The 72,089-nt window shown below is 48.6% G+C and overlaps 1 protein-coding gene across 1 annotated transcript; it reads left to right on the forward strand.

The window, feature by feature from the left end:
• The first annotated feature begins 8,175 nt into the window (after positions 1-8,175).
• LOC144602731 (E3 ubiquitin-protein ligase TRIM39-like) lies at positions 8,176-21,977 on the forward strand. Its single transcript, XM_078415869.1, has 6 exons — positions 8,176-8,577; positions 12,517-12,606; positions 14,120-14,350; positions 15,819-15,841; positions 18,812-18,927; positions 21,415-21,977. The coding sequence occupies exons 1-6, from the start codon at positions 8,176-8,178 to the stop codon at positions 21,975-21,977; spliced, it is 1,425 nt and encodes a 474-aa protein (XP_078271995.1).
• Positions 21,978-72,089: the final 50,112 nt, after the last annotated feature.

The raw sequence follows: 72,089 nt of genomic DNA on the forward strand, positions 1-72,089 counted from the left end.
GGACAGAGGAACTATCTAAAGTTGGAGAAGTTAGCAGGGAGTTAGGAGAGATGGATCAGCCGTGATTGAATGGCAGAGTAGACTTGATGGGCCGAATGGCCTTATTCTGCTCCTAGAACATGTGAACTTGTGAACATTATAAAGATGAATGAATGGCGGGGTGGACTCGATGGGCCCAATGGCCTAATTCTGCTCGTAGAACGTGAACATGATTGAATGGTGGAGTGGACTCGATGGGCCAAATGGCCTGAATCCGCTTCTAGAACCTGTGAACATTATGAACATGGCTGAACAGCTGAGTGGACTCAATGGGCCGAACAGCCTAATTCTGCTGCTATCACGTATGAACTTATGAGGTGCTGCCTGACCCAAAGTACTCCAAAGACGTACAGGTATGTCGGTTAATTGGCTGGGCAAATGTAAAAATTGTCCCTAGTGTGTGTGGGATAGTGTTAGTGTGCGGGGATCGCTGGGCGGCGCGGACCCGGTGGGCCGAAGGGCCTGTATCTGCGCTGTATATCTAAATCTAAAAAAATCTAAATCTAAAAATCTGAAACAAGAAAAGGCACAAAGTGCTGGTGTGCTTGCGTAGGTGACCATGTTCTCCAGAGATGTTGCCAGATCCACTGAGTTGCTCCAGCAAGTAAAGTCACAAAGTGCTGGAGTACCTCAGTGAACCATCTACGTCCCGACCCATTGAGCAATGAAGCAACAAAAAAACACAAAGTGCTGTAATCTCACCATGATCTCCAGTTCATACCTGTACGTCTTTGGAGTACATGAGTTTCACAACTCAATGGGTCAGGCAGCACCTCATAAGTTCATACGTCATAGCAGCAGAATTAGGCCATTCGGGGGGATCTTATTGAAACATATAAGATAATTAGGGGATTGGACACATTAGAGGCAGGAAACATGTTCCCAATGTTGGGGGAGTCCAGAACAAGGGGCCACAGTTTAAGAATAAGGGGTAGGCCATTTAGAACGGAGATGAGGAAGAACTTTTTCAGTCAGAGAGTGGTGAAGGTGTGGAATTCTCTGCCTCAGAAGGCAGTGGAGGCCAGTTCGTTGGATGCTTTCAAGAGAGAGCTGGATAGAGCTCTTAAGGATAGCGGAGTGAGGGGGTATGGGGAGAAGGCAGGAACGGGGTACTGATTGAGAATGATCAGCCATGATCACATTGAATGGCGGTGCTGGCTCGAAGGGCTGAATGGCCTACTCCTGCACCTATTGTCTATTGTCTATTGTCTATTGTCATGCTGGGCTAGGAGGGAGAGATAGATCAGGCAGGCTTGAACGGCGGAGTGGGCTCGAAGGGCCGAATGGCCCAATTCTACTCCTAGAACTCGTGGACATGATTGAATGGCAGAGTGGACTTGATGGGCCGAATGGCCTAATCCTGCTCCTTGAACCTGTGAACATTATGAACTTGACTGAACGGTGGGGTGGACTCGATGGGCTGAATGGCCTAATCCTGCTTCTACAACTTGTGAGCTTGTGAACATTATGAAGATGGCTGAATGGTGGAGTGTAGGCTCGATGGGCCGAATGGCCCAATTCTACTCCTAGAACTTGTGAACATGTCTGAATGGTGGAGTATGGACTAGATGGGCCGAATGGCCAACTCTGCTCCTAGAACCTGTGAACATGTGTGAGTGGTGGCGCAGTGGACTCGATGGGCCGAGTGGCCTAATCCTGTGCCCAGAACCTGTTAACATGTCTGAACATGACTGAGTGGTGGAGTATGGACTAGATGGGCCAAAAGCCCAACTCTGCTCCCAGAACCTGTTAACATGTCTGAACATGACTGAGTGGTGGAGTATGGACTAGATGGGCCGAATGGCCCAACTCTGCTCCTAGAACCTGTGAACATGTGTGAATGGTGGAGTCTGGACTCGATGGGCTGTGTGGCCTAATCCTGCTCCCAGAACCTATGAACATTACTGAATAGTGGAGTATGGACTAGATGGGCCGAATGGCCTAATCCTGCTCCCAGAACCTGTGAACATGTCTGAATGGTGGAGTATGGAGTAGATGGGCCGAATGGCCCAACTCTGCTCCCAGAACCTGTGAACATGTGTGAGTGGTGGAGTATGAGCTTGATGGGCCGAGTGGCCTAATCTTGCTCCTAGAACCTGTGAACATGTGTGAGTGGTGCAGTATGGAGTAGATGGGCCGAGTGGCCTAATCTTGCTCCTAGAACCTATGAACATGACTGAATAGTGGAGCATGGACTAGATGGGCCGAATGGCCCAACTCTGCTCCCAGAACCTGTGGACATGTGCGAGTGGTGGAGTATGGACTCGATGGGCCGAGTGGCCTAATCCTGCTCCCAGAACCTGTTAACACATCTGAATGGTGGCGGAGTGGACATGATGGGCCGAATGGCCCAACTCTGCTCCTAGAACCTGTGAACATGTCTGAATGGTGTGGAGTACACTCGATGAGCCGAGCGGCCTAATCCTGCTCCCAGAACCTGTTAACATGTCTGATTGATGTGGAGTATGGACTCGACGGGCCGAATGGCCCAACTCTGCTCCCAGAACCTGTGCACATGTGTGAGTGGTGAAGTCTGGATTCGATGGGCCGAGTGGCCTAATCCTGCTACCAGAGCCTGTGAACATGTGTGAATGGTGGAGCCTGAACTCAATGGGCCGAGTGGCCCAACACTGCTCCTAGAACTTGTGAACATGTGCGAGTGGTGGCGCAGTGGACTCGATGGGCCGAGTGGCCTAATCCTGCTCCCAGAACCTGTTAACATGTCTGAACATGACTGAGTGGTGGAGTATGGACTAGATGGGCCGAATGGCCCAATTCTGCTCCCAGAACCTGTGAACATGTCTGAACATGACTGAGTGGTGGAGTGTGGACTAGATGGGCCGAATGGCCCAACTCTGCTCCTAGAACCTGTGAACATGTCTGAATGGTGGTGGGGTGGACTCGATGGGCTGAATGGCCTAATCCTGCTCCCAGAACCTGCGAACATGTCTGAATGGTGGAGCCTGAACTCAATGGGCCGAGTGGCCTAATCCTGCTCCTTGAACTTTTGAACATGTGTGAGTGGTGGCGGAGTGAATTCGATGGGCTGAATGGCCTAATCCTGCTCCCAGAACCTGTTAACATGTCTGAACATGACTGAGTGGTGGAGTGTGGACTAGATGGGCCAAATGGCCCAACTCTGCTCCCAGAACCTGTTAACATGTCTGAACATGACTGAGTGGTGGAGTATGGACTAGATGTGCTGAATGGCCTAATCCTGCTCCCAGAACCTGTGAACATGTGTGAGTGGTGCAGTATGGAGTAGATGGGCCGAGTGGCCTAATCTTGCTCCTAGAACCTATGAACATGACTGAATAGTGGAGTGTGGATTAGATGGGCCAACTCTGCTCCTAGAACCTGTGAACATGTCTGAATGGTGTGGAGTACACTCGATGGGCCGAGCGGCCTAATCCTGCTCCCAGAACCTGTTAACATGTCTGAACATGACTGAGTGGTGGAGTATGGACTAGATGGGCCGAATGGCCCAATTCTGCTCCCAGAACCTGTGAACATGTCTGAACATGACTGAGTGGTGGAGTGTGGACTAGATGGGCCGAATGGCCCAACTCTGCTCCTAGAACCTGTGAACATGTGTGAATGTTGGAGTCTGGACTCAATGGGCTGAGTGGCCTAATCCTGCTCCCAGAACCTATGAACATGACTGAATAGTGGCGTATGGAGTAGATGGGCCGAATGGCCTAATCCTGCTCCCAGAACCTGTGAACATGTGTGAGTGGTGCAGTATGGAGTAGATGGGCCGAGTGGCCTAATGTTGCTCCTAGAACCTATGAACATGACTGAATAGTGGAGCTAGAATGGCCCAACTCTGCTCCCTGAACCTGTGAACATGTGTGAGTGCTGAAGTCTGGATTCGATGGGCCAAATGGCCTAATCCTGCTCCCAGAACTTGTGAACACATCAGAATGGTGGCGGAGTGGACATGATGGGTCGAATGGCCCAACTCGGCTCCTAGAACCTGTGAACATGTCTGAAAGGTGTGGAGTACACTTGATGGGCCGAGCGGCCCAACTCTGCTCCTAGAACCTGTGAACATGTGTGAGTGGTGGAGTGTGGACTCGATGGGCCGAGTGGCCTAATCTTTCTCCTAGAACCTATGAACATGACTGAATAGTGGAGCATGAACTAGATGGGCCGAATGGCCCAACTCTGCTCCCAGAACCTGTGAACATGTGCGAATGGTGTGGAGTGTGGACTAGATGGGCCGAATGGCCCAACACTGCTCCTAGAACCTGTGAACACATCAGAATGGTGTGGAGTACACTCGATGGGCCGAGTGGCTAATCCTGCTCCCAGAACCTGTTAACATGTCTGAACATGACTGAGTGGTGGAGTGTGGACTAGATGGGCCGAATGGCCTAATCCTGCTCCCAGAACCTGCGAACATGACTGAGTGGTGGAGTATGGACACGATGGGCCGAATGGCCCCACTCTGCTCCCTGAACCTGTGAACATGTGTGAGTGGTGGAGTATGGACTAGATGGGCTGAGCGGCCTAATCCTGCTCCCAGAACATGTGAGACCCATGGAGTTGGTCCAACTTGGCTGAGTGATGTGTCGAGGGTTGTGATTGGGCGGGGGCGGTGTCCGGCCGCGGGGTTGACCAATGGGGTTGACGGTCTCTCCCGCCCTGCCCCCCCCCCCCCCCCGCCGGTCACCGGACAACATAGTGTGTGGACAACACAACACCCGGACACCACGGGGTGTACAACACAACACAACACAGCACTCAGCCCCTGGACAACACAACACTCAGCCCCTGGACAACACAACACAGCACACAGCCCCTGGACAACACAACACAACACTCAGCCCCTGGACAACACAGTGTGTGGACAACACAACACAACACTCGCCCCTGGACAACACAGCACACAGCCCCTGGACAACACAGTGTGTGGACAACACAACACAACACTCAGCCCCTGGACAACACAGTGTGTGGACAACACAACACAGCACACAGCCCCTGGACAACACAACACAACACTCAGCCCCTGGACAACACAACACAACACTCGCCCCTGGACAACACAGCACACAGCCCCTGGACAACACAGTGTGTGGACAACACAACACAACACTCGCCCCTGGACAACACAGTGTGTGGACAACACAACACCCGGACACCACGGTGTGTACAACACAGTGTGTGGACAACACAACACCCCGACACCACGGTGTGTACCACACAGTGTGTGGACAACACAGCACAGCACAGCCCCTGGACAACACGGTGTGTGGACAACACAACACTCAGTACGGCTTATATTGATTGTGTGTGTGGACAACACGGTTTCTGAATAACACTTGGTGTCCCACTCACTCGGTGTGTGGACAACACATTCGTCCCTGGACAACACAACGCTTGGTCCCTGAACAACACAACACTCAGTCCCTGAACAACACAAGAGGTCTGGACAACACTCTCAGTCCCTGGACAACACAACGCTCGGTCCCTGGACAACACAACGCTCTGTCCCTGGACAACACTCTCAGTCCCTGGACAACACTCTCAGTCCCTGGACAACACAACGCTCTGTCCCTGGACAACACTCTCAGTCCCTGGACAACACTCTCGGTCCCTGGACAACACTCTCGGTCCCTGGACAACACTCTCGGTCCCTGGACAACACAACGCTCTGTCCCTGGACAACACTCTCAGTCCCTGGACAACACACTCGGTCCCTGGACAACACTCTCGGTCCCTGGACAACACAACGCTCTGTCCCTGGACAACACTCTCAGTCCCTGCACAACACTCTCGGTCCCTGGACAACACTCTCGGTCCCTGGACAACACTCTCAGTCCCTGGACAACACTCTCGGTCCCTGGACAACACTCTCGGTCCCTCGATAACACTCTCGGTCCCTGGACAACACAACGCTCGGTCCCTGGACAACACACTCGGTCCCTGGACAACACTCTTGGTCCCTCGATAACACTCTCGGTCCCTGGACAACACTCTCGGTCCCTTGATAACACTCTCGGTCCCTGGACAACACAACGCTCGGTCCCTGGACAACACTCTCGGTCCCTGGACAACACCCTCGGTCCCTCGATAACACTCTCGGTCCCTGGACAACACAACGCTAGGTCCCTGGACAACACTCTCGGTCCCTGAACAACACACTCGGTCCCTGGACAACACTCTCGGTCCCTGGACAACACCCTCGGTCCCTGGACAACACTCTCGGTCCCTGGACAACACTCTCGGTCCCTGGACAACACTCTCGGTCCCTGAACAACACAACGATTGGTCCCTGGACAACACACTCAGTCCCTGGACAACACTCTCGGTCCCTGGACAACACGCTCGGTCCCTGGACAACACTCTCAGTCCCTGGACAACACTCTCGGTCCCTGGACAACACGCTCGGTCCCTGGACAACACTCTCGGTCCCTGGACAAGACAACGCTCGGTCCCTGGACAACACACTCAGTCCCTGGACAAGACAACGCTCGGTCCCTGGACAACACTCTCAGTCCCTGGACAACACTCTCGGTCCCTGGACAACACGCTCGGTCCCTGGACAACACTCTCGGTCCCTGAACAACACAACGATTGGTCCCTGGACAACACACTCGGTCCCTGGACAACACACTCAGTCCCTGGACAACACACTCGGTCCCTGGACAACACTCTCGGTCCCTGAACAACACAACGATTGGTCCCTGGACAACACACTCAGTCCCTGGACAACACACTCGGTCCCTGGACAACACACTCAGTCCCTGGACAACACACTCAGTCCCTGGACAACACACTCAGTCCCTGGACAACACTCTCGGTCCCTGGACAACACTCTCGGTCCCTGGACAACACACTCAGTCCCTGGACAACACACTCAGTCCCTGGACAACACACTCGGTCCCTGGACAACACACTCAGTCCCTGGACAACACACTCAGTCCCTGGACAATACACTCAGTCCCTGGACAACACACTCAGTCCCTGGACAACACTCTCGGTCCCTGGACAACACACTCGGTCCCTGGACAACACACTCAGTCCCTGGACAACACACTCGGTCCCTGGACAACACACTCAGTCCCTGGACAACACTCTCGGTCCCTGGACAACACTCTCGGTCCCTGGACAACACTCAGTCCCTGAACAACATTAGAGGTCTGGCCAACACTCGGTCCCTGGACAACACTAGACGTCTGGCCAACACTCGGTCCCTGAACAACACTAGAGGTCTGGCCAACACTCGGTCCCTGGACAACACTAGACGTCTGGCCAACACTCGGTCCCTGGACAACACTAGACGTCTGGCCAACACTCGGTCCCTGGACAACACTAGACGTCTGGCCAACACTCAGTCCCTGAACAACACTACGCTTGGTCCCTGTACAACACACTCAGTCGCTGGACAACACAACGCTTGGTCGCTGGACAAGACAACGCTTGGTCCCTGGACAACACTAGAGGTCTGGCCAACACTCGGTCCCTGGACAACACTAGACGTCTGGCCAACACTCAGTCCCTGAACAACACTACGCTTGGTCCCTGTACAACACACTCAGTCGCTGGACAACACAACGCTTGGTCGCTGGACAAGACAACGCTTGGTCCCTGGATGTGAGAGAGGGGTAAAAAGGGATAATTGATTTAGACTAAGGACCCTGAGAAATAGCTGACCAGACCGTGCTCGGCTAGAGAAACAAAAACCGCAAGAACAAATGGTGACAGTCCAAGGACAAGTGTTAGAAGATAATCACTGGGAGGAAGGCCAAAATAATCAGAGAACTAGGAGAGAGGGAGGGCATGAATTATTCTGTACTGCGCTTGCCTAATGAAATAAATGAATATTACTGTATGATGTGGAAGGCAACAGGGGCGGTGTCGTTAGATTGTGCACCTCAGTGCTCCGATTAGAAGGAGCCCGAAGGGGAGGAATTAAAGGTGTAACAATTGTAAAATGAAGTGAATAAAAAGAAGGGATTTTCCTGACCTCGCTCGGTGTGTCTCGACAGGGGAGGCACCCAACTCTGCAGACTTGCAAATAAACTATACTTGTTTCTCTAGATTGTCTCGAGCATCGTGATTGTGAGAGCACTCACATTTGCATCTCACACTGGACAACACACTCGGTCCCTGGGCGAGCGAGACACCATGTCGTGCGCGGAGGAGATCGCCAAGCTGAAGGAGCAGGTGACCTGCTCCCTGTGCAGCCTGTTCTTCAAGGAGCCGGTCACCCTGGGCTGCGGCCACACCTCGTGTAGGGAGTGCGTGAGCAAGCTGCTGGTGGGCAAGGATGGCAAGATCGCCTGCCCCACCTGCTCGGCCACCTGCCACCTGGTCGAGGTGGTGGACAACGAGCTGGCCGCCAAGATGGTGGAGACCCTGAGGAAGATCCTGGAGTTGTCCGAGGGCGAGCAGGACGACTGCGAGAAGCACAAGCTGCCCTACACCGGCTTCTGCCTCGACCACATGATGCTAGTGTGCGACAAGAGCGCCAAGGAACACCCGGAGTGCCGCAACATCCCGATCAAGGAGGCAGCCGAGAGATTCAAGGTGCCTCTGATGGGTCGGGGAGGTCCTAGAGTGATACAGCCTGGAAACATGCCCACACCGGCCAGCATGTCCCAGCTACACTAGTCCCACCTGCCTGCGCTTGGTCCATGCCCCTCCAAACCCGCCCTATCCATGTACCTGTCTTATTGTTTCTTAAACATTGGGATGGTCCCAGCCTCAACTACTTCCTCCGGCAGCTCGTTCCATACATACACCACCCTTCCTGCATCCTAAAGGCAAGGCACGTTTATTTATATACCACATTTCACACAGCAATGGCAATTCAAAGTGCTTCACACAGAGCATTAAAAAACAAAATACAGAACAAGGAGAAAAAAGGTAGGGAAATGCAAATAATAATAGTAATAAGATAAATGTTCCCAACTTTGGGGGAGTCCAGGAAATGTTCCCAATGTTGGGGGAGTCCAGAACCAGGGGCCACACACAGTCTTAGAATAAAGGGGGAGGCCATTTAAAACTGAGGTGAGAAGGAACTCTTTCACCCAGAGAGTTGTGAATTTGTGGGATTCTCTGCCACAGAGGGCAGTGGAGGACGATTCACTGGATGGATTTAAGAGAGAGTTAGATAGAGCTCTAGGGGCGAGTGGAATCAAGGGGTAAGGGGAGAAGGCAGGCACGGGTTACTGATTGTGGATGATCAGCCATGATCACATTGAATGGCGGCGCTGGCTCGAAGGGCCGAATGGCCTCCTCCTGCACCTATTTTCTATGTTTCTAAATAAATAATAGTTATAAGTAAGATTATTAGAGTAATGGGGGGATCATGACAGACGGCTGCTCGTGGCGATCCCCTCATAAACGACAACACGATGCTCTCTTTGTTGCGATAGTCCCAGCCTCAACTACCTCCTCTGGCAGCTCGTTCCACACACCCACCATCCCTCTGTGTGAAAAAGTTACCCCTCAGATTCCTATTAAATCTGTTCCCCTTCACCTTGAACCTATTTCCTCTGGTCCTCGATTCCCCTACTCTGGGCAAGAGACTCTGTGCGTCTACCCGATCTATTCCTCTCGTGATTTTGTGCACCTCTGTAAGATCTCCCCTCATCCTCCTGCGCTCCAAGGAATAGAGACCCAGCCTGCCCCCAACCTCTCCCTGTAGCTCACACCCTCTAGTCCTGGCAACATCCTGGTAAATCTTCTCTGGACCCTTTCCAGCTTGACCACACCTTTCCTATAACACGGTGCCCAGATGGCTTGAGTCAATGCAGAGCCACAAGCATTGCACCATGTGCAGTGGTAGAGTTGCTGCCTTACAGCGCCAGAGACCCGGGTTCGATCCTAACTATGGGTGCCGCCTGTACGCAGTTTGCATGTTCTCCCCCTGACCTGCGTGGGTTTTCTCCGGGTGCTCCGGTTCCCCCCCCACATCCCAAACACGTGCGGGTTAATCGGCCCCTCTGTGAATTGCCCCCTCGTGCGTAGGGAGTGGGTGAGAAATTGGGATAACATAGAACTAGTGTGTGAACAGGGTCTCGAGCCGAAACGTCGCCCATTCCTTCTCTCCTGAGATGCTGCCTGTCCTGCTGAGTTACTCCAGCATTTTGTGAATAAATACCGTGTGTGAACAGGTGATCGCTGGTCGGCACGGACTCGGTGGGCCGAAGGGCCTTTTTTGCGCTGTATCTCTAAATTAAACTAAGAAGGGTCTCGACCCGAAACGTCACCCATTCCTTCTCTCCGGAGATGCTGCCTGACCTGCTGAGTTACTCCAGCATTTTGTGAATAAATCGATTTGTACCAGCATCTGCAGTTATTTTCTTATATATATATATAAACTAAGCTCAATGTCTATTGTGGTTACAATACTTATCAGCAATGTTGCCTGCAAGACTTTCTTTATCATTGTTCCACAAGGAGGAAATAATAAGAGTTTCAATGTTACAAGAGTTACTAGGAAATCTAGCCATCGGCGAGATACATTTTGAAACAGTATTTGTGGCAATGAGAATAACAATGAAAAGATATGAATAAATAACATCACATCTCCTCAATTTTTATTGAGTCACTGGGTGACTTTCAGGCGGAGATTGATAGGTCCTTGCCTAGCAAGGGTGTCAAAGGTTATGGGGAGAAGGCAGGGAGAATGGGGTTAAGAGGGAGAGATAGATCAGCCGTGATTGAATGGCGGAGTAGACATTAATCGCTCAACCATTCTGATGGTACCACAGAAAACACTCAGATATTCCAGCATCGAAGTACTTTGCAATAGTCGAGGAGATTTGACCACTTTTACAGGCGGTATGGTGGTGCAGCGGGTAGACCTGCTGCCTCACAGCGCCAGAGACCCGGGTTCGATCCTGACTACAGGTGCTGTCTGTACGGAGTTTGTACGTTCTCTCCGTGACCTGCGTGGGTTTTCTCTGAGATCACCGGTTTCCTCCCAAGCTCCAAAGATGTACAGGTTTGTAGGTTAGCTGGCTTGGTATAAACGTAAATTGTCCCTAGTGTGTGCAGGATAGCGTTCGTGTGCGGGGATCGCTGGTGGGCCGAAGGGCCTCTTCCTGCTCTGTACCTCTAAACTAAACTAAACTAAATGGGGTTGAGTGGGAAAGATAGATTCAGGGATAGTTTCTTCCCAGCTGTAATTTGGAAACTAAGCCATCTTCTCACCAACTAGAGAGTGGTCCTGACCTCCCATCTACCTCAATGGAGATCCTCCGACACATTTAATCGGACGTTACTGGATTTTACCTTGCTCTAAACGTTTTCCCCTCTTATCTTGTACACTGTGGACGGCTCGATTGTAATCATGGCGGTTTAGTATTTCCGTTGACTGGTTAGCAAGCAACAAAAAAGCTTTTCACTGTACCTCGGTACACGTGACATAAGGTTATAAGTGATAGGAGCAGAATTAGGCCATTCGGCCCATCAAGTCCACTCTGCCATTCAATCATGGCTGATCTATCTCTCCCTCCTAACCCCATTCCCCTGCTTTCTCCCCATAACCCCTGACACCCGCACTAATCAAGAATCTGTCTATCACTGCCTTAACAATATCAATTGACGCCCCCCACAATCTTCTGTGGCAAAGAATTCCACATCTCCTCTCTAAAAATACGTCTTTACGATCAGAGGGCACAGCCTCAGAATAAAAGGACGTATTTTCCCGCGTGGGTTTTCTTCGAGATGTTCGGTTTCCTCCCACACTCCAAAGTCGTGCAGGTTTGTTGGTTAATTGATTCGGTATAAATGTAAATTGTCCCTAGTGTGGGTCGTGTAGTGTCAGTGTGCAGGGATTGCTGGTCGGCACGGACTCGGTGGGCCGAAGGTCCTGTTTCCATTCTCTAAACAACAAAATGAGTTAGTCCTGCAAAGAGGCTGTATATCGGAGAGAAGGCGCCCATTGACTTTCTTCATGGTTTAACTTGGCTTGGCTTTGGAATCATAGTTGTACAGTGTGGAAACAGGCCCTTCGGCCCAACTTGCCCACACCGGCCAACATGTCCCATCTACACCAGTCCCACCAGCCTGTGTTTGGTCCATACCCCTCTAAACCTGTCCTATCCATGCACCTATCTTACTTTTTGTTAAACGTTGGGATAGTCCCTGCCTCAAATACCTCCCCTGGCAGCTCGTTCCACACATTCACCACCCTTTGTGTGAAAAAGTTACCCCTCAGATTCCTATTCAATATTTTCCCCTTCACTTTGAATCTATGTCCTCTGGTCCTACTCTGGGCAAGAGACTCTGTGCGTCTACCCGATCTATTCCTCTCATGATTTTGTACACCTCTATAAGATCACCCCTCATCCTCCTGCGCTCCAAGGAATAGAGACCCAGCCTGCTCAACCTCTCCCTGTAGCTCACACCCTCTAGTCCTGGAAACATCCTCATAAATCTTCTCCGAACCCTTTCCAGCTTGTCAACATCTTTCCTATAACTTATTGAACTTGGCTTGGCTTTGTGTTTCCACAGGCGAAACTTCAGCAGACGTTGGATTACCTGGAGAGTCAGGTAGCTCTGAACGCTGGGCGTGATGAGCAGATGAACCTTATCGACCTGAAGGTAAGATGGTGGGACGTGGGATTCGTGTAGTCCAGGAATCCCACAATTCCACTTCATCAATCCCGAAACATAGTCATAGAGTGATAAGGCGTGGAAACAGGCCATTTGGCTCAACATGCCCACAGCGGCCAACATGTCCCAGCTACACTAGTCCCACCTGCCCGCGTTTGGTCCATATCCCTCCAAACCTGTCCTATCCATGTACCTGTCAGATTGTTTCTTAAACATTGGGATGGTCCCAGCCTCAACGACCTCCTCTGGCAGCTCGTTCCATACACCTGTGTGAAAAAGTTACCCCTCAGATTCCTATTAAATCCTTTCCCCTTCACCTTGAACCTGTGTCCTCTGGTCCTTGATTCCCTTACTCTGGGCAAGAGAATTTGTTCGACTTTCTTTCTGAAGAAGGGTCTCGACCCGAAACGTCACCCATTCCTTCTCTCCAGAGATGCTGCCTGTCCCGCTGAGTTACTCCGGCATTTTGTGTCTGCCTTTCATGTTGTGGGACCTCTTAATAGTCATGGAGTGATACAGTGTGGACACGGGTCCTTCGGCTCAACTTGCCCACCCCGGCCAACATGTCCCAGCTACACTAGTCCCAACTGCCCGTGTTTGGCCCATATCCCTCCAAACCTGTCCTGTTCATGAGACCAGTGCTGAATTACTATCTACCTCTTTGATGATCCTTGGACTATCCTTGATCGGACTTTGCTGGCTTTGTCTTTCACTAAACGCTATGCCCTTCTCATGTAACTGTACACTGTAAATGGATCGATTGTAATCATGTATTTCCGCTGACTGGTTAGCACGCAACAAAATAGCTTTTCAGTGTACCTCGGTAATAAACAATAGACAATTGGTGCAGGAGGAGGCCATTTTGGCCCTTCGAGCCAGCACCACCATTCAATGTGATCATGGCTGATCACTCTTAATCAGTACCCCGTTCCTGCCTTCTCCCCATACCCCCTGACTCCGCAATCATTAAGAGCTCTATCTAGCTCTCTCTTGAAAGCATTCAGAGAATTGGCCTCCGGTGCCTTCTGAGGCAGAGAATTCCACAGATTTACAACTCTCTGACTGAAAAAGCTTTTCCGCATCTCTGTTCTAAATGGCCTACCCCTTATTCTTAAACTGTGGCAGCTAGTTCTGAACTCCCCTGACATTGGGAACATGTTTCCTACCTCTAACGTATCCAACCCATTAATAATCATATGTTTCAATAAGATCCCCTCTCATCCTTCTAAATCCCAGTGTATACAAGCCTAGTCGCTCCAGTCTTTCAACACACGACAGCCCCGCCATTCCGGGAATTAACCTGTTGAACCTACGCTGCACGCCCTCAATAGCAAGAATATCCTTCCTCAAATCTGGAGACCAAAACTATACACAGTACTCCAGGTGCGGTCTCACTAGGGCCCTGTACAACTGCAGAAGGACCTCTTTGCTCCTATACTCAACTCGCGTGACAATAAACTGATGCTTGTTCGATTGAGTTGAAACTCTTTGTCCGTACCAGAATCAGGGCGACACTGTTCGGGCCAAGATCCAGCTCGCTTTCGACTCCTTGCGGAAGTTTCTGGAAAGGGAGGAGAAGGCCATTTCGACGGAGGTGGAGACACAAGAAGAGCAATTCCTACAACAGCTGGAAGAAAGCAATGCACAAACAGGGGGCAACCCGGTCACCCTAAATCACCTCATCGGAGATATTAAGCAGAAGTTGCCTCAAGAGGACATTCCCCTGCTGAAGGTACGACACGATGCAAGGCAGTAAAACCTTTATTCGTCCTCCCGGGGGAAATTGGTCTGTCGACAGTCACAACGCGCAATGAGGCACATGATAACGTGAGATTAGAGTTAAATTAACGGTGAGGAAAAAAAAAGAAAGACACAAGCCACTGTTGGCTAGCGGCTGTGTGCACGGCGCCTTCACCGGAACAAACAAATAAACAAACGAACACAGGCTTTCTCCCTGGGCAGAGGATTCTAAAACTAGCACTTCAACTCCCCCTCCCACTCCCAGTCTGACCTTTCTGTCATGGGCCTCCTCCAGTGCCATAGTGAGCCCCACCGGAAATTGGAGGAACAGCACCTCATATTTCGCCTGGGCAGTTTGCAGCCCAGTGGTATGAACATCGACTTCTCCAAATTTAGATAGTTCCTCTGTCCCTCTCTTCCCCTCCTCCTTCCCAGTTCTCCCTCTATCTTCCTGTCTCCACCTACATCCTTCCTTTGTCCCGCCCCCCTGACATCAGTCTGAGGCAAGGTCTCGACCCGAAATGTCGCCCATTCCTTCTCTCCCGAGATGCTGCCTGACCTGCTGAGTTACTCCAGCATTTTGTGAATAAATACCTTCGATTTGTACCAGCATCTGCAGTTATTTTCTTATACATTCTAAAACTAGAGTACCCCCCCTCCTCCCCCACACCGGGTTCCCCCCCTTAGTTTCCCATCGCCCCTCAAGGCAGTCCCCTGACACTGGGCCTCATTGTTCTCATTCAAGAACATTGTTCTTCATGTCGTTTCCCCCCCCACACCGAGTCCCCATCTGGTAAGAAGATTGTCCGTGTTAATTAATAGTAATCAATTCAATTTCAATTCAATTTCAATTTAAAATACTTTATCGGCATGATAAGATACATCATTATACATGATACATGAGGGGGGATCTTATAGAAACTTACAAAATTCTTGAGGGGTTGGACAGGCTAGATGCAGGAAGATTGTTCCCGATGTTGGGGAAGTCCAGAACAAGGGGTCACAGTTTAAGGATAAGGGGGAAGTCTTTTAGGACCGAGATGAGAAAACATTTCTTCACACAGAGAGTGGTGAGTCTGTGGAATTCTCTGCCACAGAAGGTAGTTGAGGCCAGTTCATTGGCTATATTTAAGAGGGAGTTAGATGTGGCCCTTGTGGCTAAAGGGATCAGGGGGTATGGAGAGAAGGCAGGTACAGGCTACTGAGCTGGATGATCAGCCATGATCATATTGAATGGCGGTGCAGGCTCGAAGGGCCGAATGGCCTACTCCTGCACCTTGTTTCTAAGTTTCTATGTTTCTATTATATTGCCAAAGTATAGAACATAACATACATATTTAAAATGCATGAATATAAAAACAAGTATACAATGCATGGGTCGATATGCCCCTGTACATATATATATATATATGTCACTGTTTAATCTTTGTACTGACCGTATCATTTCTTTCCTTTTTTAGAATATCGGTACCATATTTGACAGGTATGTCTGTATTCACATAGATTAAATCTGCTTATTTTTTAGCCTCACCTGTTACCTGTAAACTAAACCTCTTCCTGATTACTGAATAGATCCTGTCCCTGAAAATTTTTAAAACAAAGGCGTCACGGTGGCGTAGCGGTAGAGTCGCTGCCCTACAGCGCCAGAGACCCGGGTTCCATCCTGACTACGGGTGCTGTCTGTACGGAGTTTGTACGTTCTCCCTGTGACCTACGTGGGTTTCCTCCGAGATCTTCGGTTTCCTCCCACACTCCAAATACGTGCAGCTTTGCAGGTTAATTGGCTTGGTATAAATGTAACCTACAAACCTGCATGTCTTTGGAGTGTGGGAGGAAACCAGAGTACCTGGAGAAAACCCACGCAGTTCAAGGTTTCAAGGTCAGTTTATTGTCACCTATACCAGTGAAATTTGACTTGCCCAACAGCCATACTAAACAAAAAGCAATAAGGCACGCAACTACATAAAAGTTAATTGGCTTGGTATCAGTGTAAATTGTCCCTAGTGGGTGTGGGATGGTGCTAGTGTACGAGGATCGCTGGTCGGTGTGGACTCGATGGGCCGAAGGGCCTGTTTCCATGCTGTGTCTCGAAATTAAACTAAACTCAGCGGGTCAGGCAGCAGCTCTAGAGAATATGGATAGGTGACGTTGTGGGCTGAGACCCTTCTGAGTCTGAAGAGGGGTCTCGACCCGGAATGTCAGCTCCAGAGATGCTGCCTGTCCCGTTGAGTTATGCCAGCATTTTGTGTCTATCGTTTTGGCACGGGAAACACTACCTGGTTTTGGTTGACTCTTACTCGGGCTGGTTCGAGGTGGACCTTCTGCAGACCATTTCCTCAGAGGCTGTGATCGAGAAGCTGCCACGGCACCTTTCCGTACATGGCTCGCCCTGCACGTATTCAGTCTGACAACGGCAGGCGATTCACCGGCCAAGCATTTAAGAGCTTTGCTAAACGATGGGACTTCCAACACATTACCAGCAGCCACTTGGAGGCGTGGGTTCGTATCCCACTTCTGACACCATGTAATAAAGTGCTTAAGAACACGCTAAGATACAAGGCATCATTTTATTGAAGCACTTACATCATAGGACCTGCAGTACATTACAGCTCCGAGCTGCCACATCTACTGCCTGACGTAGGCGAGTTCTTAATATTATAAAGCACGTACTAGGCGGGACTACTACTAACAAGCACTACGATTGGCTAGCATGCAATAGCCCATCTACAGGCTGGTTGTTGAACAATGGCCAGAGACGAAAGTAACCCCATACATCTTGCAGCTGAATCAGTCTGTGGTAGAAAGATTCCCCATTACATGTTGCTCTTGTTGGTGACAACCGGGCTTTGTGTCATATTTGATCCAGACAGTGCAGAAGCTTGAAAGCGCGCACCACCAGACTCGGGAACAGCTTCTGTTATCAGGCTTCTGAACGGCCCTTCCATAAGCTAGGGCACTGTCCGATTCACCTCTACCCCATTGCGGACATTGGATTGTGTCTCTGGAACTGATGCGCTACAATGCTGAGAACTATAACGATCAGCCGAAACATTATGACCACTGCTAGACAAAGTGAATAACATTGGTTATCTTGTTACAATGTCAAGGGGTGGGATATATTAGGCAGCAAGTGAATGGTCAGTTGTTGAAGTTGACGTGTTGGATGCAGGAGAAATGGGCAGGAGTAAAGACCTGAGCGACTTTGACGAGGGCCAAATTGTTCTGGCCAGACGACTGGGTCAGAGCATCTGTGAAACGGCAAGGCTTGTGGGGTGCTCCTGGTCAGCAGTGGTGAGTACCGACCGACAGTGGTCCGAGGAGGGACAAACCACAAACCGGCGACAGGCAGGGTGTTGGGCGCCCAAGGCTCATCGATGCGCGAGGGCAACGAAGGCTATCCCGTCTGGTCCGAACCGACAGAAGGTCGACTGTGGCACAAGTCACAGAAAATGTTAATGGTGGTCACGGGAGGAATGCGTCACAATACACAGTGCATCGCACCCTGCTGCGTATGGGGCTGCACACGGAGGACCAACAGCATATAGGACAGGTGGCCATAATGTTTTTGCTCATCGGTGTATATTCTGCACTCTGTATCTTCCCCTTTGCTCCACCTATTGTACTTGAGTTTGACTTGATTGTATTTATGTCGAGTATTATCTGATCTAATGGGATAGTGTCCAAAACAAAGCTTTTCACTGTACCTCAGTACACGTGACAACTATAAACCTAAACTAAATTGAAGAGAACTTCAATGTGGAAATAACATTCAGATGGATGTAACTGCCCTCTTTACTCCAGGGCTAGCTCCAGGATTTGAGTTTAGTAGCAAAGAGGTCCTACTGCAGTTGTACAGGGCCCTGGTGAGACCACACCTGGAGTATTGAGTGCAGATTTGGTCTCCTAATTTGAGGATAGACATTCTTGCTATTGAGAGAGTGCAACGTAGGTTCACCAGGTTAATTCCCGGGAAGGCAGGACTGACATCTGATGAAAGAAAGGGTCGACTGGGCTTGTTATCACTGGAATTTAGAAGGATGAGAGGTGATCTTTTAGACCCAGATACAATTCTTAAGGGATTGGACAGGCTAGATGTTCGATGTTGGGGGAGTCCAGAACCAGGGGTCACACAGTTTAAGAATAAGGGGTCGGCCATTTAGGACTGAGATGAGGAAAACCTTTTTCACCCAGAGAGTTGTGAATCTGTGGAATTCTCTGCCACAGAAGGCAGTGGAGGCCGATTCACTGAACGTTTTCAAGAGAGAGTTAGATTTAGCTCTTAAGGCTAACGGAATCAAGGGATGTGGGGAGAAAGCAGGAATGGGGTACTGATTGTGGATGGTCAGCCATGATCACATCGAATGGCGGTGCTGGCTCGAAGGGCCGAATGGCCTACTCCTGCACCTATTGTCTATGATTCTATGCCTTGACTCTGCCACCTTGCCCCTCACAGGTCTGGTAACCTTTTACGGAAGCCCAAGGAGCTGCCTCTGGATCTGAGTCAAGGTGGATTCAATGTTCCTCTGCAGTACGCTGTTTGGAAACGGATGTTCAAACACATCAAACCAGGTGATGTTCCTTTGGGTAGTCTCAAAAAGCCGGAGCAACTCAGCGGGTCGGGCAGCATCTCTGGAGAGAAGGAACGGGTGACGTTTCGTGTCGAGACCCTCCTTCAGGCTGAGAGTCGGGGGAAAGGGAAACGAGGGATATAGACGATGTCGAGAGAAAATGGACACAAAATGCTGGAGTAACTCAGCGGGTCGGGAAACGAGAGATATAGACGGTGATATGGGCGATATGGGTGATATGGGCAGCACGGTAGCGCAGCGGTAGAGTTGCTGCTTTACAGCGAATGCAGCGCCGGAGACTCAGGTTCGATCCTGACTACGGGTGCTGCACTGTAAGGAGTTTGTACGTTCTCCCCGTGACCTGCGTGGGTTTTCTCCGAGATCTTCGGTTTCCTCCCACACTCCAAACACGTACAGGTATGTAGGTTAATTGGCTGGGTAAATGTAAAAAATTGTCCCTAGTGGGTGTAGGATAATGTTAATGTACGGGGATCGCTGGGCGGCACGGACTTGGAGGGCCGAAAAGGCCTGTTTCCGGCTGTATATATATGATGATATGATATGATGATGATATAGAGAGATATAGAACAGATGAATGAAAGATGTGCAAAAATAAAACTAAGGTGATGGAAACAGGACCAGCTGTGAGAATGAGTTACACACAGAGCAGGGACTATCCCAGCGTTTAAGAAACATTTGGACAAGTACATGGATAGGACAGGTTTGGAGGAATATGGGCCAAACGCGGGCAGGTGGGAGCAGTGTAGATGGGACAAGTTGGCCGGGGTGGGCAAGTTGGGCCGAAGGGCCTGTTTCCACGCTGTGTCACTCTACAGCTATGACTCTAAACAGGACTGACTGCTCCAACAAGCCAAGTGTCTGCCTGCACCTCTCCCGAGGGATGTGACGCTGAGCTTCCATAAGGAGCTGGTCAGACCGTGTTGAGAGTATCGTGAGCAGATTTGGTCCCCATAACCTGAGGAAGGATGTGCTGGCACTTTTGAGGGCCCGGAGAAGGTCCACGAGAACGATCCCTGGAATAATGTGGTTGACATGTAACGAGCGTTTGACGGCAGAAATTCCTCCTCATCTCCTTCCCAAAAGAGCGCCCTTTAATTCTGAGGTGATGACCTCCGGTCCTAGACTCTCCCACTGGTGGAAACATCCTCTCCACGTCCACTCTATCCAGGCCTTTCACTATTCTGTACGTTTCAATGAGGTCCCCCCCTCATCCTTCCAAACTCCAGTGAGTACAGGCCCAGTGCCGACAAACGCTCATCACACGTTAACCCACTCATTCCTGGGATCGTTCTTGTAAACCTCCTCTGGACCCTCTCCAGAGCCACCACATCCTTCCTCAAATATGTTGCCCGAAAGAAATGGGCGGTGGCGCAGCGGTAGAGAGTTGCTGCCTTACAGCGAATGCAGCGCCGGAGACCCGGGTTCCATCCCGACTATGGGTGCTGTCTGCACGTAGTTTGTACGTTCTCCCCCCTGACCTGCGTGGGTTTTCTCCGGGATCGCCGGTTTCCTCCCACACTCTTAAGACGTGCAGGTTTGTAGGTTAATTGGCTTGGTATAAACATAAAAATTGTCCCTAGTGTGTGTGTGTAGGGTAGTGTTAGTGTGAGGGGATCGCTGGTCGGCGCGGACCCGGTGGGCCGAAATGGCCTGTTAGGAAAAGGGGACGTACAACGAGACCGGGGTGTCCTAGTGCATCAGTCACTGAAAGGAAGCATGCAGGTACAGCAGGCAGTGAAGAAAGCCAATGGAATGTTGGCCTTCATAACAAGAGGAGTTGAGTATAGGAGCAAAGAGGTCCTTCTGCAGTTGTACAGGGCCCGAGTGAGACCGCACCTGGAGTACTGTGTGCAGTTTTGGTCTCCAAATTTGAGGAAGGATATTCTTGCTATTGAGCGCGTGCAGCGTAGGTTTACTAGGTTAATTCCTGGAATGGCGGGACTGTACTATGTTGAAAGACTGGAGCGGCTAGGCTTGTATACACTGGAATTTAGAAGGATGAGAGGGGATCTTTTCGAAACGTATAAGATTATTAAGGGGTTGGACACGTTAGAGGCAGGAAACATGTTCCCAATGTTGGGGGAGTCCAGAACCAGGGGCCACGCAGTTTAAGAATAAGGGGTAGGCCATTTAGAACGGAGATGAGAAAAAACTTTTTCAGTCAGAGAGTTGTGAATCTGGAATTCTCTGCCTCAGAAGGCAGTGGAGGCCAATTCTCTGTATGCATTCAAGAGAGAGCTGGATAGAGCTCTTAAGGATAGCGGAGTCAGGGGGTATGGGGAGAAGGCAGGAACGGGGCACTGATTGAGAATGATCAGCCATGATCACATTGAATGGCGGTGCGTACAGGCTCAAAGGGCCAAATGGCCTCCTTCTGCACCTATTGTCTATTGTCTGTTGTTTCCGCGCTGAATCTCGAAACTAAACTGAACTAAAACCGAACCCTCGCCCCGTCTCCCGTTTTCAGTTCCCACCCTGCTGACGCTGGACCCGAAGACGGCCAACTCCCACCTCATGCTGTCCCGGGACGGCACGGAGGTCAGGGTCTCGGACAAGCAGGACGACATCCCGGACAACCCGGAGCGGTTCAGCCGCTGGCTGAGCGTGCTGGGCTCGGAGGGCTTCACCGGGGGCAAGCACTGCTGGGAGGTGGAGGTGGTGGACAGCACCGTGTGGCAGGTCGGGGTGGCCAAGTCCTCCGTGCCGAGGAAGAGGGGCTTTGCCCCGTTCCACTGGCAGGAGAGCCGCAAGTTCTTCACGCCCGAACCGCAGGCCGGCGTGTGGGCCCTGGCCCTGCAGGATGGCGACTACACGGCCCTGACCTCCCCCCCCATCGAGCTGAGGCTCAAGGGAAGGCTGAGGAAGCTGGGCGTCTACCTGGACTACGCCGCCGGCCAGGTGTCCTTCTACAACGCCGATGACGTGTCCCACCTCTACACCTTCACCAACAAATTCATCGAGGAGATCTTTCCCTACTTCTACATCGCCCACAAGGGGGACTCGCTGAGACTCACAACTCTGGGCATCTGAAGGACCGAATTGAATACATTTTATCAGCCGGGTGTCACAAAATGCTGGAGTAACTCAGCGGGTCAGGCAGCATCTCAGGAGAACATGGACACAGAGTGCTGGAGTAACTCAGCGGGTCAGGCAGCATCTCAGGAGAGCATGGACACAGAGTGCTGGAGTAACTCAGCGGGTCAGGCAGCATCTCAGGAGAACATGGACACAGAGTGCTGGAGTAACTCAGCGGGTCAGGCAGCATCTCTGGAGAACATGGACACAGAGTGCTGGAGTAACTCAGCGGGTCAGGCAGCATCTCTGGAGAACATGGACACAGAGTGCTGGAGTAACTCAGCGGGTCAGGCAGCATCTCTGGAGAACATGGACACAGAGTGCTGGAGTAACTCAGCGGGTCAGGCAGCATCTCTGGAGAACATGGACACAGAGTGCTGGAGTAACTCAGCGGGTCAGGCAGCACCTCTGGAGAACATGGACACAGAGTGCTGGAGTAACTCAGCGGGTCAGGCAGCATCTCAGGAGAACATGGACACAGAGTGCTGGAGTAACTCAGCGGGTCAGGCAGCATCTCAGGAGAGAAGGAACGGGCGACGTTTCGGGTCGAGACCCTTCTTCAGACTGACGTCAGGGGGACGGGACAACGAAAGGATGTAGTCGGGGACAGGAAGACAGCGGGAGAACTGGGAGGGGATGGGGAGGGACAGAGGAACTATCTAAAGTTAGAGAAGTCAATGTTCGTACCGCTGGGGTGTAAGCTACCCAAGCGAAATATGAGGTGCTGTTCCTCCAATTTGCAGTAGGCCTCACTATGACAATGGAGGAGGCCATTCCTTCTCTCCAGAGATGCTGCCCGACCCGCTGAGTTACTCCAGCATTTTGTGTCTACCTTAAAACAAAAATAAAATGTGCTCGTTACCCAGAGGATTTATCTCTCTATCTTATATCTCTCTATCTTATTATAGTCTCTATCTCTCGTTCCCCTCTCCCCTGACTCAGTCTGAAGACGGGTCTCGACCCGAAACGCCACCCATTCCTTCTCTCCAGAGATGCTGCCTGACCCACTGAGTTACTCCAGCACTTTGTGACACCTTCGATTTATACCAGCATCTGCAGTTATTTTCCTGCACAATTTTATTAGCCAAGTATGTACACACACAAGGAATGTGCCTTGGTGCTCCGCTCGCAAGTAACAACACCACGTACAGTAAACAATTAAGAATAAAGCATAAGAATATAAAGAATAAAGCATCATAGTTTAAATATGTGAATGAAATAAAATACCGAGCAAAAGGAGGCTACAGACCTTTGGTTATTTAGAGCTGCTGCTCGTGGATAAAAGCTGCTTGTATGTCTGGCTGTGGTGGCTTTGATAGTCCAGAGTCGCCTTCTAGAAGGGCGTCTCCCTATTGTGACCCCCTTCCTCATCCCTCGCCTCACGCCACGGCCCGCATATCCCACCCCGTCCGCCTGTCGAGGTGAAGGCGATCTTGTAACTCGGAATAAAGCACGAGTCACGTGAAAGACGTCCTTTGGTCTGTGGAGAGAATCAGAATAAAATGGTGGCGCAGCGGTAGAGTTGCCACCTCACGGCGCCAGAGACCCGTGTTCCATCCTGACCACAGGAGCTGTCTGTACGGAGTTTGTACCTTCTCCCCGTGACCTGTGTGAGTTTTCTCCGGGTGCTCCGGTTTCCTCCCACACTCCAAAGACATGCAGGTTTGTAGGTTAATTGGCTTGGTTTGATTGTAAATTGTCCCCAGTGTGTGTGGGATAGTGTTAGTGTGCGGGGATCGCTGGTCGACACGGACCCGGTGGGCCGAAGGGCCTGTTTCCACACTGTATCTCTACACTCAACTAAAGTTCTCTCACGCTTGAACACATCTCAGCCACAACCCTGTCAGTCCCCTGACAATATTACATGTTTAATTAAGGAAGTTTAATTAACATGTTAAATCAGTCTGAAGAAGGGTCTTGACCCGAAACGTCACCCATTCCTTCTCTCCCGGGATGCTGCCTGACCCGCTGAGTTACTCCAGCAATTTGTGTCTACATCTTTAATTAATGTCAAACTTTTCTTTTAGAGCTACCGTGCGTAAACTAGTCTTTCGGCCCACCGTGTCCGCGCCAACCAGCGATCCCCGCACACTAACACTATCCCACACACACACACGCACTAGGGACAATTTTGGAGTGAGGGAGGAAACCGGAGCCCACAGGGAAAACTCCCATGCGATCACAGGGAGAACGCACAAACTTCGTACAGACAGCACCTGTGGTCGGGATCGAACCCGGGTCTCTGGCGCTGTAGAAAGATAGAAACATAGAAAATAGGTGCAGGAGTAGGCCATTCGGCCCTTCGAGTCTGCACCGCCATTCAATATGATCATGGCTGATCATCCAGCTCAGTAACCTGTACCTGCCTTCTCTCCATACCCCCTGATCCCTTTAGCAAAAAGGGCCACATCTAACTCCCTCTTAAATATAGCCAATGAACTGGCCTCAACTACCTTCTGTGGCAGAGAATTCCACAGACTCACCACTCTCTGTGTGAAGAAATGTTTTCTCATCTCGGTCCTAAAAGACTTCTCCCTTATCCTTAAGCTGTGACCCATGGTTCTGGACTTCCCCAACATTGGGAACAATCTTCCCGCATCTAGCCTCTCCAACCCCTTAAGAATTTTATATGTTTCAATAAGATCCCCCCTCAGTCTTCTAAATTCCAGCGAGTACAAGCAAAGTCTATCCAGTCTTTCTTCATATGAAAGTCCCGCCATCCCAGGGATCAATCTGGTGAACCTTCTCTGTACTCCCTCTAAGGCTAGAATGTCTTTCCTCAGATTAGGAGACCAAAACTGTACACAATACTCCAGGTAAGGCAGCAACTCTACCGCTGTTCCACCAGGCCGCCCACCTATGGTGAACTGGACGGTATTTATTCACAAAATGCTGGAGTAACTCAGCAGTTCAGGCAGCATCTCAGGAGAGAAGGAATGGGTGACGTTTCGGGTCGAGACCCTTCTTCAGACTCAGCGGGTCAGTCTGAAGAAGGGTCTCGACCTGAAACGTCGCCCATTCCTTCTCTCCCGAGATGCTGCCTGACCTGCTGAGTTACTCCAGCATTTTGTGAATAAATACCTTCGATTTGTACCAGCATCTGCAGTTATTTTCTTATAATATATATGGTGAACTGGAGTCACTTTAAGTCACCGCGCTTCCAGTGGAGGCCACTGGGGGGCGAGGCCGGATAACAGGGACCAAATAGACACAAGGTTGTCTGGAGTAACTCAGCGGGTCAGGCAGCATCTGCGGAGAACATGGATAGATCCGAGGAGTAGATCGGGTAGACGCACAGAGTCTCTTGCCCAGAGTAGGGGAATTGAGAACCGGAGGACATAGGCTTAAGGTGAAGGGGGGGGGGAAAGATTTCATTGGAACCCGAAGGGGTATCTTTTTCACACAAAGGGTGGTGGGTGTATGGAACGAGCTGCTGGATGAGGTAGTTTGAAGCTGGGACTATCTCAACGATTATGACTCTGACCTTTTGGGTCGAGGCCCTTCTTCAGACCGAATGGACTAAGCGGTGGTGAACAGCCGAAGATGAACAACACTTTTGACAGGACCTTCAGCAGATACATTATAGCTTGCTGTTAAAAGTGACTACCTACATGCCTTCTCGCTACACTGATCCAGTCAAACCAAGCTTTTCTAGGTCTTTTTGCAGCGTAGGTTCACCAGGTTAATTCCCGGGATGGAGGGACGGACATATGATGAAAGAATGGGTCGACTGGGCTTGTATTCACTGGAATTTAGAAGGATGAGAGGGGATCTTAGAGAAACATATAAAATTCTTAAGGGATTGGACAGGCTAGATGCAGGAAAAATGTTCCCGATGTCGGGAGAGTCCAGAACCAGGGGTCACACAGTTTAAGAGTAAGGGGTAGTCCGTTTAGGACTGAGATGAGGAAAAACTTTTTCACCCAGAGAGTTGTGAATCTGTGGGATTCTCTGCCACAGAAGGCAGAGGAGGCCAATTCATTGGATGTTTCAAGAGAGAGTTAGTCTTAGCTCTTAGGGCTAATGGAATCAAGGGGAAAGCAGGAACGGGGTACTGATTTTGGATGATCAGTCATGATCATATTGAATGGTGGATGCTGGCTCGAAGGGCCGAATGGCCTACTCCTGCACCTATTGTCTATGTTTCTATTTAATATTAACCATAGCCCTCACTTTGACCAGGCCTGTAATTGTAATAAGTATCGAATATTAGAGTCACAGAGTCATTCTGTAGATTGATACAGTGTGGATACAGGCCCACCTTGCCCACACTGGCCAACATGTCCCAGCTACACCAGTCCCACTTGCCCACGTTTGGTCCATATCCACCCAAACCTGTCCTATCCACGTACCTGTCTAACTGTTTCTTAAAGACTGTATCAGTCTGAAGAAGGGTCTCGACCCGAAACGTCACCCATTCCTTCTCTCCCGAGACGCTGCCTGACCTGCTGAGTTACTCCAGCATTTTGTGAATAAATACCTTCGATTTGTACCAGCATCTGCAGTTATCTTCTTATACTAACTGTTTCTTAACACCTCCTCTGGCAGTTCGTTCCATATACCCACCACCCTTTGTGTGAAAAAGTTACCCCTCAGATTCCAGTTAAATCTTTTCCCCCTCACCTTAAATCTATGTCCTCTGGTCCTCGATTCACCTGCTCTGGGCAAGAGACTCTGTGCATCTACCCGATCTATTCCTCTCATGATTTTGTACACGTCTATAAGATCACCCCTCATCTTCCTGCACTCCAAGGAATAGAGACCCAGCCTGCTCAACCTCTCCCAATAGCTCACACCCTCTAGTCCTGGCAACATCCTCGTAAATCTTTTCTGTACCCTTTCCAGCTTGACAACATCTTTCCTACAAATTGGTGCCCAGAACTGAGCACAATACTCTAATTGCAGTGTCACCAATGCCTTATCCAACTGCAACATGACCTCCCAGTACTCTGGCTGATGAAGGCCAATGTGTCAAATGCCTTTTTGACCACCCTATCTACCTGTAACTCCACCAGATCCTTCTGCTCTACAACACTCCCCAGAGCCCTCCCATTCACTGTGTAAGTCCTGCCTGGCAAAGAATTCCACAGATTCACTACCCTCTTTGTTCAGCCCTGACAGTCACAACACACAAGGAACACAAAAACTTGAAATTAGAAGTGAAAATAAAAAGAAAAAGACAATAGACAATAGGTGCAGGAGGAGGCCATTCGGCCCTACGAGCCCTGAGGCCCATATCCCTCCAAACCCGTCCTATCCATGTGCCTGTCTAACTGGTTCTTAAACATTGGGATAGTCCCAGCCTCAACAACCTCCTCTTGCAGATGTCTAAGCTCGTGGCACTGTGACAAACCCATTCCATATTGCAAAATTTCATATCCCCTACTGTGACAGTCATATTAGTCTTGCAGCTACTTGCAATCTCCTGGCATATGTGTCCTTCTGATGCCTTTTTAGTTTTTTTTAGTTTCAGTTTTAGAGATACAGTGCGGGAAAAGGCCCTTCGGCCCAACGGGTCCGTGCCGACCTGCGATCCCCGCACACGAACACTATCCTACACACACTGGGAATAATTTTACATTTACACTGAGCCAATTAACCTAAAAAACCTGCACGCCTTTGGAGTGTGGGAGGAAACCGAAGATCTCGGAGAAAACCCACGCAGGTCACGGGGAGAACGTACAAACTCCGTACGGACTGCACCCGTAGTCGGGATTGAACCCAGGTCTCTGGCGCTGTGAGGCAGGAACTCTACCGCTGTGCCACCGTGCTGCCCTGTTGACTATTTGGGGGCCTGTAACATGACCTCCCAGTACTCTGGCTGATGAAGGCCAATGTGTCAAACGCCTTTTTGACCGCCCTATCTACATGTAACTCCACCAGATCCTTCTGCTCTACAACACTCCCCAGAGCCCTCCCATTCACTGTGTAAGTCCTGCCTGGCAAAGAATTCCACAGATTCACTACCCTCTTTGTTCAGCCCTGACAGTCACAACACACAAGGAACACAAAAACTTGAAATTAGAAGTGAAAAGAAAAAGAAAAAGACAATAGACAATAGGTGTAGGAGGAAGCCATTCGGCCTTACGAGCCAGCACCGCCATTCAATGTGATCATGGCTGATCATTCTCAATCAGTACCCCGTTCCTGCCTTCTCCCCATACCCCCTGACTCCGCCATCCTTAAGAGCTCTATCCAGCTCTCTCTTGAATGCATTCAGAGACTTGGCCTCCACTGCCTTCTGAGGCAGAGAATTCCACAGATTCACAACTCTCTGACTGAAAAAGTTTTTCCTCATCTCCGTTCTAAATGGCCTACCCCTTATTCTTAAACTGTGGCCCCTGGTTCTGGACTCCCCCAACATTGGGAACATGTTTCCTGCCTCTAACGTGTCCAACCCCTTAATAATCTTATACGTTTCGATAAGATCCCCTCTCATCCTTCTAAATTCCTAGTATCTCCAGTCTTTCAACATACGACAGTCCCGCCATTCCGGGAATTAACCTAGTAAACCTACGCTGCACGCCCTCAATAGCAAGAATATCCTTCCTCAAATTTGGAGACCAAAACTGCACACAGTACTCCAGGTGCGGTCTCACTAGGGCCCTGTACAACTGCAGAAGGACCTCTTTGCTCCTATACTCAACTCCTCTTGTTATGAAGGCCAACATTCCATTGGCTTCCTTCACTGCCTGCTGTACCTGCATGCTTCCTTTCAGTGACTGATGCACTAGGACACACAGATCTCGTTGTACGTCACTGTACAAGTGACTGTTGGCTGACTGCCGTGTGCACAGCGCCTTCACCGGAACAAACAAACAAACAAACAGCCGAACGCAGGCTTATCCCCTGGACAGAGGATTCTAAACTAGAGTGCCCCCCCCTTCCTCACTCCCCCACACCGGCTCCCCCTTTGTTCTCCCACCATCCCTCACGGCAAACCCCCCACGCCAGGTCCCCACAGTCTTCTCCTCCCACCTCACGCTCTTCGACCGCTGACCCGACCGCGAGGTCCCACCGCCACGGAGGCTCCCCGTGGCCGCCGAGGCTCCTGCCAGCGCCAAGGCCCCACCGTTGCCGAGGCCCCAACGTTGCCGAGGCTCCTGCCAGCGCCGAGGCCCCACCGTTGCCGAGGCCCCACCGTTGCCGAGGCTCCTGCCAGCGCCGAGGCCCCACCGTTGCCGAGGCTCCTTCGTCCCAGGCAGGCCTCGCCTCTCAGCAGCACCGCGAACCCCTGGCAGGACCTTGTGGCGACTCGGGCCTACCGGGGCGCGTTGTGATCGGCGGGGCGGTTGTTCGACTCGGGACACTCCCGCCGCACACGCGTTTCGGAGCAAAGATACTAGAGGAGCAAGATAGACCACTCGACCCTTAAGACCGCAGTGCGTCACGGCGCCATTTTAGTAGGCAGAAACTTGCAGAAACATTTTAAAAGAGAAATAACAACAATCTGTGAATCGATAGATGAGATATATTCTGCATTTTAATGGTATCATCACACATACTGTTCCCCCACAACACTGATTACACTGCGAGAGGCAGAGCGAACGGCGGGTTTTGCTTACTAAAATGGCGGACGTCACGCTCCTTTGCGTACTACACTTCAGTATAGGCGATTTCAACGGAGTGGTCCATCTTGTTCCTCTAGTATCTTTGGTTCGGAGTGAGATATACATGCCAGGGGTGGTTACGGAGAGTTGATAAAGATCATAGCAGGCAGTTTTAGACAAAGTACAGCAAATGACACTGAGCTTAACATGTGTAGGAAGGAACGGCAGATGCTAGTTTACATCGAAGATAGACACAAAATGTTGGATAGAAAGGAACATTTATCCAGCGAGACTGAGTTACTCCAGCATTTTGTGTCCATCTTTGAGCCTAACATCACATCTAAGGATTAGAAAACAAGATAGTAGTTTAGTTTAGTTTAGAGATAAAGCGCGGATCCAGCGCCGGAGACCCGGGTTCGATCCTGACTACGGGTGCTGTCAGTACGGAGTTTGTATGTTCTCCCCAGGTGAGGCAGAGGTTCACCTGCACCTCCTCCAACCTCATCTATTGCATCCGCTGCTCTAGATGTCAACGTCTTTACATCGGCGAAACCAAACGCAGGCTCGGCGATCGCTTCGCTCAACACCTTCGCTCAGTCCGCCTTCACCAAACTGATCTCCCGGTGGCTGAGCACTTCAACTCCCCCTCCCCCTCCCCCTCCCCCTCCCAGTCTGACCTTTCTGTCATGGGCCTCCTCCAGTGCCATAGTGAGGCCCACTGGAAATTGGAGGAACAGCACCTCATATTTCGCCTGGGCAGCTTGCAGCCCAGTGGTATGAACATTGACTTCTCCAACTTTAGATAGTTCCTCTGTCCCTCTCTTCCCCTCCCGTTCCCAGTTCTCCCTCTGTCTTCCTGTCTCCACCTAAATCCTTCCTTTGTCCCGCCCCCCTGACATCAGTCTGAAGAAGGGTCTCGACCCGAAACGTCGCCCATTCCTTCTCTCCTGAGATGCTGCCTGACCTGCTGAGTTACTCCAGCATTTTGTGACTAAACACCTTCGATGTGTAAGTTATTTTCTTACACATAAACATTTCGGTGAATTGAACATCCTATGTGACAGACGGGAATATTAATCATTGTATAAATTGAGGAACTGGTTGGGAAATCACACTGAATAAACACAGTGAGGTGAACAGAAACGTTTCTCAATCCAAAGCCAGCGACCAGGTTCTGGGAAGTTGGAAGGAAGATTCCTGTGAATCACGTGACCAGGAGTCTGACTATTTAACTTTGGCAGCATGTTGTGCCCTGACCAACCTGAGGGGCACCTTCACCAACAGACTGGTCCCACCAAGATGCAGCACAGAACCCCACAGGAGATCCATCTTCCCTGTGGCTATCAAACTGTACAACCCCCTCCCCCTTCTATCGTGGGGTAGACTGACCCCATCTCTCCCCGTCCCCAATCTTGCACGTCCCCAATTCCTCCCACACTCAACTGACCCGCAGGTTTGTAGGTTAATTGGCTTCAGTACAATTGTAAATTGTCCCGAGTGTGTACATGATAGTGTTAGTGTGCGGGGATCGCTGGTCGGCGCGGACTCGGTGGGCCGAAGGGCGTTCAATGCTCCAAAATGTTTATGTGGACAGTTCAGTTTAGTTTAGTTCAGTTTAGTTTAGTTTAGTCTAGTTCAGTTTAGTTTAGTTTAGTTTAGAGATACAGTGCAGAAACAGGCCCTTCGGCCCACCCTGTCCGCACCGACCAGCGATCCCCGCAAACTAACACTATCCTACACCCACTGGGGACTATTTACAATTTACAACAGACAATTTACAATTTCTACCAAGCTAATTAACCTATAAAACTGCGCGTCTTTGGAGTGTGGGAGGTAACCGAAGATCTTGGGGAAAACAGATGCAGGTCACGGGGAGAACGTGCAAACTCCGTACAGACAGCACCCGTAGTCAGGATCGAACCCGGGTCTCTGGCGCTAGATCCGCGCTTTATCTCTAAACTAAACTAAACTACTATCTTGTTTTCTAAACCTCAGATGTGATGTTAGGCTCAAAGATGGACACAAAATGCTGGAGGAAATCAGCATCTCTGGATAAAGGTTTCCTTCTCTCCTGAGATGCTGCCTGGCCCGCTGAGTTACTCCAGCATTTTGTGAATAAGCACATTGATGTTTATCAACTCTCTCTCTGTCTCTCTGTCACCACACTTGGAGTGAGTATGTCAGTGCGAACATAAACAAGCAGGCTGAAGCACATAACGTGTACACTTCAGCTTAATCCCCTGCATTAGTCACTCCACACCACCTACATCTCAACTCAAAACAAAAACAAATAACTGAGAATTCTCCATTTTCAAGCTACTTTCTGGGAAATTATTGCTCTGTATTTTACAATGTGACATAACGGTAGAATTGACGTAAATAGTTAGACACCAGGTCACATGATTTACAAGAACCTTCCTTTCAAATTCTCGGAACCTGCTCGCTGGCTTTTGGTTGAGAAACGTTTCTAACCGTTCCGGCGCTGTGAGGCAGCAACTCTACCGCTGCACCACCGTGCCGCCTCAATAGACAATAGACAATAGACAATAGGTGCAGGAGGAGGCCATTCGGCCCTTCCAGCCAGCACCACCATTCAATGTGATCATGGCTGATCATTCTCAATCAGTACCCCGTTCCTGACTTCTCCCCATACCCCCTGACTCCGCTATCCTTAAGAGCTCTATCTAGCTCTCCCTTGAATGCATTCAGAGAATTGGCCTCCACTGCCTTCTGGGGCGTACTGGGGCGCATTGCGTTCGGCGGGGCGGTTGTTCGACTCGGGACACTCCCTCCACACACGCGGTTCGGAGCAAAGATACTAGAGGAGCAAGATAGACCACTCGACCCTGAAGACAGCAGTGCGTCACGGCGCCATTTTAGTTGGCAGAAACTTGCAGAAACATTTAACAAGAAAAATAACAACAATCTGTGAATCGTTAGATGAGATATATTCTGCATTTTTATGGTATCATCACACATACTGTTCCCCCAAAACACTGATTACACTGCGAGAGGCAGAGCGAACGGCGGGTTTTGCTTACTAAAATGGCGGACGTCACGCTCCTTTGCGTACTACACTTCAGTATAGGCGATTTCAACGGAGTGTTCCATCTTGTTCCTCTAGTATCTTTGGTTCAGAGTGAGATATACATGCCAGGGGTGGTTACGGAGAGTTGATAAAGATCATAGCAGGCAGTTTTAGACAAAGTACAGCAAATGACACTGAGCTTAACATGTGTAGGAAGGAACGGCAGATGCTAGTTTACATCGAAGATAGACACAAAAAAAGTTGGATAGAAAGGAACATTTATCCAGAGAGACTGAGTTACTCCAGCATTTTGTGTCCATCTTTGAGCCTAACATCACATCTAAGGATTAGAAAACAAGATAGTAGTTTAGTTTAGTTTAGAGATAAAGCGCGGATCCAGCGCTGGAGACCTGGGTTCGATCCTGACTACGGGTGCTGTCTGTACGGAGTTTGTATGTTCTCCCCAGGTGAGGCAGAGGTTCACCTGCACCTCCTCCAACCTCATCTATTGCATCCGCTGCTCTAGATGTCAACGTCTTTACATCGGCGAAACCAAACGCAGGCTCGGCGATCGCTTCGCTCAACACCTTCGCTCAGTCCGCCTTCACCAAACTGATCTCCCGGTGGCTGAGCACTTCAACTCCCCCTCCCCCTCCCCCTCCCAGTCTGACCTTTCTGTCATGGGCCTCCTCCAGTGCCATAGTGAGGCCCACCGGAAATTGGAGGAACAGCACCTCATATTTCGCCTGGGCAGCTTGCAGCCCAGTGGTATGAACATTGACTTCTCCAACTTTAGATAGTTCCTCTGTCCCTCTCTTCCCCTCCCGTTCCCAGTTCTCCCTCTGTCTTCCTGTCTCCACCTAAATCCTTCCTTTGTCCCGCCCCCCTGACATCAGTCTGAAGAAGGGTCTCGACCCGAAACGTCGCCCATTCCTTCTCTCCTGAGATGCTGCCTGACCTGCTGAGTTACTCCAGCATTTTGTGACTAAACACCTTCGATGTGTAAGTTATTTTCTTACACATAAACATTTCGGTGAATTGAACATCCTATGTGACAGACGGGAATATTAATCATTGTATAAATTGAGGAACTGGTTGGGAAATCACACTGAATAAACACAGTGAGGTGAACAGAAACGTTTCTCAATCCAAAGCCAGCGACCAGGTTCTGGGAAGTTGGAAGGAAGATTCCTGTGAATCACGTGACCAGGAGTCTGACTATTTAACTTTGGCAGCATGTTGTGCCCTGACCAACCTGAGGGGCACCTTCACCAACAGACTGGTCCCACCAAGATGCAGCACAGAACCCCACAGGAGATCCATCTTCCCTGTGGCTATCAAACTGTACAACCCCCTCCCCCTTCTATCGTGGGGTAGACTGACCCCATCTCTCCCCGTCCCCAATCTTTGCACGTCCCCAATTCCTCCCACACTCAACTGACCCGCAGGTTTGTAGGTTAATTGGCTTCAGTACAATTGTAAATTGTCCCGAGTGTGTACATGATAGTGTTAGTGTGCGGGGATCGCTGGTCGGCGCGGACTCGGTGGGCCGAAGGGCGTTCAATGCTCCAAAATGTTTATGTGGACAGTTCAGTTTAGTTTAGTTCAGTTTAGTTTAGTTTAGTCTAGTTCAGTTTAGTTTAGTTTAGTTTAGAGATACAGTGCAGAAACAGGCCCTTCGGCCCACCCTGTCCGCACCGACCAGCGATCCCCGCAAACTAACACTATCCTACACCCACTGGGGACTATTTACAATTTACAACAGACAATTTACAATTTCTACCAAGCCAATTAACCTATAAACCTGCGCGTCTTTGGAGTGTGGGAGGTAACCGAAGATCTTGGGGAAAACAGATGCAGGTCACGGGGAGAACGTGCAAACTCCGTACAGACAGCACCCGTAGTCAGGATCGAACCCGGGTCTCTGGCGCTAGATCCGCGCTTTATCTCTAAACTAAACTAAACTACTATCTTGTTTTCTAAACCTCAGATGTGATGTTAGGCTCAAAGATGGACACAAAATGCTGGAGGAAATCAGCATCTCTGGATAAAGGTTTCCTTCTCTCCTGAGATGCTGCCTGGCCCGCTGAGTTACTCCAGCATTTTGTGAATAAGCACATTGATGTTTATCAACTCTCTCTCTGTCTCTCTGTCACCACACTTGGAGTGAGTATGTCACTGCGAACATAAACAAGCAGACTGAAGCACATAACGTGTACACTTCAGCTTAATCCCCTGCATTAGTCACTCCACACCACCTACATCTCAACTCAAAACAAAAACAAATAACTGAGAATTCTCCATTTTCAAGCTACTTTCTGGGAAATTATTGCTCTGTATTTTACAATGTGACATAGCGGTAGAATTGACGTAAATAGTTAGACACCAGGTCACATGATTTGCAACAACCTTCCTTTCAAATTCTCAGAACCTGCTCGCTGGCTGTTGGTTGAGAAACGTTTCTAACCGTTCCGGCGCTGTGAGGCAGCAACTCTACCGCTGCACCACCGTGCCGCCTCAATAGACAATAGGTGCAGGAGGAGGCCATTCGGCCCTTCGAGCCAGCACCACCATTCAATGTGATCATGGCTGATCATTCTCAATCAGTACCCTGTTCCTGCCTTCTCCCCATACCCCCTGACTCCGCTATCCTTAAGAGCTCTATCCAGCTCTCCCTTGAATGCATTCAGAGAATTGGCCTCCACTGCCTTCTGAGGCAGAGAATTCCACAGATTCACAACTCTCTGACTGAAAAAGTTTTTCCTCATCTCAGTCCTAAATGGCCTACCCCTTATTCTTAAACTGTGGCCCCTTGTTCTGGACTCCCCCAATATTGCTAACATGTTTCCTGCCTCTAACGTGTCCAACCCCTTAATAATCTTATACGTTTTGATTAGGGCGGCACGGTAGCGCAGCGGTAGAGTTGCTGCTTTACAGCGAATGCAGCGCCGGAGACTCAGGTTCGATCCTGACTACGGGTGCTGCACTGTAAGGAGTTTGTACGTTCTCCCCGTGACCTGCGTGGGTTTTCTCCGAGATCTTCGGTTTCCTCCCACACTCCAAAGACGTACAGGTATGTAGGTTAATTGGCTGGGTAAATGTAAAAATTGTCCCTAGTGGGTGTAGGATAGTGTTAATGTACGGAGATCACTGGGCGGCACGGACTTGGTGGGCTGAAAAGGCCTGTTTCCGGCTGTATATATATGATATGATATGATATGATATGATAAGATCTCCTCTCATCCTTCTGAATTCCAGTGTACACAAGCCTAGTCGCTCCAGTCTTTCAACATATGACAGTCCCGCCATTCTGGGAATTAACCTAGTGAACCTACGCTGCAGGCCCTCAATAGCAAGAATCGCTGCACGCCCTCAATAGCAAGAATCACAGCGCCAGGAACGGTTAGAAATGTTTTTCAACCCAAAGCCAGCGACCAGGTTCTGACAAGTTGAGAGGAAGATTCTTGTGAATCATGTGACCTGGAGTCTGGCTATTTAACTTTGGCAGCATGTTGTGCCCTGGTCAACCTGAGGAGCACCTTCACCAACAGACTGGTCCCAGCAAGATGCAGCACAGAACTCCACAGGAGATCCTTCTTCCCTGTGGCTATCAAACTGTACAACCCCTCCCCCTTCTGTCGTGGGGTAGACTGACTCCCCTCCCCCCACCTACCCCTCCCCCTCCCCAATCTTTGCACGCCCCCAATCCTTTCCACTCGTCACTTTGACTTGATGTTTCATGTGTCTTGTCGTGTTTTGTGACTGTTGGCAGACCAATTTCCCTCCTTGGATAAATAAAGTTCTATCGCACCGTATCATGTAAAGTAGGTGTGGTACAGATTTTGGGCAGATTCTGCCGAGATTACTTTGTCATTTAGTCTCTGACAGAATGTCAAATATTTGGAATAATGGAAAACTAAAGCTCAACTTTCCAAATCATTTAAAGTGCTTCTGGCGAGGACTCGGTGGGCCGAAGGGCCAGTTTCCAATGCGGTATCTCTAAACTGAACTAAACTAAATCAATAAAGCATTACCCCCTCCTCTTTTACTCCCACCTCTATCTCTCCGATGGCACCTGTACCCTTGGAAATTAAGGACAACCCATGCGGATCACGGGGAGAACGTACAAACTCCGTACGGACAGCACCCCTAGTCAGGATCGAACCCGGGTCTCTGGCGCTGTGAGGCAGCAACTCTACCGCCACCCGGTAGAATTAATAGAATGTCACAGCTGTAGTCTAAGATGATATAGACAATAGACAATAGGTGCAGGAGGAGGCTATTCAGCCCTTCGAGCCTGTACGCACCGCCATTCAATGCGATCATGGCTGATCACTCTCAATCAGTACCCCGTTCCTGCCTTCTCCCCATACCCCCTCACTCCGCTATCCTTAAGAGCTCTATCCAGCTCTCTCTTGAAAGCATCCAACGAACTGGCCTCCACTGCCTTCTGAGGCAGAGAATTCCACACCTTCACCACTCTCTGACTGAAAACGTTCTTCCTCATCTCCGTTCTAAATGGCCTACCCCTTATTCTTAAAATGTGGCCCCTTGTTCTGGACTCCCCCGACATTGGGAACATGTTTCCTGCCTCTAATGTGTCCAATCCCCTAATTATCTTATATGTTTCAATAAGATCCCCCCTCATCCTTCTAAATTCCAGTGAATACAAGCTCCAGTCTTTCAATATACGACAGTCCCGCCATTCCGGGAATTAACCTAGTGAACCTACGCTGCACGCCCTCCATAGCAAGAATATTACTGATGGTTCATCCAGTGAGGGTATGTGGATGGAGCTGAGAAATAACAAAGGGTGATTGCCTTGTTGGGAGTGTATTACAGGCTCCCAAATAGTCAACAGGGCAGCACGGTGGCGCCGCGGTAGAGTTGCTGCCTCACAGCGCCAGAGACCCGGGTTCCATCCCGACTACGGGTGCTGTCTGTGCGGAGTTTGTACGTTCTCCCCGTGACCTGCGTGGGTTTTCTCCGAGATCTTCGGTTTCCTCCCACACTCCAAAGGCGTGCAGGTTTTTTAGGTTAATTGGCTCGGTATAAATGTAAAATTATTCCCATAGTGTTCGTGTGCGGGGATCGCTGGTCGGCACGGACCCGTTGGGCCGAAGGGCCTTTTCCCGCACTGTATCTCTAAAACTGAAACTAAAAAAAACTAAAAAGGCATCAGAAGGACACATATGCCAGGAGATTGCAAGTAGCTGCAAGACTAATATGACTGTCACAGTAGAGGATATGAAATTTTGCAATATTGAATGGGTTTGTCACAGTGCCACGAGCTTAGACATCTGCAAGAGGAGGTTGTTGAGGCTGGGACTATCCCAACGTTTAAGAACCAGTTAGACAGGTGCATGGATAGGACGGGTTTGGAGGGATGTGGGTCAAACGCAGGCAGGTGGGACTAGTGTAGCTGGGACATGTTGGCCGGTGTGGGCAAGTAGGGCCGAAGGGCCTGTTTCCACACTGTATCCATCTTTGATTCTAGATTGAAAATAATCATGGATAATAACAGGGCATGCCCACAAATTAAAATTCCAAATTGGAGCAAGACAATGTCTTCAGCAGGAATTTCCTTATGTTCTTTGGCGTCCGGCAGGGTTGTGGACAAAGAAACTTCTGGAAAGCGGGATGTTTTTAAAAGTTTGAGGAGAAAAGTTTAAGACATGCATGTTCTATTCGGCTATTAAACACTACAGCCTCAAATAAGCTCCGAACTACATCGACAAACATTGTTATTATTGCACTATTATTGTTTGTTTGTGTGTACGTATGTGTACATATGAACATATACATAAAATGCTGTAGTATCTCAGCGGGACAGGCAGCATCTCTGGAGAGAAGGAATGGGTGACGTTTCGGGTCGAGACCCTTCTTCAGATTGTACCAATCAAGAATCTATGCCTTAAGTTAGGTGCATGGGACAGGTATCGGCAGCTGTATTCCTGGAGGGGTCTTGGGAACCGAAAACATACTTTAATTTAGTTTAGTTTAGAGATACAGCGCGGAAACAGGCCCTTCGGCCCACCGGGTCCGTGCCGACCAGCGATCCCCGCACACTAACACTATCATGTACACACTCGGGACAATTTACAATTTTACTGAAGCCAATTAACCTACAAACCTGCGGGTCAGTTGAGTGTGGGAGGAATTGGGGACGTGCAAAGATTGGGGACGGGGAGAGATGGGGCCAGTCTACCCCACGACAGAAGGGGGAGGGGGTTGTACAGTTTGATAGCCACAGGGAAGAAGGATCTCCTGTGGCGTTCTGTGCTGCATCTTGCTGGGACCAGTCTGTTGGTGAAGGTGCCCCTCAGGTTGGCCAGGGCACAACATGTTGCCAGAGTTAAATTAGTCAGACTCCTGGTCACGTGATTCACAACAATCTTCCTTCCAACTTCCCAGAACCTGGTCGCTGGCTTTGGGTTGAGAAACGTTTCTGTTCAACTCACTGTGTTTATTCAGTGTGATTTACAACCAGTTCCTCGTTTTATACGATGATTGATATTCCCGTCTGTCACATAGGGCGTTCAATGCTCCAAAATGTTTATGTGGACAGTTCAGTTTAGTTTGGTTCAGTTTAGTTTAGTCTAGTTCAGTTTAGTTTAGTTTAGTTTAGAGATACAGTGCAGAAACAGGCCCTTCGGCCCACCCTGTCCGCACCGACCAGCGATCCCCGTAAACTAACACTATCCTACACCCACTGGGGACTATTTACAATTTACAACAGACAATTTACAATTTCTACCAAGCCAATTAACCTATAAACCTGCACGTCTTTGGAGTGTGGGAGGTAACCGGAGCACCCAGGAGAAAACCCACGCCATCACGGGGAGAACGTGCAAACTCCGTACAGACAGCACCCGTAGTCAGGATCGAACCCGGGTCTCTGGCGCTAGATCCGCGCTTTATCTCTAAACTAAACTAAACTACTATCTTATTTTCTAAACCTTAGATGTGATGTTAGGCTCAAAGATGGACACAAAATGCTGGAGTAACTCAGTCTCTCTGGATAAATGTTCCTTTCTATCCAACATTTTGTGTCTATCTTCGATGTAAACTAGCATCTGCCGTTCCTTCCTACACATGTTAAGCTCAGTGTCATTTGCTGTACTTTGTCTAAAACTGCCTGCTATGATCTTTATCAACTCTCCGTAACCACCCCTGGCATGTATATCTCACTCTGAACCAAAGATACTAGAGGAACAAGATGGAACACTCCGTTGAAATCGCCTATACTGAATAGTAGTACGCAAAGGAGCGTGACGTCCGCCATTTTAGTAAGCAAAACCCGCCGTTCGCTCTGCCTCTCGCAGTGTAATCAGTGTTTTGGGGGAACAGTATGTGTGATGATACCATTAAAATGCAGAATATATCTCATCTATCGATTCACAGATTGTTGTTATTTTTCTTGTTAAATGTTTCTGCAAGTTTCTGCCAACTAAAATGGCGCCGTGACGCACTGCTGTCTTCAGGGTCGAGTGGTCTATCTTGCTCCTCTAGTATCTTTGCTCCGAACCGCGTGTGTGGAGGGAGTGTCCCGAGTCGAACAACCGCCCCGCCGAACGCAATGCGCCCCAGTACGCCCCAGAAGGCAGTGGAGGCCAATTCTCTGAATGCATTCAAGGGAGAGCTAGATAGAGCTCTTAAGGATAGCGGAGTCAGGGGGTATGGGGAGAAGTCAGGAACGGGGTACTGATTGAGAATGATCAGCCATGATCACATTGAATGGCGGTGCTGGCTCGAAGGGCCGAATGGCCTCCTCCTGCACCTATTGCCTATTGAGGCGGCACGGTGGTGCAGCAGTAGAGTTGCTGCCTCACAGCGCCGGAACGGTTAGAAACGTTTCTCAACCAAAAGCCAGCGAGCAGGTTCCGAGAATTTGAAAGGAAGGTTGTTGTAAATCATGTGACCTGGTGTCTGACTATTTACGTCAATTCTACCGCTATGTCACATTGTAAAATACAGAGCAATAATTTCCCAGAAAGTAGCTTGAAAATGGAGAATTCTCAGTTATTTGTTTTTGTTTTGAGTTGAGATGTAGGTGGTGTGGAGTGACTAATGCAGGGGATTAAGCTGAAGTGTACACGTTATGTGCTTCAGTCTGCTTGTTTATGTTCAGAGTGACATACTCACTCCAAGTGTGGTGACAGAGAGACAGAGAGAGAGTTGATAAACATCAATGTGCTTATTCACAAAATGCTGGAGTAACTCAGCGGGCCAGGCAGCATCTCAGGAGAGAAGGAAACCTTTATCCAGAGATGCTGATTTCCTCCAGCATTTTGTGTCCATCTTTGAGCCTAACATCACATCTGAGGTTTAGAAAACAAGATAGTAGTTTAGTTTAGTTTAGAGATAAAGCGCGGATCCAGCGCCAGAGACCCGGGTTCGATCCTGACTATGGGTGCTGTCTGTACGGAGTTTGCACGTTCTCCTCGTGACCTGCATCTGTTTTCCCCAAGATATTCGGTTACCTCCCAGACTCCAAAGACGTGCAGGTTTATAGGTTAATTGGCTTGGTAGAAATTGTAAATTGTCTGTTGTAAATTGTAAATAGTCCCCAGTGGGTGTAGGATAGTGTTAGTTTGCGGGGATCGCTGGTCGGTGCGGACAGGGTGGGCCGAAGGGCCTGTTTCTGCACTGTATCTCTAAACTAAACAAAACTAAACTGAACTAGACTAAACTAAACTGAACCAAACTAAACTGAACTGTCCACATAAACATTTTGGAGCATTGAACGCCCTATGTGACAGACGGGAATATCAATCATCGTATAAAATGAGGAACTGGTTGTAAATCACACTGAATAAACACAGTGAGGTGAACAGAAACGTTTCTCAACCCAAAGCCAGCGAGCAGGTTCTGAGAAGTCGAGAGGAAGATTCCTGTGAATCACGTGACCTGAAGTCTGACTAATTTAACTCTAGCAACATGTTGTGCCCTGGTCAACCTGAGGAGCACCTTCACCAACAGACTGGTCCCAGCAAGATGCAGCACAGAATGCCACAGGAGATCCTTCTTCCTGAGGCTATCAAACTGTACAACCCCCTCCCCCTTCTGTCTTGGGGTAGACTGACTCCCCTCCCCCCACCTACTCCTCCCCCTCCCCAATCTTTGCACGCCCCCAATCCTTTCCACTCGTCACTTTGACTTGATGTTTCATGTGTCTTGTCGTGTTTTGTGACTGTTGGCAGACCAATTTCCCTCCTTGGATAAATAAAGTTCTATCGCACCGTATCATGTAAAGTAGGTGTGGTACAGATTTTGGGCAGATTCTGCCCAGATTACTTTCTCGTTCACGTTTGTCAAAAAACATTTCTAACCAGTTTCTCATTTTATACAATGATTAATATTCCCGTCTGTCATGTGAGAGTCAGGAGTTCAATTCTCCGTGACGTTTATGTGGACAGTTCAGTTTAGTTTAGTTTAGATTAGTTTAGGGATACATCTCTAAACTAAACTAAACTAAAAATGGTGGCACTCAGTGGTAGATTAGTCTGCCAATCCTACATTCCCTGCAAAAATATTTTAAGGGATAATAACATAGTGTGTTTCGTTTAGAGACACAGTGTGGAAACAGGTCCTTCGACCCACCGAGTCCGCACTGACCAGCGATCCCTGAATACCTATCCTACACACACGAGGGACAACTTACAAGGGCTCTACGGGGTCTTTCCAACGCATGTACACCTCCATTTGTTGTCTTTTGGTGTTAAACTGCCATCGTAGAGTCCGTCCTCACCTTCTCCATCATGGTCTGGTTTGGCTCAGCCACCAAGCACGACATCCGGAGGCTGCAACGGATCGTTCGCACAGCCGAGGAGGTTGTTGGCTGCAACCTTCCCCCCCATTGACGAACTGTACACTGCAAGGGCCAGGAAGCGAGCGGGCAAGATCACCTCTGACCCCTCTCACCCTGGCCACAAACTCTTTGAAGCACTTCCCTCTGGAAGGCGACTCCGGACTGTCAAAGCAGCCACAGCCAGACATAAAAACAGCTTTCTTTCCACGAGTAGTAGCTCTACTCAATAACCCAAAGTCTGTAGCCTCCTTTTGCTCTGATATTTTATTTCACTCACATGTTTAAACCGTAATGTTGTATTCTTAATGTTTTAATGTTTTATGCTTTATAATTGTTTACAGTATGTTCGTGTTGTTACTTGCGAGCGGAGCACCGAGGCACATTCCTTGTGCGTGTACATACTTGGTCAATAAACTTATTCAATTCAATTCAAATCAATTAATCACAAACAAATGAATTCTCAATCTGCAGAGGCGTGAACTCTGCAGACTGCAGAGTGAAGCAGAGCTAGATTCTTATCAGCCCCACTTTTGCAAGGTATTTCGATCTCAGGTTTCAGTTTCACTTTGAGGCGTTCCCACAAGAAGAATCACTCAGTAATTCTTCTCCGTGGAAGGGTAGTGCAGGAAGAGGTGAACATGAGCAGTGCTGAACCAAACACAGATCGCAACAGCACGCGATTCTGATCAATCACGGGGTGAACGGAGATGAGGAAGAACTTTTCCAGTCAGAGAGTGGTGAAGGTGTGGAATTCTCTGCCTCAGAAGGCAGTGGAGGCCAGTTCGTTGGATGCTTTCAAGAGAGAGCTGGATAGAGCTCTTAAGGATAGCGGAGTGAGGGGGTATGGGGAGAAGGCAGGAACGGGGTACTGATTGAGAGTGATCAGCCATGATCGCATTGAATGGCGGTGCTGGATCGAAGGGCCGAATGGCCTACTCCTGCACCTATTGTCTATTGTCTATTGAACGTGCAAACTCCGTACAGACAGCGCCCGTGGTCGGCAGCGAACCCGGGGTCTCTGGCGCGGTGAGGCAGCAACTCGACCCCTGCGCCCACACTGTGCCGCCCCTGTTCCGGTCTCTAAAGGGGCTGCTCCTTGCCTTCTGGCTGCACTTCACACCCACTGCCCTCATCTTTGGACCCCCCTGTGCGTGGGGGAGGGGGGGCTGTGAAGATGTCCTGGGTGGGTTTGCTCCTGGGCCTGGCCGTCCGCGAGTCACAGCGCCAGGCGGGAGAGGGCCCTGCCCTAGCCGGCTGCCTGCCCCTTTTACCGGGGGTTACGTCCGTCCGCGCCCGGGTGGCGTTAGAGAGGGACGAAGCTGTATCGTAGTTGTTTAGTACATTGGTAAGGATCGTAAGGGGTGCAGGAAAATAACTGCAGATGCTGGTACAAATCGAAGGCATCACAAAATGCTGGAGTAACTCAGCGGGTCAGGCAGCATCTCAGGAGATCTTTGGTTTCCTCCCACACTCCAAAGATGTGCAGGTTTGTAGGTTAATTGGATTGGTAAATGTAAAAATTGTCCCTTTTGGGTGTAGGACTGTGTTAGTGTGCGGGGATCGCTGGTCGGCGCGGACCCGGTTGGACGAAGGGGCCTGTTTCTGCGCTGTATCTCTAAGCTAAAACTAAACTAGTCTCTCTTCAATCTCATCTCTCTCGTCCTCCCCCCTCTCTCGTCCTTCCTCCCTCCCTCCCTCCCGTCTGTCGTTCCTCGAGTCGAATTAGTTAGTTATCCGGACACTAATTTTCAGACGTTTCGGGTCGAGACCCTTCTTCAGACTGATGTCAGTGGGGGGGGGAGGGGACAAAGAAAGGATGCAGTCGGAGACAGGAAGACTAGTGGGAGAACTGGGAAGGGGGAGGGGATAGAGAGGGACAGAGGAGTTATCTGTAGTTGGAAAAGTCAATGTTCATACCGCTGGGGTGTCAGCTGCCCAAGCGAAATATGAGGTGCTGTTCCTCCAATTTGCGCTGGGCCTCACTCTAACGTGTATCGTGATCGTAATTAAACAACTTATTTTGGTACAAAACAAAACTGTGTTGCCCACAGCTCTGCGGGACATTTCCACAGTATTTGGGCCTCCATCTGCTGCCTTCGTGTTATTAACCATGACGCAATTAATCCATAACCACAGAGACACGAACATTGCACAGACTGACACTGCGGTCCACAGAGATAGATTCTCATCAGTTTCTCATCAGATTCTCATCAGTTTCGCCACTTTGCAGACAGAGACTTCACGGCCTCTTCCAGTGGAAGAGGAACTCAGTAATTCTTTCCCACAAAAGGCTAGTCAAGAAACAAGTGGAACAGACACTCAGCTGAAACAGACACAAAATCCCAAGAGTACATGGGCAGAGATTGTGGTCACTAACACTATCCTACACCCACTAGGGACAATGTTAACATTTACCAAGCCAATTAACCTACAAACAATAGACAATAGGTGCAGGAGTAGGCCATTCAGCCCTTCGAGCCAGCACCGCCATTCAATGCAATCATGGCTGATCACTCTCAATCAGTACCCCGTTCCTGCCTTCTCCCCATACCCCCTCACTCCGCTATCCTTAAGAGCTCTATCCAGCTCTCTCTTGAAAGCATCCAACGAACTGGCCTCCACTGCCTTCTGAGGCAGAGAATTCCACACCTTCACCACTCTCGGACTGAAAAAGTTCTTCCTCATCTCCGTTCTAAATGGCCTACCCCTTATTCTTAAACTGTGGCCCCTTGTTCTGGACTCCCCCAACATTGGGAACATGTTTCCTGCCTCTAATGTGTCCAATCCCCTAATTATCTTATACGTTTCAATAAGATCCCCCCTCATCCTTCTAAATTCCAGTGTATACAAGCCCAATCGCTCCAGCCTTTCAACATACGACAGTCCTGCCATTCCGGGAATTAACCTAGTGAACCTACGCTGCACGCCCTCCATAGCAAGAATATCCTTCCTCAAATTTGGAGACCAAAACTGCACACAGTACTCCAGGTGCGGTCTCACCAGGGCCCGGTACAACTGTAGAAGGACCTCTTTGCTCCTATACTCAACTCCTCTTGTTACGAAGGCCAACATTCCATTGGCTTTCTTCACTGCCTGCTGTACCTGCATGCTTCCTTTCATTGACTGATGCACTAGGACACCCAGATCTCGTTGAACTCCCCCTCCTCCTAACTTGACACCATTCAGATAATAATCTGCCTTTCTATTCTTACTTCCAAAGTGAATAACCTCACACTTATCTTCATTAAACTGCATCTGCCATGTATCCACCCACTCACACAACCTGTCCAAGTCACCCTGCAGCCTTATTGCATCTTCCTCACAATTCACACTACCCCCCAGCTTAGTATCATCTGCAAATGTGCTAATGGTACTTTTAATCCCTTCGTCTAAGTCATTAATGTATATCGTAAATAGCTGGGGTCCCAGCACCGAACCTTGCGGTACCCCACTGGTCACTGCCTGCCATTCCGAAAGGGCCCCATTTATCCCCACTTTTTGCTTTCTGTCTGTCAACCAATTTTCTATCCATGTCAGTACCCTACCCCCAATACCATGTGCCCTAATTTTGCCCACTAATCTCCTATGTGGGACCTTGTCGAAGGCTTTCTGAAAGTCGAGGTACACCACATCCACTGACTCTCCCCTGTCAATTTTCCTAGTTACATCCTCAAAAAATTCCAGTAGATTTGTCAAGCATGATTTCCCCTTCGTAAATCCATGCTGACTCAGAATGATCCCGTTACTGCTATCCAAATGCTCAGCAATTTCGTCTTTTATAATTGACTCCAGCATCTTCCCCACCACTGATGTCAGACTAACTGGTCTATAATTACCCGTTTTCTCTCTCCCTCCTTTCTTAAAAAGTGGGATAACATTTGCTATCCTCCAATCCACAGGAACTGATCCTGAATCTATAGAACATTGAAAAATGATCTCCAATGGTTCCACTATTTCTAGAGCCACCTCCTTAAGTACCCTGGGATGCAGACCATCAGGCCCTGGGGATTTATCAGCCTTCAGTCCCATCAGTCTACCCAAAACCATTTCCTGCCTAATGTGGATTTCCTTCAGTTCCTCCATCACCCTAGGTTCTCCGGCCCCTAGAACATTTGGGAGATTGTGTGTATCTTCCTCAGTGAAGACAGATCCAAAGTAACGGTTTAACTCGTCTGCCATTTCTTTGTTCCCCATAATAAATTCCCCTGTTTCTGTCTTCAAGGGACCCACATTTGCCTTGACTATTTTTTTCCTCTTCACGTACCTAAAAAAACTTTTGCTATCCTCCTTTATATTATTGGCTAGTTTACCCTCATACCTCATCTTTTCTCCCCGTATTGCCTTTTTAGTTAACTTTTGTTGCTCTTTAAAAGAGTCCCAATCCTCTGTCTTCCCACTCTTCTTTGCTATGTTATACTTCCTCTCCTTAATTTTTATGCTGTCCCTGACTTCCCTTGTCAGCCACAGGTGTCTCTTACTCCCCTTCGAGTCTTTCCACCTCTTTGGAATAAATTGATCCTGCAACCTCTGCATTATTCCCAGGAATACCTGCCATTGCTGTTCTACCGTCTTCCCTGCTAGGGCCTCCTTCCAGTCAATTTTGGCCAGCTCCCGCCTCATGCCTCTGTAATCCCCTTTGCTATACTGTAATACCGACACTTCCGATTTTCCCTTCTGCCTTTCCATTTGCAGAGTAAAACTTATCATGTTGTGATCACTGCCTCCTAATGGCTCTTTTACCTCTAGTCCCCTTATCAGATCAGGATCATTACACAACACTAAATCCAGAATTGCCTTCTCCCTGGTAGGCTCCAGTACAAGTTGTTCTAAAAATCCATCTCGAAGGCACTCTACAAACTCTCTTTCCTGGGGTCCATTTCCAACCTGATTTTCCCAGTCTCCCTGCATGTTGAAATCTCCCATAACCACCGTAGCATTCAGGAGTCTCGCTGCGGCGTTTTGGACCAGTTGCAGGCGGGACAGGGAAGATTGGCTGATCCCAGTGTATAGGGAGTTGCAGTAGTCTAGGCGGGAGGAAATGAATGCGTGGATGATTTTTTCAATGTAGTCAAATTGGAGGAATGGTTTGATTTTTGCTATGGTACGAAGTTGGAAGAAGCTGGCTTTTACCACAGCGTTGACTTGCTTGTCAAACTTTGATGCAGAGTCAAATATCATGCCCAGGTTTTTGACATGCGGTTTGACTAGGGAGGATAGGCTTCCAAGGCTGCCTGTCATCGTTTTGATGGAGTCGGGGGGGGGGGGGGGGGGGGGGGGGGGCGAATAGGATGACCTCAGACTTGCTCTCATTTAATTGGAGGAAGTTCTGTGCCATCCAACATTTTATGTCCTCAAGGCAGTGTAAGAGGCTGTTTAAATTTGACTGGTTGTTGGGTTTCAGGGGGAGGTAAAGCTGCGTGTCATCGGCATAGCAGTGGAAAGAAATGCCGTGCCTTTGAACGATTTGGCCGAGGGGGAGCATGTACAGAGAGAAGAGAATTCAAATTGAATTGAGAGAGAGAAAAAGATTTGCATATATTAATTTAACCATGCCTAATTACATACCGATGTTTAGTTTAGTTAAGGTTAACACAGCGTGGAAACAGGCCCTTTGACTCACCGAGTCCACACCGACCAATGATTGCCCATAACACTAATTCTATCCTAGTGAGCGGCCTGGATAGAGTGGATGTGGAGAGGATGTTTCCACTGGTGGGAGAGTCTAGGACCAGAGGGCACAGCCTCAGAATTAAAGGACGTATCTTTAGGAAGGAGATGAGGAGGAATTTCTTTAGTCAGAGGGTGGTGAATCTGTGGGATTCTTTGCCACAGATGGCTGTGGAGGCCAAGTCAGTGGATATTTTTAAGGCAGAGATAGATAGATTCTTGATTAGTGCGGGTGTCAGGGGTTATGGGGAGAAGACAGGAGAATGGGGTTGGGAGGGAGAGATAGATCAGCCACGATTGAATGGCGGAGTAGACTTGATGGGCCGAATGGCCTAATTCTACTCCTATCACTATGAAGTTATGAAAGTCGTCTGTAGTAAGAAGTAACATTCTGGAGCAAATGATTTTTCATCTTTTCTGAAGTAAGATTGTCAGCCTGATTGGTTAAATCATTAGTGCAGTGATGTTTTAGGAACTAGGGGTACTCTAAGCTCCCCGAGGCATGAGGTTGGGAAGGAAGGGGGAGGGGGATGTTTTATGTGCGGTCATACCCATGTAAGAGTACAAGAATGCATAACTTTTGTTTATTGTGTATTTATATTATAGTTATATTATAGGGCGGCACGGTGGTGCAACGGTAGAGTTGCCGCCTTACAGCGAATGCAGCGCCGGAGACTCAGGTTCGATCCTGACTACGGGTGCTGCACTGTAAGGAGTTTGTACGTTCTCCCCGTGACCTGCGTGGGTTTTCTCCGAGATCTTCGGTTTCCTCCCACACTCCAAAGACGTACAGGTATGTAGGTTAATTGACTGGGTAAATGTGAAAATTGTCCCTAGTGTGTGTAGGATAGTGTTAATGTACGGGGATCGCTGGGCGGCACGGACTTGGTGGGCCAAAAAGGCCTGTTTCCGCGCTGTATGAAATATGAAATATATGAAATATGAAAGTTTATTGTGTATTATGTGTCATAGCTGCTTTCTGGCATCTCTCTCTCTCTCTCTCTCTCTCTGTTCCATAATGGTATATAATCTCCATTTTTTTCTGTCACCTCTTTCTTTCTGCATGCCGTTTCTTCAGCACGCCTTCTGCCACTAAGAAGCCATGTCCTCACATATTCTTCGGGGTTGAAGTTTGACAGAGGAGGTCCCACCAACTTAATAAATACAAGAGTTGAGAGATGATCAGTTTGAAGTCTTGCACGTTGTGGTTTGATTTTTGCTATGGTACGAAGTTGGAAGAAGCTGGCTTTTACCACAGCATTGACTTGCTTGTCAAACTTTGACATGGTGACATGCAGAAAGTCATGCAACTGAAGCTTCTTTCACATCCTGCTGTTGATGCCAGAATTGTATTTACAGCCATTATCAGCTGCTGAAAATCTGCAGAAACTATCTTCCCTTTAGATTCCTTGAATTCTCTGAAGGCTCTGACACAAAGCCGACCATTTAAGCCAAATTGTTTTGCCATTTCTTCTACATCATTATCCCCAAAGGTAAAAAGTTAATCTTCTGGAATATTGTTAATATCTAAATATTTTCACTTGTTAATTAACTTTTTACATTTATCATTGGAAGCTGTTGTAGATTCAAGCAGCCTGGATTTCATATTATTGACCAAACTCCCCAAAAACTGTTGTCTATGTATAGTAGGTACTTTACCAGCTCTCAAATTTATTCCATTAAATATCATCTGGCTTGTTGCTTTCTCCACTTGAGTATAAAACTTTCCTGGCTTCTCTATTTGACATTCAAGAACCTTCATAGTTCGTTTAATTTCCTCATGTGCTTTACTAAGTGTACAATTTCAGTTCCGCAGTTCAAGTGACAGTTCAGACTACTCTAGCAAACTGTCCATCAACAAGCCCAAATTATTTACGAAAGCTGATACCTCTAATACTTATATCAGCCCCTCGTACTTTGCTCTCTCTGCACTAGATCTTGAAGCATCACAGCGTGCTTTTCCAAAACGCTCCCAAATAGCTTTACAAGACTGCCACATTGCCCTTACAGTTCGGTAAGATGAAGCAACCCATCTCACACTGAAAACACGACCAATTTTCAACAGTTGACAGTGAAGAGCCTCAGCACATGCAGTTGACTCGTCCTGATTCTTAGGAGACCTATGATATAAGGAATACAATTTATCACAAAATATCTGAAAATGATTCAAACCTGCAACTTCATTTATAGCATCACCTACACTGAGTTCAAGCCCTGTGACTGGCACAGTGCCAAACAGTTGCATCAAGAAATAGTTTTGCAACCCCTGCATTTCATCCTAACATTACTGATGCACCATCAGTTACAAGTGATATCACATTTTCTTTTAGGTATTGTATTGAAAAACCACCTCTTTGTAAACAACTTACAAGCCCATCATATATAGATATTGCATTTGCACCAAGTTTCATATGTTCTAAGTCAAAATAGAATGATATAGGTTGGGAAGATTCACCAACTGCTACTCTCAAGCAGACTACTAGAACAGTTTTCCCATTAATAGTAGTAGATTCATCAATCATAATAGACATTTTAGATTGTTTTGAAATTATATTTTCCACCACTGTCTTTCACATCTGGTTCCCTATCTGGTGAGAAACATCTGCACATGACTTACGAGAGTGTAGAACCCTAAGTCGATGCCATTTCTTTCTTGCAGTTCAATATCAGAAGACATATCTGTGTAGGGCCTACCTTTGTGTACAATATTACACACAGTTCTAAAAACTCGACCTGTTTTTTGCTTCGTCCTTTTTCAGTGACATGTACACTACATTTTCGATTGCTTTTTTTCCAGCTGTTTCATTGATTTTTTGGCATCTGATATGAGCTTCACTATTTTTGTGCTTAAAAATCTTTTTTCTTAAACTCATTAACTGTTTTGCTTTGTCATCACTCACTCCTACTACATTAACACTGCACCACTCACAGGACAAATGAATTCCTTGTGTTCGTTCAAGTCCAAGATGACACTTGCTGCATGCACTGCATCCGAGTTTTCTGTTTTTAACAATTAGCCAGGGATATTCTTTCTTTTTGTTTAAGTACATTCCTTGTGTCCAACCGTCTGGAAGATCACATTTTTCAATATCTTTTGAGATGTCTTCACATGCAGCATCAGGCGAAACAGCTGCATCAGTTATATTATCATTTTCAAGTCATTTTGCCTTCTTTTCTGGCTGAGTGTTTTCATTATCATTTATTTCTTCATCGATCTGAAGACGCTGTCTTTCAAAGTATCTCAGTATGCTCATTTTCACAGGGGTGCACAAATCTGAAATTTATAGATATTTGATAGTGATTTGATAGTGATATATAATAAAATTTGATAGTGATATATAATAAAATATTTCCGCTTGCACTATTGTTTTGCTAAATAAAACCACCCACAATAAACTATTCACCACTCATGATTTAGGCTGGAAAAAACTATTGGTACTACTTATTTAATTTTCTCCCCTATAAAATTCTAATTTAACTGAAACAACTGAGGCACAGCGGCAGAGAGGCACAGAGGCAGAGCGGCAAATAAAATGACGTGGAATAATAAAATAACGCGACTTTACCTGAGCCCGTGCTCGCGGTCCGGTAGCCCTGACAGTGAGTTTAAGAAATTCTCCCTTGAATTTTATTCAAAGGAACGCGGTGTCATTAATACACGGTCAAAACACAATTACATTTACGGAGGAATGTGGATCGATGTATTGATGACACATTGTATGACTACTACCTGTTAACTACTGGCTGTTAACAAGTGCTAACAGTGGCAGTTAACAAATCGTTTTCGTCTGAGTTGAATAAAGTGATAAACGACTCGAATCTTTCTGCAGTACTCATTAAACCCGAGCTGGACATTGAAAACTAGGGGAACGCGTCCCCCTGCATAACCCCCCCCCCTATTTCCATCGCTGCTTTAGTGGCACGGTGGCGCAGCGGTAGAGTTGCTGCCTCACAGCGCCAGAGACCCGGGTTCCATCCTGACCACGGGTGAGTCTGTACGTTCTCCTCGTGACCTGCGTGGGTTTTCTCCGGGTGCTCCGGTTTCCTCCCACACTCCCAAAGATTCCCAAAGGTTTGTAAGGTTCATGGGCCCTCTGTAAATGGCCCCTAGTGTGTGTAGCGAGAGTATGCGAAAGTGGGATAACAGAGAACTAGTGTGAACGGGTGATCGATTCTCAGCGAGGACTCGGTGGGCCGAAGGTCCTGTTTCCGCGCTGTATCTCTAAACTAAACTAAACTACATGAAACTAAAGTAAACTAAACCAAACTCAACTCAACTCAACTAATCCAAACTAAACTTAAATAAACTGAACTAAGCTTCGAGAAGGAAACTCTAAACACCAAACTGCGTGCCACTAAGGAAAAATAAGTTACCAAACTATTTTTATTTCAAAAGCTGACGTTCCACATGCTTGTCTTCAGAAGACATATTCTTTCTGCATCCACGCAGCAAAATTCCGATCATTTTTAAAAACCTGTTCACCCTCAATGCCCTCTGTGGTATTTATGGTTTACCGTGAATAAGGTGGGACTGAATTATTTGGAATGACCTGAAACGTCACCTATTCTTTCTCTCCAGAGATGCTGCCTGTCCTGCTGAGTTACTCCAGCTCTTTGGGTCTATAACTATAAGGCTCAGTACAGGTATCACTGTACATGAGCACTTAGACACATCTTAGATAAGCAACTCAGATACAGTAAAAGTGTACAGCATAGTCATAGAGTCATACTAGACCAAGTGGACCCGTTGGGCCCAAACCTCTCCTGCATTGGTGCAGCACCCTCTCCTTGCCCCTTCCTCCTCCCCCTCCCCTCTCCACCCCTTCCCCTCTCCACCCCCTCCCCCTTCTCCCCTCTCTCTTCTCCCTCTTCCCCTCCCCGTCCCCTCTCCCCCACTCCATTTCCCTCAACCTCCACCCCCCTCCCTCCTTCCCCCCTCCCTTCCTAGGAGATAAGATTTAAACATTAAAATGTGAATAACTTTTAAAATATAACACCGATTTCAATGAAACGTCTTCCATTAGCACCAAAGGGACGACGGTGAGTAAGGTGGACTTAAAATTGTCGCGCTATCGTGAACCGTTCTGGCTGTAGTTCAGGAACAAATAGGGAGATAATACGATATTATTTAATACATTAGACATTGTTGTTTAAGGTTTGTAACTACTTAGGCATTAGGTGCCTCTCTGTAACTAATTAAGGCGCTCTAGACATTCCTTACCCTTGACACGTGTCTGCAACTGCTGCTCAGGAGGAGGAGAAACATTGATGGATGAACCAGGATAGAAGACAAGGGTGGCAGAATGGAAAGAGATACAGACATTCATCAATGAGTGGTGGGGTGATTACTTGAAAGTTTAATGGTGGCAGGGTGAAAGGCAACATGTGGTGGGGTGATTACTTGAAAGTTTAATGGTGGCAGGGTGAAAGGCAACATGTGAAGAAAAACAGACATTCATCAATGAGTGGGGTTTAATGGTGGCAGGGTAAACAGGGTGACTGCAAAGAGATGAATAACTGTAAAGAGGAGTATGAGGGCGAGATAAGGAAACGAAGATAAGGCTGGAAGAATCCTATAAAAATAGGCTGCCCGGTGTACGAAGTGGGCAGTCAGATGGTTGACATCCTGATTGTTCCAGCCGTTGTTTGCAAATAAAGGCTTTTAACTTTTTGAAGAATTCTCCGTGTAATCTGCTTCATTTTGAACAACGGTAACCACGACAAAATTGGCGTAGTCGGCAGGATCGGGAAGAGGCCCTTTCGATAACGGACGACCAGCCAAGGGCGCTTCCACTCTGGTTAGCTAGGGGTCTGGACGGGCAGGATAAACAGTCCTGTGGATACCGCTCTAGTTAACCGGGGATTACTCTGGTCGACTAGGGGTCTGTATGGGCAGGATCAAAAAATTGGAATAATTGGATAACATAAAAAATAAAAATTGCAAAATATTAAAGGAATATAGTAGAACTGTAGAAAATAGAAATAGCGTAGTAGGCAGCCTAGTGACTATAGAGACAGAACAAAGTGAGAACAAGGACTGCATTTAAACTGACTGACCAAGTGCACTAAAATAAGACAAGTACAATGAATAAAATAACTGCAGTTGAAATACTAAGTAAGAAATTCCCCGTATCCAAAGAAGATATTAGAAAACATTCTGAAAAATGGGAAAAAAGGACGAAAAAATGAGTTACGAAATGGCCCAGGGAAGGCACGTTTGATATAAGTATGTGTGACGAAATGGAAGTGCTGATTAAAAACTGTAAGCCTAAGGATAAATCAAAAACCCGAGTAACGAAAAAGGAAAAAGAACTAGACGTGCTTAAATTGTTTAGAATAGAAGTAGAAAGGCTGAGGAAAGCATACCAGGAAAAGAATACCACCCCAAACAAGGGTGAAAGACCCCCAAAACAGCATGAAAGTCAGGAGCTTCAGGAGAAAAAATCAACTCTGTATCCCAGCCTAAGGGACCCTGAGTATCCCCCTTCCTATTTCAGCCAGGACGGAATAAAACAGTGCCCTTTGGTGAAAGGGATAGTGGAGATAGAGGGAGAAGTCGAAGTTTGGAGGAATGGGCAAGACATAAAGGAATATAGATAGAGAAGGGGACAGCGAGAAAAGGAAAGGATGAAGCAGGAGGAACGGGAACTTGAAGGAGACATTAGAAGGTTGCAGGACCTCAGGGACCTCAGGGACAGAAAGATTTATGAGACCCGTCAGGCAGCAGATGAGGGGTGTGAGGGAAACAACAACGCAGAATCACAGGCAAGTAATCAGCAGGCATCAGAGAGAGGGCAAAACTGTGAGAGTGAAGCAGAATTAGAAAGTGATGGGGAAATAACAAGGGAGCGTAGAAGGGAAATAAAGGCATCCATGAAGCGCTTAGAGATTGAGATAAGGGAGATGGAAAGAACTATAGAAAGAGAAAGAAAGGAAAACGAGGGGTACGCCCAAGAAGGAATGAGGTGGGAAAGCATACAGGTAGAACCACAACAAGAGATGGCAAGCGAGAGACAGGAGCTGAAGGGTGGAATGATGCCGTTACTTGTGAAAAAAGCAGGACAAACTCAGTATATTCCTTGGGCGACCCGAGACCTTGAAGGGCTGAAAAACACCTTGCCCAGTATATATAACGGGGCAGGAAAATGGATTAGGGCCTTTGAGGAGGAAACTACAGGACGATTATTGGCTGTGGGAGATTTGAAGGCACTACTGGTGAAAGTAATAGGAACCACGAAATTAGCAGAACTATGTGAAATGGCTGGGATAAAAAACGCAGCAAATAACCCGATGATTGATGGCACGCCATTTGATCAAGTCAGGCAGAGGGTATGGCAGGCCCTCAGAGACTGTTACCCGCTCAAGGTGGACTTAAAGATATTGAGACCCGCTGGGGGACACTGAGAACCCAGCGGCTTATCTGGAGGATCAACTGAAAAAGTGGAGACTCGAAACCGAACAAAACATAGACGGTAACAAGTTGATGACCGCTTTGTTTCGGACCGCTATAGTGGACGCAATGTCTCCTCGAGTTAAGTCCAGACTGGAGGAGGTGGTGGAATTGTCAACCATATCCCACTCCCAGTTCAGGGACCACCTGGTTCATGCAGTCGACAAATGTCGTACGGAGAGACAAAAAAATGGTGAACCAACAAGAAGGGGTGCAGAGAAAGTTGATGCAAATGCAACTAGAAGAACTGAAAAAGAAAGAGCGTGAAAAAGGAAAGAAAATGCTGGCAGTAACAGCAGACCCGGCTGAAGCAGCAGAAGTGAACGATACGCTGGTGCACAGTGAGTCCTATGGTAGAGCCAGACGGGGGCTGGATAATCCCATGACAATAATAAATGTCTTTGGGGGAGCTTCTCCTCAAATGTCCTATCAGGGGCAAATCAGATCAGGGAATCAGCCCCGACAGGATTGGGGCCCTCAAGGGGGAGCACAAGGAAGGGGAAGAGGAAGGCCAGTAAGTAGACAGGTAGTTGATAGAATATGTTGGGGATGTAATCAGGTAGGGCACCTGAGGAGGAACTGCCCACACCGACCGTGGCCCGGCCCGTACCAACAGGGACCCACAGAGGATGAGCAGGGTTTTAACCCAGGGCAAGCCCTAGCGGGCCCGACTGGAGGCCCGCCTGGACCCATGAACCCCTATGCTAGATACTAGGGGTGCCCAGAGAACCCGGATGGGAAGGGACTTTACCCAATGATAACGCGACAGGCAGAAGAGGAACCCATGGTTCAGGTAAATTTGGGAGGGCGGCTAACACCTATGATGATAGATACTGGAACTACATATACTTGTGTGCAGCCGCAGTATGCCTCCCACCTTCCCATGTCAGGAACATTTGTTAAAACTGTAGGGTTCTCGGGAAAAACACAGTTAACACGATGCACAACCCCCCGTAAGTTTAAAAATGAGCGATAGAGAAATAGTATTGCCAGTATTGGTGTCCAAAGGGGAACATGTTCCCAATGTTGGGGGAGTCCAGAACAAGGGGCCACAGTTTAAGAATAAGGGGTAGGCCATTTAGAACGGAGATGAGGAAGAACTTTTTCAGTCAGAGAGTGGTGAAGGTGTGGAATTCTCTGCCTCAGAAGGCAGTGGAGGCCAGTTCGTTGGATGCTTTCAAGAGAGAGCTGGATAGAGCTCTTAAGGATAGCGGAGTGAGGGGGTATGGGGGAGAAGGCAGGAACGGGGTACTGATTGAGAGTGATCAGCCATGATCGCATTGAATGGCGGTGCTGGCTCGAAGGGCTGAATGGCCTCCTCCTGCACCTGTTGTCTATTGTCTATAAAGGAACCCCCATTAATCTGCTAGGCAGGGATGCCTTGTTGAAACTGGAATTAAAGTTAGAATGTACCAAAAATGGCCTGAATGTGGAGAAATTGAATACCCAGCTGTTTATGGGGGAAGCTAGAAAAGCTAATGTATTTTGGATAGGAAATATAGAAGATCAAATTTGGAATACGTGGAACAGATGAAAAGAGGGAGTAATGACAATATTACCTGAAGCAACCCCGCCCAAGACTGAGCTACATTGTACGGTACGTTTTGACGAGACCCAGGACATAGAGCAAGAGACGTTGTGGCGCCTGGGAGCATGCGGCCAGCAGCACCTAAGGGCAGAAGCCATAAAAATTGGAAAACAAGGGGCAGCCTTGCAAATTAAATGGAACACCTTTCTTGACAAGTGGTATAGGGTGCCAGGAGCTGCACCTCATGTGACATTACTAGTAAATAAGGGACATCAGTCCAGGGACTTGGGGCTCATGATGAAGCAAGTAAACACTATGGTTAACTGGAAAAAAATTACACCGAAGGTATGGAAATCTGAGGACGATAATTATGTCAAGATAGAGGTGAGCATAGATATGATGGGAACAACAAAAGAGGTTGAAATTAGCCCCCAGCACCATCTCTTTTTAGTACAGAAGGGAGAAGGTCAGACAAAGGAAAACATGTTCAACAGGCTGCCACATGGCTTATGGTCACAACATGATACAGATGTCGGGAAAGTGAAATCCGCAAACCCAGTAGAAATAGAACTAAAACAAGGGGCGATTCCGCCAAGGAGACCACAATACCCCTTAAAGCCAGAAGCAGAGGAAGGCATAGCAATAACTATACAGGGTCTGTTGGAAGCGGGAGTACTTGTTAGAACAAAAAGTCCCTGTAACACCCCACTATTACCAGTTTTAAAAGCAGACAAGTCAAGGTGGAGATTAGTGCATGATCTACGAGCAGTCAATGAGGTAGTGAGAGATTGACCAGCAGTGGTTCCAAACCCACACACACTGCTGACTAACATTCCACCGGAAGCAGCGTACTTTTCAGTGATTGATCTCTGCTCAGCATTCTTTAGCGTGCCGTTAGCGGAAAGATGACAGTTTTTGTTTGCATTTACTTACAGGGGCATTCAATATACTTATACTAGGATGCCGCAGGGATTTAAACACTCGCCTCATGATTTCAATCAGATACTGAAGGCAGATTTGGAAGGTATATCCCTACGTAGTACGTTAATACAATATGTGAATGATTTGTTGGTCTGCTCTGAAAGTGAGGAGCAATGTGAGCAAGACACCCTGACTCTTTTAGAAAAGCTGGCAGACGGAGGCCATAAAGTGTCCAGTTTTGTAAGCAACAGGTGGAATATTTAGGACGGTTGATCTCCAAGGGAGTAAAGACTATAGCACCAGATCAAATTGAGGCAATAATTAAAGCTCCCAAGCCTCGGACAGTAAAGCAAATGATGACATTTTTGGGAATGTCTGGATATAGCTCAGACTGAATTGGAGAATATGCCGAAATTGTGATGCCATTGAGAAAAATACTGAAGGAAGCGGGACACACAAATTTGAGAAACGTTTTACAATGGAATGAGGAGGCGGAGACAGCTTTTAACACCATCAAGCGAGAGTTACAGTCAGCCCCAGCCCTGGCCCTGCCAAATTATGAGAGAATCTTTCACTTGTACGTTTCCAACAGGCAGGAGGGCTATGCTGCAGCAGTACTGACGCAGGAAACAGGCATCGGTAAAGCTAAGCAGCCTGTGGCATACTACAGTACAAAATTGGATGAGGTGGCGCAGGGTTACCCACCCTGCTATCAGGGACTGGCTGCGTTGCACTATGCGTACAACAAAGCCTCATCTATAACCATGGGCTATCCTGTAACTATATATACACACCATAAAGTAGTAGGGCTGTTGGAGAAGGGGAAGTTTGTATTAACACCAGCCAGAATAATAGCATTTCAAATGCTGTTGACATTTCCAGACATTACAATACAAAGATGCACCACAAGTAACATAGCTGATTATGTTCCGCTTGACTATGAGGGGTAACCTCATGATTGTGTTGGGGAAACTATGTTTTTTTCTAAATTAAGGGCAGACTTACAATCAGAACCATTGAATGATGAGGACAAGAAAGTTTTGTTTGTGGATGGTTCATGCTATAGGGATCATGATGGCAATCATGCAGGATTTGCAGTAGTGCAGCAGGATCAATCAGGTTTTCAAACAATCGGATTAGAAGCTTGCCCACAACCTTGTTCAGCCCAGTTAGCAGAGATTAAGGCTTTAACAACAGCGTGTGAAATGATGGAGGGTGAGAAAGCTGACATTTACACAGATTCAGCATATGCACATGGGGTCTGTCACCTGTTTGGGGCTGTATGGAAGCAGCATGGCTTCAAGAAAAGCAATGGGGACCCCATACAGCATTTTCAGCAAATTTCAGACCTAATAGGGGCACTGACTAAACCTAAGGCACTAGCTATCGTTAAATGCCAGGCACATAAAAAGGGAAACGACATGATCACAAAGGGCAATCATGCCGCAGACGAAGCAGCCAGAAAAGCGTCTGGATGCCAATCAGCCATTATTGCCCCTTCCGCAGGTAGATTTGAGCCTGCAACCCACACAGGAGGATATAATTGCAATGCAAGGTAGGGCTACTTTAGCTGAACAAACAATGTGGAGACAGAGGGGAGCCAAACAGAATGCAGAGGGCCTGTGGACTACGGACGAAGGTTTGCTGGTTGCACCTACACCTCTGCTGACCATTCTCATCTCAGAAGCGCATGGGCTAGACCACTGTGCAAGGGGGGAGGTGTTAAGGAAGATAAAGAGAGATGGATTTTGGTCACCCTATCTACAGGCTTCAGTAGATTACATTTTGTCACAATGTGAGATATGTGCTCAAAACAATGTTAGAAAGGGAGTAACAACACCTATAGGACATATACCTGTGCCCGAAGGACCATTTAGGCACCTGGTTATTGACTATGTGGACATGCTGAGAAAGGAGGGGTCTGTGTCCTTTTTGGGGAACACTGTTGTACGTTTATACCCAATAACACCAGTCCGGATGGGCATTTCACTAAAGCAATGGAAACATTGAGAAATCTGAGGAAAGAGGTTAAACAGAATGCAGGTTACGGGCACCAACTCTTTGGCTGGCTAGAAAACATTCTAGGTGGATGGGTGAGTGTGGTTGGTTAAAGTCGGGATGACTATCGGAATCACCCTACTTGTAATTGCTATTGTATTGTGTTGTGTTTTTCCATGTATTAAACCTCTTCTAGTGAAAGCTACTGCGAATCAGCTGCCGCTGTTCCAGGATACAGGCACAATTCACCTCCAAAAGAAACAGATCCCTCCGATCGAATACTATACTGATGAGCAATTTACTCTGGAGAATTACTAAGAATGTAGTTGTAAGGGAAACTGGGTCTTTTTTCCTACCCTAGACATATGGGGGTAGGTTTTTGGCCGAGTGACCCAGGATATTAGCATGATGGAAGGAGAACACTGACAAACTGCACATTATTTGTAAAATCCTAAGTTGGGGGGCTAATGGTTGAGAGTGGATTTATGATTTGAGTTAACAACATGTGCGTTTTTGTGGTTTTCTTTTTCTGTGAGACCGTGTAGGTCTCAAAGGGGGGAAATATGGGAGATAATACGATATTATTTTATACATTAGACATTGTTGTTTAAGGTTTGTAACTACTTAGGCATTAGGTGCCTCTCTGTAACTAATTAAGGCGCTTTAGACATTGTGTCTCTCTGTAACTAATTAAGGCACCCTAGACATTCCTTGACACGTGTCTGTAACTGCTGCTCAGGAGGAGGAGAAACATTGATGGATGAACCAGGATAGAAGACAAGGGTGGCAGAATGGAAAGAGATACAGACATTCATCAATGAGTGGTGGGGTGATTACTTGAAAGTTTAATGGTGGCAGGGTGAAAGGCAACATGTGAAGAAAAACAGACATTCATCAATGAGTGGGGTTTAATGGTGGCAGGATAAACAGGGTGACTGCAAAGAGATGAATAACTGTAAAGAGGAGTATGAGGGCGAGATAAGGAAAAGAAGATAAGGCTGGAAGAATCCTATAAAAATAGGCTGCCCGGTGTACTAAGTGGGCAGTCAGATGGTTGACATCCTGATTGTTCCAGCCGTTGTTTGCAAATAAAGGCTTTTAACTTCTTGAAGAATTCTCCGTATCATCTGCTTCATTTTGAACACCGGTAACCATGACACAAACAAACAAACAAATGAGAGATTTAGTATACAGATAGTCTGGAAACAGGTCCTTCGGTCCAACTCGCCCACACCGGCCAACATGTCTCAGCTACAATAATTCCACCTGCCTGCGCTTGTTCCATACCCCCCCAAACCTGTCCTATCCATGTACCTGTCCAACTGTGTCTTAAACAATGGGATAGTCCCGGCCTCAACTACCTCCTCCGGCAGCTCGTTCCACACACCCACCGCCTTTTGTGTGAAAAAGTTACCCCTCAGATTCCTACTAAATCTTTTCCCCTTCACCTTGAACCTATGTCCTCTGGTCCTCGATTCCCCTACTCTGGGCAAGAGACTCTGTGCGTCTACCCGATTTATTCCTCTCATGATTTTGTACACCTCTGTAAGATCTCCCCTCATCCTCCTGCGCTCCAGGGAATAGATACCCAGCCTGCTCAACCTCTCCCTGTAACAGTCGTAACACACAAAATACATGAAACATGAAATTAAAGTGAGGAGTGGAAAGGATTGGCGTATATTATTTAACCATGCCTAATTACATACCGATGTTTAGTTTAGTTTAGGTTAGAGATACAGTGTGGAAACAGGCCCTTTGACTCACCGAGTCCACTCCGACCAGCGATTACCCTGTACACTAGTTCTATCCTAGTGAAAGGCTTGGATAGAGTGGATGTGGAGAGGATGTTTCCACTAGTGGGAGAGTTTAGGACCAGAGGGCACAGCCTCAGAATACAAGGACGTATCTTTAGGAAGGAGATGAGGAGAAATTTGTTTAGTCAGAGGGTGGTGAATCTGTGGAATTCTTTGCCACAGAAGGCTGTGGAGGCCGTCAGTGGATATTTTTAAGGCAGAAATAGGTAGATTCTTGATTAGTGCGGGTGTCAGGGATTATGGGGAGAAGGCAGGAGAATGGGGTTAGGAGGGAGAGATATATCAGCCGTGATTGAATGGCGGAGTAGACTTGATGGGCCGAATGGCCTAATTCTGCTCCTATCACCTATGAAGTTATGAAAGTCGTCTGTAGTAAGAAGTAACATTCAAAGCAAAGCATTAGAAGCAAATGATCTTTCATCATTTCTGAAGTAAGATTGTCAGCCTGAATGGTTAAATCTCTAGTGGCACGGTGGCGCAGCGGTAGAGTTGCTGCCTCACAGCGCCAGAGACCCGGGTTCGATTCTGACCACGGGTGCTGTCTGTACGGAGTTTGTACATTCTCCCCGTGACCTGCGTGGGTTTTCTCCGGGTGCTCCGGTTTCCTCCCACACTCCCAAAGGTTTGTAGGTCCATGGGCCCTCTGTAAATTGCCCCTAGTGTGTAGCGAGTGTATGCGAAAGCGGGAGAACAGAGAACTAGTGTGAACGGGTGATCGATTCTCAGCGAGGACTCGGTGGGCCGAAGGTCCTGTTTCCACGCTGTATCTCTAAACTAAACTAAACTACATGAAACTAAAGTAAACTAAACTAAACTAAACTCAACTAAACCAAACTGAACTTAAATAAACTGAACTAAGCTTCGAGAAGGAAACTCTAAACACCAAACTGCGTGCCACTAAGGAGAAATAAGTTACCAATCTATTTTTATTTCAAAAGCTGACGTTCCACATTCTTGTCTTCAGAAGACATATTCTTTCTGCATCCACGCATCAAAATTCCAATCATTTTTATAACCTGTTCACCCTCAATGCCCTTTGTTTCATTTTTGGTTCACTGTAAATAAGGTGGGACTGAACTATTGGGAATGACAGTAATTCAAACAATCCCCCCTGACCTCCCCCTTTCAGCGGGTGTTCACCATCCCCCTTGACCTCCCCCTTTCAGACCTCATGCCCCCCTCTGCCCTGCTAACCCACCACCCCCCCACCATACATCCCCTCCCCCTTCACCTGCCCCCCTGCCTCCATCTAACCCCAACCCCCACCATTGCCGGGTGTTCACCATCCCCCCTAACCTCCCCCTTTCAGACTCACCCCCTAGTGATGACCCCTTCTCCCGTCTCCAATGGACCCCCTCCTCTTGGACCCCACCTTTTGGCCAACTACCCTCACTAGAACTTTTTATCTCCAACTGCCGGCGTGACATTAACCGCCTCAAATTCTCCACTCCCCTGACGAACTCCAACCTCTCCCCTCCTGAACGTGCAGCCCTCCACTCACTCCGCAACAACCCGGACTTAATCATTAAATCCGCTGACAAGGGAGGGGCTGTGGTAGTCTGGCGTGCTGACCTCTACCGGACCGAGGCCAGACGACAACTATCAGACACCTCTTCCTACCTATCCCTGGACCATGACCCCACCGATAAACACCAGACCTTTATCAGCAGCACCATCACTGACCTCATCATCTCCGACGATCTACCCCCCAGTGCCTCCAATCTCATAGTTCCCCATCCCAGCACGGCCCGATTCTACCTCCTACCCAAAATCCACAAACATCGTCTCTGCCTGCTCATGCCCCACTGAACTTATCTCTACCTACCTCGACTCCATCCTATCCCCCCTGGTTAAATCCCTCCCCACCTACGTCCAAGACACCTCACACGCTCTCCATCTCCTTGATAGCTTCCGGTTCCCAGGCCCCCACTCCCTCATCTTCACCTTGGATGTCCAGTCACTCTACACTTCCATCCCCCACAAGGATGGTCTTGAAGCCCTCCGTTTCTTCCTCGACCGTAGAACCAGCCAATCCCCATCTACAAACACTCTCCTCCGCCTAGCAGAGCTGGTTCTTACCCTCAACAACTTCTCCTTTGACTCCTCCCACTTCCTCCAAACCAGAGGCGTAGCTATGGGCACTCCCATGGGCCCTAGCTACGCCTGCCTCTTTGTCGGGTACGTCGAACAATCCCTGTTCCAGACGTACACTGGCCCCATCCCCGAACTCTACCTCCGCTACATCGACGACTGCATTGGTGCTACCTCTTGCACCCATGCAGAACTCACTGACTTCATACACTTAACTTCCAATTTCCATCCTGCCCTTAAATATACCTGGACTATCTCTGACATCTCCCTCCCGTTTCTGGACCTCACCATCTCCATCACAGGAGACAGACTAGTGACGGACATTTACTATAAACCCACTGACTCGCACAGCTATCTGGATTACACTTCTTCCCACCCGGTCCCCTGCAAAAAGTCTATCCCCTACTCTCAATTCCTTCGTCTACGCCGCATCTGCACCCGGGATGAGGTGTTTCACACTAGGGCTTCCGAGATGTCCTCGTTCTTTAGAAAACGGGGCTTCCCCTCCTCCATTATAGATGAGGCTCGGACTAGGGTCTCTTCTACATCCCGCAGCTCCGCTCTTGCTCCCCCTCCCCCCACTCGCAACAAGGACAGAATCCCCCTCGTTCTCACCTTCCACCCCACCAGCCAGCGGATCCAACATATCATCCACCAACATTTTCGTCACCTACAACGGGACCCCACCACTGGCCATATCTTCCCATCCCCTCCCCTCTCTGCGTTCCGCAGAGACCGTTCCCTCCGTAACTCCCTGGTCCACTCGTCCCTTCCTACCCAAACCACCTCAACCCCGGGCACTTCCCCCTGCAACCGCACGAGATGCAACACCTGTCCCTTTACCTCCCCCCTCAACTCCATCCAAGGACCCAAACAGTCTTTCCAGGTGAGACAAAGGTTCACCTGCACCTCCTCCAACCTCATCTATTGCATCCGCTGCTCTAGATGTCAACTCATTTACATCGGCGAAACCAAGCGCAGGCTCGGCGATCGCTTCGCTGAACACCTGCGCTCGGTCCGCATTAACAAAACTGATCTCCCGGTGGCCGAGCACTTTAACTCCCCCTCCCATTCACAGTCTGACCTTTCTGTCATGGGCCTCCTCCAGTGCCATAGTGAGGCCCACCGGAAATTGGAGGAACAGCACCTCATATTTTGCCTGGGCAGTTTGCAGCCCAGTGGTATGAACATCGACTTCTCCAACTTTAGATAGTTCCTCTGTCCCTCCCGTCCCTTCCTCCTTCCCAGTTCTCCCTCTATCTTCCTGTCTCCACCTATATCCTTCCTTTGTCCCGCCCCCCTGACATCAGTCTGAAGAAGGGTCTCGACCCGAAACGTCACCCATTCCTTCTCTCCCGAAATGCTGCCCGACCTGCTGAGTTACTCCAGCATTTTGTGAATAAATCGATTTGTACCAGCATCTGCAGTTATTTTCTTATACTAACGATGGAAATGGGGGGGAAAGCGTTCCCCTAGTTTTCAATTTCCAGCTCGGGTTTAATGAGTACGGCAGAAAGATTCGATTCGTTTATCACTTTATTCAACTCACACGAAAACGATTTGTTAACTGCCACTGTTAGCACTTGTTAACAGCCAGTAGTTAACAGGTAGTAGTTGTACAATGTGTCATCAATATCGATCCACATTCCTCAGTAAATGTAATTGTGTTTTGACCATGTATTAATGACATTTTTAATTTAATTGAATTTAATTGAATTTAATTGAATTGAATTTAATTGAATTGAATTGAATTGAATTGAATTGAATTGAATTGAATTGAATTGAATTGAATTGAATTGAATTGAATTTAATTTAATTTCATTCAATTTCATTTCATTTCATTTCATTCAATTTCATTTCATTCAATTTCATTTCATTTCATTTCATTTCATTTCATTTCATTTCATTTAATCCTTTGAAAAACTTTTTCAGTCAGAGAGTTGTGAATTTGTGGAATTCTCTGCCTCAGAAGGCAGTGGAGGCCAATTCTCTGAATGCATTCAAGAGAGAGCTAGATAGAGCTCTTAAGGATAGCGGAGTCAGGGGGTATGGGGAGAAGGCAGGAACGGGGTACTGATTGAGAATGATCAGCCATGATCACATTGAATGGCGGTGCGTACAGGCTCGAAGGGCCAAATGGCCTCCTCCTGCACGTATTGTCTATTGTCTATTGAATAAAATTCAAGGGAGAATTTCTTAAACTCACTGTCAGGGCTCAGGTAAAGTCACGTTATTTTATTATTCCACGTTATTTTATTTGCCGCTGTGCCTCAGTTGTTACTCATGGCAGGAGCTAATATCTGTTCCAGTCTATCATGCACTGCAACATGCAGAAAAACGTTTAAAAAAACCCAAAACATCTGCTTCCACGGCGATGGTGGTGGTTGCCGGCTGGGCTGGTGAATGGAAGGGGGAGGAATGGGGGCTTGTCGCCGGTGATGCTGGCGAAGCACCCGAGGCCTTCCACTTACTTTCCTGTCTTCCGTCGTATCAGATGAGTGCAATCTGTAGGACGTGAACGGCGTTCAGGTGAGACGTTCAAATCAACATGTTTCTGTGAATTGTTTTTTTGCATCTTCTAGATACAGTAATAAAGTGCACAAATTGTTGCTGGTAACAATAGACAATAGGTGCAGGAGGAGGCCATTCGGCCCTTTGAGCCAGCACCGCCGTTCAATGTGATCACGGCTGATCATTCTCAATCAGTACCCCGTTCCTGCCTTCTCCCCATACCCCCTGACTCCGCTATCCTTAAGAGCTCTATCTAGTTCTCTCTTGAATGCATTCAGAGAATTGGCCTCCACTGCCTTCTGAGGCAGAGAGTTCCACAGATTCACAACTCTCTGACTGAAAACATTTTTCCTAGTTTCCGTTCTAAATGGCCTACCCCTTTTTCTTGGACTGTGGCCCCTTGTTCTGGACTCCCCCAACTTTGGGAACATGTTTCCTGCCTCTAACGTGTCCAACCCCTTAATAATCTTATACGTTTCGATAAGATCCCCTCTCATCCTTCTAAATTCCAGTGTACACAAGCCTAGGTGCTCCAGTCTTTCAACATATGACAGTCCTGCCATTCCGTGAATTAACCTAGTAAACCTACGCTGCACGCCCTCAATAGCAAGAATATCCTTCCTCAAACTTGGAGACCAAAACTGCACACAGTACTCCAGGTGCGGTCTCACTAGGGCCCTGTACAACTGCAGAAGGACCTCTTTGCTCCTATACTCAACTCCTCTTGTTATGAAGGCCAACATTCCATTGGCTTTCTTCACTGCCTGCTGTACCTGCATGCTTCCTTTCAGTGACTGATGCACTAGAACACCAAGATCTCGTTGTACGTCCCCTTTTCCTAACTTGACACCATTCAGATAATACTCTGCCTTCCTGTTCTTACCACCAAAGTGGATAACCTCACACTTATCCACATTAAACTGCATCTGCCATGCATCCGCCCACTCACACAACCTGTCCAAGTCACCCTGCAACCTCATAGCATCTTCCTCACAGCTCACACTACCACCCAGCTTTGGTAACATTGCTGAGCCCTGTGTTAGTGCGAGGGGTGATATTCTTCAGTCTGCTAATTTAATGAAGCGTTTTAAGCAAATGAACGGTTTCATATTGCCATTGAAATAGTGGACAAAGAAGATCTTAAATCATAAAATCTTAAGCATTGACTCAGTAACACGGCCAATCATAATTTTGATTTTATGAACGCCTAGAATGTTTGGATTTTCCTCCAAAAAATGAATATACGGAAACCACTCAATGAGTCGGGCCGCAACTCTGTAAAAGAGGAGTTAACTTTCAGATCAATTCTTTTCTTATTCCCTTGATCACGGGTGCAAGAAACATGGACATCGTCATGCCATCGGAATGTTATGAAATAACCCCTTCATCAGTTCTTGGGTTGACATTGACTATTATTTAAGAAAATTGTATCATCTTCCAATGGAGCCCCGCATCTTCCTTCCCGGAGGGATGCTTAACTTTATCAATGTAATAAAAATATATTCCATAAATATATTCCATTCCATATTTTCCAGTTGGTGTCACTTTAGCGAACTTATTTACATCGGCGAAACCAAACGCAGGCTCGGTGATCGCTTCGCTCACCACCTGCGCTCAGTCCGCATTAACCAATCTGATCTCACGGTGGCCGAGCACTTCAACTCCCCCTCCCACTCCCAGTCTGACCTTTCTGTCATGGGCCTCCTCCAGTGCCATAGTGAGGCCCACCGGAAATTGGAGGAACAGCACCTCATATTTCACCTGGGCAGTTTGCAGCCCAGTGGTATGAACATCGACTTCTCCAACTTTAGATAGTTCCTCTGTCCCTCCCTTCCCCTCCTCCTTCCCAGATCTCCCTCTATCTTCCTGTCTCCACCTATATCCTTCCTTTGTCCCGCCCCCCTGACATCAGTCTGAAGAAGGGTCTCGACCCAAAACGTCACCCATTCCTTCTCTCCCGAGATGCTGCCTGACCTGCTGAGTTACTCCAGCATTTTGTAGCTTCAGTGGCATGAATCTCTGCATGTCACCACAACGTGCAAGACTTAGAAACATAGAAAATAGGTGCAGGAGTAGGCCATTCGGCCCTTCGAGCCTGCATGGCTGATCATCCAGCTCAGTATCCCGTACCTGCCTTCTCTCCATACCCCCTGATCCCTTTAGCCACAAGGGCCACATCCAACTTTGTGTCGATCCTCGGTTTTAACCAGCATCTGCAGTTCCTTCCTGCACACCAGTTAGATTGCTGGTCGATTGAGTTTCGAAACAGAAACTGGTTTTCTGAATTGGGAGGGGATGGAGGGGGATGGGAGATGGAGGAAGGGTGGAGGGGGAGGGAATATAAGGGGAAGAGATGGGGGTGGAGGAGATGGAGGGGAGGGGATGGGGAGGGGGGATGGAGTGGAGGAGTGATGGGGAGGAAGGGGGAGGGGAGGAGATGGAGGGGGAGGGGATGGGGAGGGGATGGGGAGGGGGGGATGGAGTGGAGGAGCTGGAGGGGATGGGGAGGGGGGGATGGAGTGGAGGAGTGATGGGGAGGGAGGGGGAGGGGAGGAGATGGAGGGGGAGGGGATGGGGAGGGGGGGATGGAGTGGAGGAGTGATGGGGAGGGAGGGGGGAGGGGAGGAGATGGAGGGGATGGGGAGGGGATGGGGAGGGGGGGATGGAGTGGAGGATTGATGGGGAGGGAGGGGGAGGGGAGGAGAGGGGGTGGAGGAGATGGAGGGGGAGGGGACGGGGAGGGGGGGATGGAGTGGAGGAGTGATGGGGAGGGAGGGGGAGGGGAGGAGAGGGGGTGGAGGAGATGGAGGGAGAGGGGACGGGGAAGGGGGATGGAGTGGAGGAGTGATGGGGAGGGAGGGGGAGGGGAGGAGAGGGGGTGGAGGAGATGGAGGGGAGGGGATGGGGAGGGGGGGATGGAGTGGAGGAGTGATGGGGAAGGAGGCGGAGGGGAGGAGATGGAGGGGGAGGGGATGGGGAGGGGGGGATGGAGTGGAGGAGTGATGGGGAGGGAGGCGGAGGGGAGGAGATGGAGGGGGAGGGGATGGGGAGGGGGGGATGGAGTGGAGGAGTGATGGGGAGGGAGGGGGAGGGGAGGAGAGGGGGTGGAGGAGATGGAGGGGGAGGGGATGGGGAGGGGGGGATGGAGTGGAGGAGTGATGGGGAGGGAGGCGGAGGGGAGGAGATGGAGGGGGAGGGGATGGGGAGGGGGGGATGGAGTGGAGGAGTGATGGGGAGGGAGGGGGAGGGGAGGAGAGGGGGTGGAGGAGATGGAGGGGGAGGGGAGGGGGGGATGGAGTGGAGGAGTGATGGGGAGGGAGGGGGAGGGGAGGAGAGGGGGTGGAGGAGATGGAGGGGGAGGGGACGGGGAGGGGGGGATGGAGTGGAGGGGAGGGAGGGGGAGGGAATGGAAGGGGAGGGGAGGAGATTAGGGTGGAGTAGAGGGGGGAGGATGAGGGGGAGAGATGTATGTATGGGGAGGGGGAGGGAGGTGGGTTGGTGGGGAACGGGAGGGGATGCAACAACCAGTAATGTCACAGAGAGCGTGGGTCTTTGGGAAAGCAGGAAGACCAAACCGTGGTGGGGTTGGGTTAGCAGCTGGTGGCAAAGTCAAAGAATAACGTGGGGAAGGGTCTCCACCAGAAACGTCACCCAGCCCTTCTCTCCAGAGATGCTGCCCGACCCGCTGAGTTACTCCAGCACTCTGTGTCTGTTTCCAGAGATGCTGCCTGACCTGCTGAGTTATTTTTTGTCTCCTGTCGGTGTTTGTTTCCACGTGTAGGCATTAACGGCAGCGGGGTGGAGCCAAAGGCACCAAATATATAAAGGGAAATGATCTGAGGAACTTGTACAAACCCGGACATCCACCGTCCAGTGAGTATTTTTCACTGTTTTTTACAAATTGGATCACTGGCTGAATCCAGAGTGGGGATGGAAGCTGCTGGATGGAAGGACTTGTCTATCCCTCCCCCGGCTTCTAGTAGCTCATGTGAAAAACATTTTCACCAGTCCACGTTAAGCCGCCTGTAAATAATGTAGCAGTCTGTCTCACTGCAGAGAGACACAGAAATGCTGGAGTCACTCAGCGGGACGGGCAGCGTCTCTGGAGATGGACACAGAGTGCTGGGGTAACTCAGCGGGACGGGCAGCGTCTCTGGAGAGGAGGAAAGGGGTGACATTTCATGGCCGAGACCCTTCTCCAGGGTCTCAGAGTCTCAGGGCTGAGCTCCAGGTTAATAAGATGAAACTGGACCGCGGGTGGCGCAGCGTTAGAGTTGCTGCCTCACAGCGCCAGAGACCCTGGTTCCATCCCGACCTCGGGTGTTGTATGTGCGGAGTTTGTACCTTCTCCCCTGTGACCTGCGTGGGTTTTCTCCGGGTGATCCGGTTTCCCCCCACACTCCAAAGACCTCCAAAGGTTAATTGGCTTGGTTGGAAACTAATCAATTGCCCCTCGTGTGCGTAGGATCCCTGGGACTGACAGATGAGGAAAGATTGAAAAGACTAGGTTTGTATTCACTGGGGTTTAGAAGGATGAGAGGGGATTTTATAGAGACATATAACAGACTCTGTGCGTCTACCCCTGGGATGGCAGGACGAGGTTCATGAGATTGATCCCTGGGATGGCGGGACTGTCATATGAGGAAAGATTGAAAAGACTAGGTTTGTATTCACTGGTGTTTAGAAGGATGAGAGGGGATCTTGTATAAAATTATAAAAGGACTGGACAAGCTAGATGCGGGAAAAAATGTTTCCAATGTTGGGTGAGTCCAGAACCAGGGGCCACACAGTCTTAGAATAAAGGGGAGGCCATTTAAAACTGAGGTGAGAAGGAACTTTCTCACCCCAGAGAGTTGTGAATTTGTGGAATTCTCTGCCACAAGAGGGAAGTGGAGGCCAATTCACTGGATGGATTTAAGAGAGAGAGAGTTAGACGGAGCTCAAGGGGCTAGTGGAATCAAGGGATATGGGGAGAAGGCAGGAACGGGGTACTGATTGAGAATGATCAGCTGCAATCACAATGAATGGTGGTGCTGGCTCGAAGGGCCGAATGGCCTCCTCCTGCACCTATTTTCTATGTTTCTATAGTGCGAGTGTGCTGGGTCACTGGTCAGCAAGGGCCTGTTTCCCAGCTGTATCTCTAGAATCTAATTGTGGGCAAAAGATAAATGACTCAGTGGAGATAAGACGCAAAATGCTGGAGTAACTCGGAGGGTCAGGCAGCATCTCTGCAGAAAGTTCGAGGCCAGGACCAGGGATTCAGGTTTAGTGGGTAGAGTGGATGGGGAGAGGATGTTTCCACTAGTGGGAGAGTCTAGGACCAGAGGTCACAGCCTCAGAATTAAAGGACGTTCCTTTAGGAAGGAGCTGAGGAGGAATTTCTTCAGTCAGAGGGTGGTGAATCTGTGGAATTCATTGCCATTGAAGACTGTGGAGGCCAAGTCAGTGGATATTTTTTGGGCAGGGATAGATAGATTCTTGATTAGTGCGGGTGTCAGGGGTTATGGGGAGAAGGCAGGAGAATGGGGTTGGGAGGGAGAGATCGATCAGCCTTGATTGAATGGCGGAGTAGACTTGATGGGCCGAATGGCCTAATTCTGATCTATCACTTATAAAGGAACAGGTGACTTTTCGGGTTGAGACTCAATAGACAATAGGTGCAGGAGTAGGCCATTCGGCCCTTCGAGCCAGCACCACC

The sequence above is a fragment of the Rhinoraja longicauda genome, chromosome 19 (assembly GCF_053455715.1).
Source record: "Rhinoraja longicauda isolate Sanriku21f chromosome 19, sRhiLon1.1, whole genome shotgun sequence".
In the NCBI taxonomy this organism is placed as follows: Eukaryota; Metazoa; Chordata; class Chondrichthyes; order Rajiformes; family Arhynchobatidae; genus Rhinoraja; species Rhinoraja longicauda.

Coding starts and splice junctions, on each gene's coding strand:
- LOC144602731 (XM_078415869.1), top strand. CDS start 8,176: ATGTCGTGCGCGGAGGAGATCGCCAAGCTGAAGGAGCAGGTGACCTGC. Junction 12,607..14,119: donor TGAACCTTATCGACCTGAAG/GTAAGATGGTGG, acceptor TGTCCGTACCAG/AATCAGGGCGACACTGTTCG. Junction 14,351..15,818: donor AGGACATTCCCCTGCTGAAG/GTACGACACGAT, acceptor TTCCTTTTTTAG/AATATCGGTACCATATTTGA.